General features: G+C 46.4%; 1 long non-coding RNA gene across 1 annotated transcript; it reads left to right on the forward strand.

Moving 5' to 3' along the window:
* Nucleotides 1–32,799: 32,799 nt before the first annotated feature.
* On the forward strand, nucleotides 32,800–39,391 carry LOC141042370 (uncharacterized). Its single transcript, XR_012204879.1, has 4 exons — nucleotides 32,800–33,033; nucleotides 33,324–33,383; nucleotides 33,578–33,626; nucleotides 39,029–39,391. It is a non-coding gene; the product is annotated as an uncharacterized lncRNA (long non-coding RNA).
* The last annotated feature ends 32,698 nt before the right edge of the window (nucleotides 39,392–72,089 follow it).

Here is a 72,089-nt window from a genome sequence, read left to right on the forward strand (position 1 = left end):
TGCAAGCAAGGGTCACAATTGCATGGCAAAGGCATAGAAGCAAGCATAACATGAAAAGTGAACACAATAGAATGGGCATAAGGTGACAAGTGGTAAATAGCCCATAGCCGTGTGAGAGACAAGTAAAAGAGATGCGCGTAGTCCTTGCGCAAAGGGAACGGTGGTGAGGATGATCCGCGGAATCCCAAATCATCGTTGCTCTCAAGAGCTTATTTCGTCAACTCTTGGGATTGAGAGGTTGACGAGTATACGTGAGTACCTACACAAAACAAAGACAAAGGGAAAATTGTGTGTGCGTGGTATATGTACACATCATCCATCATGATGCATACGTGCATGTGTTGGTTAGCACAAAATAGCCAATGCTCAAATAAATGAGATGCGTGGTATAGAAACATGTCATCCATCATGAGAGGTTTGTTATTATGTATAGCATAATGGAGACTCAAATTATGTAATTCATCATGAGAAATATGTAGAGCATTGTTATTCATGGAATGTATATGGTGCACGCAATTATGGGAATCATGCAAAGTATGGAATGCATCAAAATCTCCTAATATGTATGAGGAAACTATGGGGGTCTCCTCATGAGCATTTGTAGGAACATCACATGGAGAATATTGACAACATCCAAAACAATGCATATTTGGAACAATGTGATCATGGCATGGCATAGTAGATGAATTGCGCAAATCATGTAAAGGAAGCATAGCAATATCATCACATGAAAAACAAAAGCCAATGACCATCATCTCGTCATCAATGCCATAAGTGCGAATGGGATTTATTTTAATGGGGCATGCATAGTTACTATGTTGAGATTGAAATGATGCAATATGGGAGATCTTACTCATAGCATATGACAAGTTCAAGGGATTGTCAAACATGAAGTGACCAATAGAATTTTCACATGATATCCTATGGAGCATAGGATCACAACTAGGCAACTCAACATGCTCATCATCATATTCATCATAGATTGGTAAGTCATGACATGGAGAAGTCGCACTAGCATGAAGCATGGGGATAGCTGGATCAACATCATGCAAGCAATCATTGGTGAGATAGTCCACTAGTGGGACAAGAGAAGCACCATCACCTATGTTACCTTTGGAGCATCGCTCATGAGTTGTCGGTGAGGTGTCGAAGTTCCACTCGTTGTCATCTTCATCTTGATGGAACCATGTGGGGTGCATCATCGTCCACCATGGCCATCGTCGTCTCCATTGGAGGTATGGACTCGTCGAGGATAGGCATGTCGTCATGTAGGAGACCTAGCACCGAAGAAAACACACTCAGAGTAGAGGTTAAGTTGTTAGAAATCATAATGGCCTCACATGCCCTCTCAACTACCTCACTCACTAAGTGTTGTGGCTCACTCACTCCCTCTTGGATGCTCTCACTCGTATGGTTGGTGGAGTCACTCAAATGGCTCTCAACCTCACATAGGATGTGTGGCGTGCTCTCATGTGTGGGGCTAGTGGTGGTCACACTCATCCTCTCATAGGAAATGCACTCAATTTCACATATGGTGGAGTCACTCATATCACTCATGGTGGGGTGGCTCTCCTCACATGGGAATTGGGGCATCTCGTCATATGTGGGTGTCGGAGAGGTGTAGGTGCAAAAGTCTCCAAAGATGAATGCCGTGGGATGTGGCAAAACATCACTATCCTCCGAGACCAAAGAGAAGGTCTCATGTGCGCTCATGTAGCTTGACTCAGAGTATGAGTCCAATATGGGCGCCGAATTCATGTTGTTGAAGAGGTTCGTTGTCGGCGTTCAGGGAACGGGGGTCCCCAGACTTGCATGTCTACGTCCCACGGCGTGGCTATGCTAGCGGGCCTGTACGGCCCATCTTCATCAACAAGGCAATCAAGACCCTCACGAGGGGCCAAGCCTCGCGAGGCGGACGACGCAAGACCTCCTCAGGAGCGGCCTCACCGGGCTGCCTCGCGAGGAGCGGAGATATCAAGGGAGGGCAAACCTCGCGAGGCTCTCGTGACATGAGCCATGACGATCAGGATCAGACGGGCGCCAGCGCGCGCAGCGTCCTTGTTTCCTCTTTGGTGCTAAGGAGGCCAGCGCAGGCGCGGAGTACAGAGGCATCACACAAAGGTTTCCACATCAGTGCAACAAGACCAAGACCGGCCAGACGGCAGGACAAAGGTCACCGTGGAGCCCGAGGCGGCGTCACCACCAGAGCTTTCCGCAAGCGAAGACCGCTTTTGTCAGGATAGCTTGTACTAGCTATCCCCTTTCAAATTGGCCACCGTTGTTGGCTCCCTTCCCGCTCAATATTTCGGGAGAGGACCAGGGCCTATATATGTAGAGCTAGCCACCACAGTAGGGAGGGGGAGCAAGCTAGCCTTGAGCTAATCCTCAGCCACACACCGAACACAAGAACACCTCAACCTCAGGAGGTTGTTCTTCCCCTTCTACTGTTCATCATCAGCCCAAGAGGCAATCCAGCACCACCACACAGGACTAGGGTATTACACCACAACGGTGGCCCGAACCAGTATAAATCTTGTGTCCTTGTGTTGTGAGTTCGTCGAGTTCATCCGCGAGATCTTAGCGAGCTAGGGCGTAGATCAGTTGGGAGGATATCTCCGCGCGCACCCCAGTGTTCGAACCTTGAGGGTTTTGCCGGAACCCATGATCTGACTTCATTTTGCACATGTTTTGTGCATATAATATGTCAGAACTTCATGTGTGCATATTCATCATGCCATAACTTCATGCTCGGTGCTCTGATTTGTGCATATAATATGTCAGAATGTTTACCGTGAGATGCTCTTCATTTTGTTCCATTGTGCCATATTCGTTTGAGTTCATCTTGGTGCCCTAATCAGCATTGCAATAGTGCTATATGATGTTAACCTGCTGAGACTGTTATAACTTGGTGATGTCTTTTTCATTGCTTTTTGTGTGTGCATCCTATGAGCATGAGCTCTACACATGTTTTGAACTAAATCATGCCATCTTTACATAGGTGCTTGTCTTGTAGTTTTGTGGTCTATGTGGTGACTAGCACAAGCATGCAAAGTAGCCTCTATGATGTTGCTGATTTCTGTGACATTGTGATGCCATGTAAACCTGCTGCTACCAATTAATCTATGCATAATCTGGAGATGTTCACTAAGGATGTTTTGTTATAAATGTTATTCTCTATCCATCCATGCCCTTGTTTGCATTTATAGCCTGCTGTAGCTTGTTGTAATCTTGCTCCAAACTTGCTAAATAATGTCGCTGCCAGCCTGTTAACATGAAGTCCAGTATTGCCATGTGTTTTGCTAGTGAACCATGCACCCTATGAACTTGCTCTTGCCATGATTAGCTTCATAATTATGCCAGCTTACTGTTTGATGCCTTCACATGCCATGTAATGCTCTGTGGTGAGTGGTACAAGCTCACCAACATGCCTACTTATCGTTATTTCTGCCATGAACTGTTACTTTCACCAAGTCTGAATCTGTTTATGAAACTTGCTATGTTTACCTGGGTGCCATCATATCTTCTGTGCCTTTTTGGCTCGTGATCAGTAAGGGTATTTTGTTCTATGCAATTAGTAGATTCATGCCATGCCTTTATTTGCTATGATCTGTTCCTGTGGCATGTGGTTTGATAGCTCTAAACTTAGCAACCTGATGTTATTTCTGCCATGTCCAGTGATTTCTGCCAAGTCTGTGAAACTGTCCTTATTTGCAATCTTGCCATGCCCTTTTGAGCATGTTCTAGTGGTTTTTAGAGATAGTTCAGTGTTCATGTTTTGCAATGCCTTACCTGTACATCACGTCCGTGCCTTTTGTTTTCATGTTGAGGTGATGTAGCATATTGTTTTGATGCTTGCAAGATGACCGTTACCCTGGATCTCATTACTATCATTCCTATGCTAGTTGCTTCGTTCTATCGCTATGCTGCGCTACCTATCACTTGCTCTTCAAGCCTCCCAAATTGCCATGAAACCACCTCTAACCTTTGTCACCCTTCCTAGCAAACCATTGTTTGGCTATGTTACCGTTTTTTGCTCAGCCCCTCTCATAGCGTTGTTAGTTGCAGGTGAAGATGAAGTTTGCTCCATGTTTATATTGGGATATCACAATATCTCTTATTTAATTAATACATCTATATACTTGGTAAAGGGTGGAAGGCTCGGCCTTATGCCTGGTGTTTTGTTCCACTCTTGCCGCCCTAGTTTCCGTCATACCGGTGTTATGTTCCTTGATTTTGCGTTCCTAACACGGTTGGGTGTTATGCGGACCCCTTGATAGTTCGCTTTGAATAAAACTCCTCCAGCAAGGCCCAACCTTGGTTTTACCATTTGCCTATCACCTACTTCTTTTCCCTTGGCAGTCGCGCTCCCGAGGGTCATCTTTATTTTAACCCCCCCCCCCCGGCCAGTGCTTCTCCAAGTGCTGGTCCAAACCGAGCGATGTCCGGCGCCCCCTGGGCAACCAGGGTCTATGCCAACCCGACGTCTGGCTCATCCAGTGTGCCCTGAGAACGAGATATGTGCAGCTCCTATCGGGATTGTCGGCACATCGGGCGGCTTTGCTGGTCTTGTTTTACCATTGCCGAAATGTCTTGTAAACCGGGATTCCGAGATTGATCGGGTCTTCTCGGGAGAAGGAATATCCTTCGTTGACCGTGAGAGCTTATAATGGGCTAAGTTGGGACACCCCTGCAGGGTATTATCTTTCGAAAGCCGTGCCCGCGGTTATGTGGCAGATGGGAATTTGTTAATATCCGGTTGTAGTAAACTTGAAGTAAACTCTTCTAAAATACACCAACCGCGCGCGTAACCGTGATTGTCTCTTTTCGGGGTGGTCCGAGAGGAGAACACGGTTTCTGGGTTATGTTTGACGTGAGTAGGAGTTCAGGATCACTTCTTGATCATTGCTAGTTTCACGACCGTTCCGTTGCTTCTCTTCTCGCTCTTATTTGCGTAGGTTAGCCACCATACATGCTTAGTCGCTGCTGCAACCTCACCACCTATCCTTTCCTTACCCATTAAGCTTTGCTAGTCTTGATACCCATGGTAATGGGATTGCTGAGTCCTCATGGCTCACAGTTTTCTTCAACAACAGTTGCAGGTACATGTTTTGCGATGATCATGACGCGAGAGCGATTTTGCTTGTTTTGGAGTTCTTCTTCTGCTTCTTCTTCGATCAGGGGATAGGTTCCAGGTCGACAGCCTGGGCTAGCAGGGTGGATGTCGTTTGAGTTCCTGTTTGTGTTTCATCCGTAGTCGGATGTTGTTCTTATGTATGATGTATCGATGTATTCTTGCGGCATTTGTATGCCTTGTATGTATCCCCATCTATTATGTAATGTTGATGTAATGATATCCACCTTGCAAAAGCGTCTTCAAGATGCGCTTCTATCCTTGGTGGGACCTTCGAGTTCCTTTAGGATAGGGTCGCATCTTGGGCGTGACAGCCACCAAGCCAACGGGCGAGACCCCCTTCTTCCTTGTCTACGGAGAAGAAGCGGTCCTTCCTCACGAGGTCAAGCATCGCTCCGCACGGGTCCTGGCATTCGATGAAACGCAGCAGGACGCCACGCGGGGGATGGACCTCGTGCTGGGGAAGGAACATCGCCGCGAAGCTGCACTGAGGGCGGCAAGGTACCAGCAAGCGTTGCAGCGATACCACTGCCGCAACATCTTCTCTAGGACGCTCGATGCGGGCGACCCCGTCCTGAGGCGGGTCCTCTCCAGGGAAGGGCTGCACAAGCTTTTACCCATGTGGGAGGGCCCGTTCAGGGTCGTCCATGTCTCCAGGTCTGGCGCCGCGCGCCTGGAGACGCAGGACGGGATACCCATCCAGAACGCCTGCAACATCCAGCACCTCCAAAGTTGTACCCATGAAGCAAGGCCCAGAGCCTATGAAGAAAGGCCCAGAGCCTGTGAAGAAGGCCCGGTGCCTGTGAAGAATCGCCACCCATGACACTCTGACGTAATAATGAGTGGGGTTGTACACGCCCCGGAGTCTCAGGAGCGCCGGCCTCAGGCCCTGAGGCTCCCTCCCACGCCTAGTGGCAACACTTAGATCCGCGCTGGTGAGAAGACTTGAAGACTAGATTAGGTGCCGGACGCGGCCTTTCACTTGCTTTCCGTAGTTGGTTCGCTTTTCCTTAATCGAAGTTTGCCTTTGGTGTTCCTTGCTGATTCGATTCCCTTGCCTCTTACCGCATTTTCCGACTCTAGTTCGCTCATGTTCTCTCTCTCGCATACCTCGTGAGGGGGGCTAGGCAGGTGCCCTCGCGAGCGTTTTTCTTCTCTCTGCCTTCTCGCGAGCCACCCTCGTTCGAGCCCGAAAGCTGGCGCATCTCTTCTAATCCGTGCCCCTCGGGTACCGCGATACAAAGCGTCGGGTCAAGGCTTGGGTGAATGACAAATCTCCTGGCAAACTCCCTAATGAATTTTTTGCAGTTCCTGAGCAATCGCAGACCACTAGGTCAAGATGGGCACGAGGAAATGAACACCTCGTAAGGAGGAGGGCGCCCCGAATGCACCAGGCTAAGTTATCTTTGCGCAAAATAGCCACACGGCACTGAAACAACAAGCGTAGCATAATGGTTCATAAGTTATGGTTCGATACACGCCCCTCTGGGCCCATGCTGGTTTCATTTCGGTGCAGGAAGGAAAAGGGGAACACTGCAAAACGGCGCTCGCCCCTGCAGCAGCCGACGGGGGCAGGGCCTTGGCGACGTCCCGGGTCTAGTTGGACCCCTCCTCGCGCTTCACCGATGCACGGCGATAAGACGACCCGCTACCACCTTTGAAGCGGGCGCGGCGGCATGGTGGCTGGTCAAGGCCACCGCTGCTGGAACTGTCGCCAAGGGAGGAGCCACCGTAGCTAGACAAGGCGCAGCTGGCGGGTTCGTCCTCCTCCTCGTCCCGACCATCGCCAAGGCCGAGCACCTCCTCGCCGTCGTTCACCTCGGGGCAGCATCCGGCGCGACGACCATCTTCCCCAAACACCCTCACGTAGAGGGTCGCGTCGCCATCTAACTTGAAGTGGAGGGTGCACCGCCTGCCCAAGCCACGCGCGCAGGTAAACGTCTGCCAACCGCGGGCCAGAGCTATGTTGCCCGCGACGGAGAGCTCGGCTGCAACCCAAGAAGCCCGGCTGCAGCAACCATCTGCCTGCAGCCAGAGCCCGCCTAGACCTGAGGCCGGCAGCTCGTCGGCAAAGAAGCGGGGGAGCTGGAGCCAGCTGCCGGCCGGATCCTCTGACCAGACAACGAACTCTGGCAACACCTCTGACGCATGGAACCACGGTCGGGGAGGTCGCGCAACCACGATGCTTCTCCTTTCATCGACAGGACTGTCGCGACCAGAGCGACTCCTGCCACGCACTGCGGCGCCGCCCCGAGAGCCGGGGGCCACGGCGGGGGTCGCGGCATGCTGCGGGGACGGCCACGTCCTCACTTGGGCGCCGGGGAGCCGGGTCCCTCCCGAGGGGCCTTGCCCTTCTCCGCGGGAGAGAACCTCTTTGACGGCGCCATTGCTGCTAGCGGTGGAGCAAGGAGGAAGAAGCAAGTGAACCAAGAAGAGATGGGCGACGGGGGCTCCGCCCCCTCCCCATTTATACCGGAAGAAGGCCAACCGGCGCCTCCCATGATCACAGGTAATGATGGTTTTCCTTGCATGTCGCAGGGACTTGTCAAGTGGAGCAGTTGCTGAGGCAGCGTGGGGAAGTGGAGACACCCACATCCAATCAACCGCCACGCGTCAACCGAGGCCGCAAGCTTTTGGGGCCCGCGGCACTCCGCAATTGACCCTTGGCTTCGCCTCAAAGACAAGCCCGAGTGCACCTTGGGCCCGGGGGCTACTGTCGGCGTTCTGGGAACAGGGGTCCCCAGACTTGCCTGCCTGCGGCCCACGGCGTGGCTATGCTAGCGGGCCTGTACGGCCCATCTTCATCAACAAGGAAATCAAGACCCTCACGAGGGGCCATGCCTCGCGAGGCAGACGATGCAAGACCTCAGGAGTGGCCTCACTGGGGTGCCTCGCGAGGAGCGGAGATATCAAGGCAGGGCAAACCTCGCGAGGCTCTCGTGACGTGAGCCATGACGACTAGGATCAGACGGGCGCCAGGTGGGCGCCAGCGCGCGCAGCGTCCTTGTTTCCTCTTTGGTGCTAAGGAGGCCAGCGCAGGCGCGGAGTACGGAGGCATCAGGCAAAGGTTTTCATACCAGTGCAACAAGACCAAGACCGGCCGGACGGCAGGACAGAGGTCGCCATGCAGCCCGAGGCGGCGTCACCACCAGAGCTTTCCGCAGGCAAAGACCGCTTTTGTCAGGATAGCTTGTACTAGCTGTCCCCTTTCAAATTGGCCGGCGTTGTTGGCTCCCTTCCCGCTCAATATTTGGGGAGAGGACCAGGGCCTATATAAGTAGAGCTAGCCACCACAGTAGGGAGGGGGAGCAAGCTAGCCTTAAGCCAATCCTTAGCCACACACCGAACACAAGAACACCTCAACCTCAGGAGGTTGTTCTTCCCCTTGTACTGTTCATCATCAGCCCAAGAGGCAATCCACCACCACCACACTGGACTAGGGTATTACACCACAACGGTGGCCCGAACCAGTATAAATCTTGTGTCCTTGTGTTGTGAGTTCGTCGAGTTCGTCCGCGAGATCTTAGTGAGCTACGGCGTAGATCGGTAGGGAGGAAATCTCCGCGCGCAACCCAGTGTTCGAACCTTGAGGGTTTTGCCCGAACCCATGATCCGACATTTGTGCTCGTCGCCGTAGTCGAAGGGGATGGCCCTTGCTCGACCTTCTTCTCGTTGTCTTGTTGTTGGAGGCCCATATGATGTGGCACCTCGTAGCTTCTCTCCATGACCGAAGGGAATTTCCCATGCTCGGCCTTCTTCCTTGGGGGGCTTCCGAAGATGGAAGTGTCGCCCTCGCTCGTAGGTGGTCGCCTTGGACTTGATGAAGTCGTTGTAGGCGTACTCGTGGGAAGTAGGCGAAGATGTCGTACGTCCAAAGGCGAAGATGTCTTGATAGCACTTGGCGAAGATGCCGAAGTGGTTGTTGTAGTCGTAGCTCCGTCTTGGTGGTGCTTGTCTCGCGGTCTTCTCTTTTGCTCATGAAGCTTGGACTTGGCGTGAAGTAGGGCTTGTTGGGACTTGTACGTTTGCGCATGTCGAGCATCTTCATGTTGATGATGACGTTGTTGTGCTGGAGCTCGATGGCGTTCGTCATCGCGCACATGTTGCTTAGAGGTGACTTGCTCTTCATGACGATGTGGATCACGAATGTGATGATGGTCGCCATGTAGATGTGGACGTGGACGACTTGTGCTTGCATCGCATGGGCACTCCAAAGATGATCGATGTGCTCACCGCCGCCTTGAGGATGATGAAGGGGAAGAACAGTTGATCAACAAGGTCCGAATCTCCTCCATCCTTGCATCTTCCTCCTTCTTTTGTGCGGAAAGCTTGTTGTCGATGTAGTCCCTTTTCCTTGCTTTGGAGTGACGAATGTCGATGGAAAGGTTCTCGATGCGCTCTCGCAAGGTAGAATGTGCGCCTTGCATTTGTTGTTGTAGGCTGAAGATGGATGCTTTGGTGATGTAGTTATTCATGTCGTCGTTGTCGTGGAATACCGGAGATGAAATGTCTTTCCTATCCATCACAAGACTCGAGCAAATATGAGTGGGAGAAAGAGAAGAACTATACCAAATTTACCTTGACCGATGTTGAAGATGGATCAATGATCACTCAATAATGTAACAAGGAAATAGCACAATTGGTACCGATCTTGTCAATTTCTCACACCTACACAAATAAGGCTTATGGTGGAGCTCGGTGAGGATAGTGGCACAAAAATTTGATGCAAAATGTTAGCAAGAGTCAATAATGTTGAAAGAGATTCACAAATTCGCGAGTGAAATAAGTAGACCAAAAGCAATGAATGGCACATAGAAACACACACACACGGATAGATAAATGGGGTCGTGCAACCAAGGAATGAGCACAAAATGTGGAGTCCACAGAAAACGCTCGTGTTGCACAACTCAAGAGAGACGCTAGCATGATTGCTCAATAGGCGGATACGACACTTGTGCACAACCTATAGGAGACAAAAATGCAACGACTTCTATCCCAATTATGCTATGTATATATGGTTCCCGATGTTCCTCTCAAGATGATCCAAGATGATCGGATATGACAATCTTATATGCAATGTGGTATGATGCTATGGTACATGCTTACAAGCTTCTTTGCTCTCTCTCTTTTTCTTTCTTTGCTTAAAAGCTTATTCTCTTTTTTATATGGATAGCCACTTTTGCGCAATGCACAAACCAAGATAACAATTGTGTATATGCGGGAACAATCTTTGTGACACAATGGGTGATATGATACCAAGTTCATATGGTATGTATGCAATGGGAGGTGTAGATCACTAATGTGCACAAGTAACGTTGCCAGCAATACTCAAATGGCTAGTCTCGATAGGCAAGTGAAGCAACATAAGCTAGGGATTATCAATGCAATTGGAAGGGGAATATACAATGGTGTCGTCGAGGTTACCGTCCGTGTCGATGATGAGAGGCAGTGTTGTCGATGTCAACCCATTCCTAATTAGCCGAAACACCTTAGGAAACGGAAAAACCACAACTCAAAATCTCAAGGACAAAAGTCAAATGGTGGTAGCGGAAAGCGGTGGTGGTTTTGCGAAAGCTCAATGGGATTGCAGAAATGCAATGATGGGTTTAGAGTACGCAATGCAGAAGTGGAGGGTAAGATGGTGGATTATACACGGTGTCGGAGTTGGAAGCACGGTCCCTAAGTAGCTGAAACACCTTAGGAGACACAACTCACAACACAAACAAAATTGGGTTAAGTTGGGTTGGCGGAAGTGTATGGTGGGCAAACCCATGTAGAAGTTATGGTGGTGGTTCATGAATAATCAATCGTCCCTAAGTAGCTGAAACACCTTAGGAGACTAGAATCACAACTCAAACAACCTCAAATGCTAAGGGGAACAAAATGGGGTAGGTTGCGGAAGTCGGTGGTGGTTATGCGGAGGATGTGATGGAAGCCTTAGGCAAAGATGCCAAATTTACAAAACTTTGATGGGTCAAATGGTGTTGAAATGTATCTAGATGGATAGAGAATGTCAATAGCTACTCAACGAGCTAAAGAACGCAAAAATCGGACTCCGGATGTGAAAGTTATGGTCAAAATGGTGAAACACGGGTGGCTGAAATCCCAGGGGTCGGACATCCGGGGTCGGGGCCGGATATCCGGGACCTGATGTCCAGAAACTTGCGCGATTTTGCGCTCCAGGAGCCGGATGTCTGGCTTGGGTCCCGGATGTCCGGCCAGGTGGCCCGGATGTCCGGCCCGACGATTCCAGATCGGGATTTGGACTTCGAAACTCGATTTGGGGCGGAAATTGATGATTTCGGGGCAAAATTGCGGAGATTTCCTCGAAGAACATGATGAACACAGGGAAGAATGGAGAGAAATCGCAAGGGGAAACACTCAAGAACAAGTCCAATCACACATCCACTACACAATCAAACACACAAGATCCACAAGGTACATGAACAACAAAGGGAAAGATACAAGGTAAAGTTCATCTCCATGAGGAGGTCTTGAAGGGTCCACCCCTGAGGGGGTCTTGAATCCAAGATGGATCTTCCCCGTAGAGGCGCGCGGTCTCTCTCGTGGAGTAGATCTGTATGGATGAGCAAAGCTCTATCTCAAATGAGCTAATACTTTGCTAACCCTAGAAAGGAGGTGGAGGTGGTCTATTTACAGTCTAAGCCACGAAGGTGTAAGTGGGAGAGGGATACAAGGCCAAAGGGACGCGGCTGCGCACAGGCAGGGTGGTAGTACCGGTCATGAGGCCGGTAGTATCGGTTTTAGCGGTTGAAACGGTTGTTCCGGTGTTGTACCGGCCTTGCACCACTCGATTACAAAAGGTTGACCGGTAGTTGGGCGGTAGTACCGGTATTTCTGCGCGGGAAGATTCCTCTTCTTCCTTCTCTTCCATGCTTCTCTCACGGATGGTGTAGTTGTACACTTGCGCTCGCACTCCTCCTCCTCATCCATGGTGTTCCAACAATACCTATGTATGCACACAAGAGGACTGTCAAGTAGTATACCATCCTCGAAGGGGTCAAGTGGACATGCATAAAGGAGATGGTTCACCTTTGGGTATGTGAAGTAGATGTCACACGTGTCACTTGGCGAACGGACTCTTTACATGGTGATGTCCGTAGGATGCTCCGCATCATCCCCTCCCCCTTGGGAAAGATCCGACCTCGGATCGAAAACCAAATCACCATGGGAAAGAGATGGCGTCGCCGTGTAGAACTGGACGATCACCAAGTACTTGTCATATTGAAGCTCGAAATGGGCACTCTCCAATGTCGCACCGTCTTGGGATTCCTTCAAAAGGTAGCAAGGACAACAAACACTTGGAAAAACAAATGTGGTTAGCCTTAGTGCAAAACCAAGCATTCAAGTGGTGATTCACCGAACAAGTGTCGTCATCATGCAAAGCAAATGGTGTGAGAAAGGATTGTGACATGGCATGTAAGCATATCAATCGAGCACAAGCAAAGATATCATGGGGACAAGTATGCGATTGTGAAGTAGTGATGCAAATATGTGTGACAAGAGAATAAGCAACTACCTCAAGTTCATAGCAAGCATTGACAAATTGCTCAATGAAAGGTCTATGGTAGGCATAAGAATCATTCACAACACCAAATAAGATGATTTGTCTAAACACATGGGTCAAGTGCAAGACAAACCAAGCATAACGTGCATAGGGTGTAGTGAATATAGTGTGGCACTCAACACAATGGAAAAAGCAATTGTTCAACATGTGTGAGGCAGTCAAGTCAATCATGTGACAAGCAATGGCACATGGCATATGTGAAGAAATGATATTGTTGCAACCAAACATATGATAGGAACAAGTAATCCAAGAATTGGATGCAACACACAAGGCATATATATCATGATGCATGGAAGTGTGAAAATGGCAAGTCAAAGCGAGATCTCTAACAAGTGTGCAATCAAGTGGTCGAAGATGACCAATAAGTCTCATGGTGAAAGCAACACAAGTAGTATGATCCTCAATATCCATGCTCATTGTTTGGGTGTTCTCAAAAGAGAAGGATATCACCTTGAAAGCATGTCCTTGTGCGTCCTTCACAATACCGAAGCACAAGCAAGTGCGATGTAGAATCATCGTGGTAGAAAGTGGTTCGCTCTCAAGAGCTCGAATGGTCAACTCACGTGAAGTGGAAGTCGAGACGAAGTCCAAGTATCCTACAAATGCACACAACAAAACAAAGAGCGTATGCGCATGGTAGATAAACACATCATCCATCATGATGGTTCTCTTCTCTTGCACACAACCATTAGGAGCACAAGTGCATGAATAATATGATGCAACAATGGCTATATTCATGGCACTAGGTATATGGTGCAAAGAGGTAAGACAAGCATGCTTCACAAGGAATATGTCAAAATCTCCAAATATATGCGAGAATGCTATGGGGGCAATCTCATGAGCAAGACTATAATCATTGTTGCACTCAATACATGGCAAGTCATCTAGCATAATAGAGGCAGCATATGGAGATATATGACAAGAAGCAATAACAATCATTTGCAAAGCATGGTAATGGTTGTCATCAACCATTACCATGCTTTGAAAGTGATTGTCATGTGAGCAAAATATGTCAAAAAAATGGTTGTCATCAACCGCATGAAATGAGCAAGTATGAATCACTGGTGATGCAACATAAGCAAGCATAGTAATCAAATCGTGCAAACTAGTAGTGCAAAGATGCAACATACTAGAGGAAATCATGGTAATCATGTCATGTGAGCAAATAATAGGCATAGACAATGCACATGACATATCGCAAGAACGAACACAAATCAAGATCATAGTATCATCATAGGAATGGTCACAAAGGAAACATGGCAATAATAAGTGATATCTCCACCAAGCTTGCAAATACACATTCAAGTACTAGAATCAATCATCAATGCAAAGCATGGGTGTCGGTGGGGAACGACACCTATGGGATCACAAGAATCCCTACTACGGTTGACAGGGCGCAGGGTTGCGAGAAGAGCAGGATTAGTAATCAGCACAAGGATCGTTTACCCAGGTTCGGGCCGCGAGGATGCGTAAAACCCTAGTCCTGCTTTGGTGGATGTATTGAGTGTTCTTGAGCCTTTGAACTAGCTATGGTGGCTGAGTAGTTCCAAAGAGCCGAATCCTTCTCCAGTACGCCATGGGCCTCCTTTTATAGTCGAAAGGGGCTGCCACAGTGGCACACAGGAGGTGGAAAGGCGTACAGTGCTACGAGCTTATCGCTCGTATTACAGGACAAGACGCATTTAATGCATCGCTTAGGTGTCCCCTTGCTTTATTGGGGACGGGAACGAGGCCCGTCCCGTCCGTCGCCGCTCCTCCTTGCTTCGGCACGCGCCCTGGTCAGCGATGCATGCGGCGCCATGTAGGCAAGCAGGCAGCTGAGGTGGCGCGGTGGCAAAGTCTTCACGAAGATCTGCATGCCGCCACGCAGGCGCTTGCTGAGTTGGCCTGGGAGCTGCATGTTGCCCCGCAGGTGCCTGCCCTACTGGTTGGGCTGGCAGCTGCATGCGAACGGCGGTGGAGACTTGGCAGGTGCGGGCCTGGAGGTGGCCCTGCTGGCGCCCTTGGCGAGGGCCTTGCCGGGTGGCCCGGCAAGGGCCTCGCCGTGGCGTGCTGTTGTCCCTGGCAAGGATCTTTCCGGGGGTCTTGTGGCTCCCCTCGGCAAGGATCTTGCCGAGGATCGTTGTCTTTTAATCCTCATCTGATCTTGAATATTCCTTATCTTCACAAAGATCTGCATGCCACCATGGAGGTACCTCCCGAGCCCTGGCCCAACGTGGTTAATCTTGTTGGAGACCGTGGGCTCAAGGGTGGTGCGCTCCGCTGGTGTTGGACGAGCCGCCCCGCCAAGGGCCTTGCCGGGGCTGCGGAGGCTGCCCTGGCAAGGGTCTTGCCGGGGGAACCTGCTTCGTCTCTCTGCTCTTTTGTGGTCTCGGCCTTGGCGCTGCTCTGGCTGTCTTGGGCTTCGGTTTTACCTCGGTTCACCTCCCCTGTTCTGCTTGGTGCGGCCGTGGGCGCGACTCCGACTGTCGGTGCACAGGTAAAGGGGTACAAAGGTGCGCCCCTTCTTTTGAACACCGACAATGGGTCACAAATGCATGGCAAAGGCATAGGAATAAGCATATCATGCAAAGTGGACATGGCAAGATGCGCATATAATATGTAATGGACAATAACCCATAACCAAGTGAGAGCCATGTAGAAGAGATGCGCGAAGTCTTTGCGCGAAGAAAGCGGTGGGAAAGACAATCCATGGGATCCCAAATCATCGTTGCTCTCTAGAGCTCGTTTTGTTAACTCGTGGGATTGCGAAGTTGACAAGTATTCATGGGTACCTACATAAAGGAGACACAAACCTAAGAAATTGTGCGCGTGGTAAATGTACACATCATCCATCATGATGTGTATGTGCATGTGTGAGTTAGCACAAGATAAGCATCGCTCAAAGAAATTTGATGCATGGTATAAGAACATGTCATCCATCATGACAGAATACTTATTGTCTATAACACGATGGGACACAAATTGAGAATGCAAGTATATGGCACATAAATAGCATGTTTATTCATGGGAAGCATATTGTGCACACAAGTATGAGGATCATGCAATGGATGGGATGAATCAAAATCTCCTAAAATGTATGAGGAAACTATGGGGGTCTCCTCATGAGCAATATCGGAAACATCATATGGAGAAAAAGGACAACATCCAAAACAATGCATATCCGAAGCTAGGTAGTCATGGCATGGCATATGAGATAAATGATGCAAAAGGAGCACATTAATATCATCGCAAGAAAAACAAATGCCAATAACCATGGGCTTGTCATCTATGCCATATGTGCAAATTGGGTTTATTTAAATGCATATGCATAGTCACTATGAAGAGATTGCAAATATGACATATGATTGATCTCATGCATAGCATATGACAAGTCAAGCTGGTTGTCAAACATGATGTGACCTAAAGAATAGTCACAAGAAATCCTATGTAACATGGCATCACAACTAATAGACTCCTCATGAGAATCATCATACTCATCATAAATGGGAAAATCATCACATGGGGAAATCATACTAACATGAAGCATGTCAATAGGGGGATCAACATCATGCAAGCAATCAATGTCAAGAATGTCCACCAGTGGGACTAGAGCATCACCTTCACCTATGTTACCTTGTTCATTCCACTCAAGTGGTGTAGGTGAGGTGGGAAAGACCAAATGGTGGTCATCTTCATCTTGATGGAAACATGTGGGGGTGCATCATATTCCACCATGGCCATCGTCTTGTCCAAAGGAAGGACGAAGTCATCGCGAATCGGCGCGTCATCGTATATGGGACCTTTCACCAAATGAGAAGACACTATAGAGGTAGAGGTTAAGGCGTTACAAATCATAGTGGCCTCACATGCCCTATCAACTACCTCACTCTCTCTATGTGGTGGTTCACTCACTCCCTCTAAATAGGTGCACTCAAACTCACATATGGTGGAGTCACTCGTCTTACTCAAGTGGTGGGGGTTGGAGCTCTCCTCACATGGGAATTGTGGCAACTCATCATATACGGGGCTAGTGGTGAAGTCACTCTCACTCTCAATATGGTGGCACAAGTCACTCAAGTCATCATACGTCGCCGTGGTCGAAGGGAAAATCCCATGCTCAACCATCTCGTCGTCGTCACCGTGGATGAAGGCCGAAGATGGCACATCATCACTCTCCTCTATGACCGAAGGGACAATCCCATGCTCGATCATCTCGTCATCGTCGCCATGGATGAAGGCCGAAGATGGCACATCATCGCTCTTGCCTCCTAAGATGGAAGCATCATCCTTGCTCGTCACCATGTCGCTCGCCTCCGAAGCATGTTCCTTGAAGGTCTCCATAGTCATACTCGTCCCCGCACCATCTTGAAAAAGAGTCGAAGGAGACTCGGCATCATCAATGCCACAAAGAGGGATGGCGGTGAAGTAGAACTTGGGAGCATCGTCCTCGTCGGGCTTGGACATCTTGGTGGTACTATCCTCATGCTTGTTGTTGTAGAGCTTGGTCGCCGCGAAGTGTGCTTGGGGTGGAGAAGCCTTGGCCTTCATGAGTTCTCATTCCGCCTTGAGATCACCAATGTAGTTGTCGTCGAGGAGCTTGTAGTTCTCGAGGAAGATAGTCTTGGAGCTTTTAGTTCAACGAAATGGGGTCGTCCACGCCGGCTCGTCGCAAGGCAATCTTCATCTCCTTGAAGTACGTGTCGATGGACATGGATCCTTGGGTGGTGTTCTCCAATTGGCGTAGAAGTTGTTCCGTGTAGGTTGGAGGCACGAACTCTCGCTGCAAAGCTCTCTTCGTCCTGGGCCAACTCATGTCGTGGTTCGCCGAAAGTGTGTGAAGCCACCATGTCGAGGCATAGTCGTGGAAGTTTCTTGTGGCGCACTTCACTTGATCTTCGGGAGGAACTTGATGTAGCTTGAGGTAGTCGTCCATTAGGCGCTCCCACTCGAGATACTCCTCGGGTTCTTGAGTCCCAAAGAAAGGAATCGCGTGGTCGATGTCGAGGTCGTAGTAGCTCGTGGAAGTCGCGGACTTGAGCTTGGGGAGCTTCTCTTGGGTGTAGTCTTGAGGTGCTTGTAGACTAAGATGTCGTATGTCCGTAGGCGAAGATGCCTTGAAGTCGCTTGGCGAAGATGCCAAGAGAGATGGTGAAGTCGTTGAGCGGTTGTTGGTGTTGAGCTCTTGACCTTCACGTTTTTGTTGGAGATGGTGTCGATGCCGATGTGAACTTGCCGAAGATGGTAGCTCAGAAGCATGTGTACTTGAGCGTATTCTCGAAGATGAGGAAGATCTCTGGTAGGACTTGATGAGGGCTTTGATCTCCTCCATTTGAGCATGCATCTTGGTGTCGGTGGAGTTCTTCGTGGCATCGAACTCGTCGTTGTTGTTGTAGACCGAAGGTGAAATGCCTTGCATATCCATCACAAGACAAGAGTAGAGGTGAGTAGTAAATGAGATAAACAATACCAAGTTACCTTTTCCCAAAGTTGAGGATGTATCTCGTTTCACTCAATGTGAGATGAAAGAATAGTAGAATTGGTATAGGACTTGTTCACTCACACCTATCAAGTAAAGCTTATGGAGTAGCTCGGTGAGGATAGTGGCACAAAAATTTAATGCAAAATGTTAGCAAGAGTCAATTATGTTGAAAGAGATTCACAAATTCACAAGTGAAACAAGTAGACCAATAGCAATGAATGGCACACGGAAACGCACACACGGATAGATAAATGGGGCCGTGCAACCAAGGAATGAGCACAAAATGTGGAATCCATGGAAAATGCTCATGTTGCACAACTCAAGAGAGACGCTAGCACGATTGCTCAATAGGCGGATACGACACTTGTGCACAACCTATAAGATACAAAATGTATCAACTTTCTATCCCAAGTATGCTGTTATGTATGGTTCCCGGTGTTTCCCAGGATGATCCAAGATGATCGGATATGACAATCTTATGTGCAATGTGGTATGATGTTATGGCTATTGCTTACAAGCTTCTTTGCTCTTTCTCTTTTGCTTAAAAGCTTATTCTTCTTTTTTTTGAGATGGACACAATGCGAAATGCACAAACCAAGATAGCAATTGTGTATATACGGGAACAATCTTGTGACACACAGGATGATATGATACCAATATGATATGGTATGTATGCAATGGATGGTGGATCACTAATGTGCACAAGTAACGTTGCCGGCAATACTCAAATGGCTAGTCTCGATAGGCCAGTAACACAAAATGGGCTAGGGGGTTATCAATGCAATGGCAAGGGAATATACAAAGGATGTCATCGAGATTACCGTCCATGTACGATGACGACCTCGTGACGATGATGAGTGGCAGTGTTCTCGATGTCGAACCGTTCCTAGTTACCCGAAACACCCTAGGAAACGGAAAGAGCACGAACTCAAAATCTCAAACGTCAAATGTCAAATGGTTGTAGCGGAAAGTGGTGGTGGTTTTGCGGAAGCTCAATGGGATTGCAGGAATGCAATGATGGGTTTTGAGTACGCAATGTGGAAGTGGAGGTTAAGGTGGTGGACTATACACGGTGTCAGAGTTGGAAGCACGGTCCCTAAGTAGCCGAAACACCTTAGGAGACACAACTCACAACACAAACAAAATTGGGTTAAGTTGGGGTGGCGGAAGTGTATGGTGGGCAAGCCTATGCGGAAGTTATGGGGGTGGTTGATGAAGAAGAAACCTTCCCTAAGTAGCCGAAACACCTTAGGATAATCGAATCACAACTCAAACAACCACTAATGCGATGGGGAACAAAATGGGTTAGGTTGCGGAAGTCGGTGGTGGTAATGCGGATGATATGGTGGAAGCCCTAGGCAAAGATGCCAAAGTGCCAAAACTTTGATGGAGTCAAATGGTGATGGAACCTATCTAGATGGATAGAGGATGTCAATAGCTACTCAGCGAGCAAAAAAACGCAAAAATCGGACTCCGGATGTGAAAGTTATGGACAAAACGGTGAAACGGGACAGGCTGAATTCCCAGGGGGCGGACATCCAGGGTTGGGGTCGGATTTCTGGGACCTGATGTCCAGAACCGCGCGCGAAATTGTGCTCCAGGAGCTGGATGTCCAGGCTACGGGCCGGATGTCCGGGCTCCAAATCCGAGGATGAACTCGAAGAACTCGATTTTGGGGGTGGAAATTGATGATTTCGGGGGCAAAATTGCGGAGATTTCGTGGATGGAAAGTAGGAAAAATTGGGGGAAAGCTAGATCCACTCGTAACAAAGCAAATCCATGGATCAAATCCAACAAAACTTCATCACACCAACAAATCACAAAAAAATTGGGGGGCTATTTTTGTGGGGAATTTTTGAATTTGGGACAAAACCAACAAAACAAGCCTAGAAAACGAAGAGGGGAGGCTCCGAAAGCGTGATCAACGTGGCTCATGATACCATATGATACGGGCCGAAACCGGTGTAGGCCGATCTTTCACGATTGGAGTGGATTCCCTCGAAGAACACGACGAACACGGGGAAGAACGGAGAGAGATCGCAAGGGGAAACACTCAAGAACAAGTCCAATCACACATCCACTAGACAATCAAACACACAAGATCCACAAGGTACATGAACAAGAAAGGGAAAGATACAAGCTAAAGTTCATCTCCATGAGGAGGTCTTGAAGGGGTCCACCCGCGAGGGGGTCTTGATGATATATCCCGCAGGATCTTCTCCTAGATGGAGGTCTTGGCCTCCAAAGGAGTAGTAGTCTCCTAGATTCGGGCCGGACATTAGGGCCCCAAGCCGGACATCCGGCTCCTGGAGCACAAAATCTGCACGGTTCTGGACATCTGGCCCCCCGAAAATCTGGCCCTTGGCCCGGACATCCGGATCCTGGAGCGCAAAATCGCGCAAGTTTCTGGACATCAGGTCCCAGATATCCAGCCCCGACCCCGGATGTCCGACCCCTGGAGCATCAGCCTCCCGTGTTTCACCGTTTTGCCCATAACTTTCACATCCAGAGTCTGATTTTCGCGTTCTTTAGCTTGTTGAGTAGCTATTGACATCCTCTATCCCTCTAGATAGGTTTCATCACCATTTGACTCCATCTAATTTTTGGCACTTTGGCATCTTTGCCCAGGGCTTCCACCATATCATTCGCATAACCACCACCGACTTCTGCAACCTAACCCATTTTGTTCCTTATAGCATTTGTGGTTGCTTGAGTAGTGATTCGAGTCTCCTAAGGTGTTTCGGCTACTTAGGGACGGTTGCTTCTTCATCAACCACCACCATACACTTCCGCCAACCCAACTTAACCCAATTTTGTTTGAGCTTGTTTGAGTCATGGCTTGTTTCTCCTAAGGTGTTTAGGCTACTTAGGAACCATGCTTCCAACTCCGACACCGTGTATAGTTCACCACCTTGCCCTCGATTTCCGCATTGCGTACTCCAAAACCCATCATTGCATTCCCGCAATCCCATTGAGCTTCGGCAAAACCACCACCACTTTCCGCTACCACCATTTGACATTTGAGATTTTGAGTTTGCGGTTTTTCCGTTTCCTAAGGTGTTTTGACTAATTAGGGACGGTTCGACATCGAGAACACCACCACTCATCATCGCCTCGAGGTCGTCATCGACATTAACCGCTTCATCATTATTCGTCCTTGCTTACACATGACAAATCATTGAAGGTAACCTCGACGACATCATTGTACATTCTCCCTTGCAATTGCATTGATAACCCCTAGCCCATTTTGCGTCACTTGCCTATCGAGACTAGCCTTTGAGTATTGCCGGCAATGTTACTTGTGCACATTAGTGATCTACACCTTCCATTGCATACATACCATATCATATTGGTATCATATCATCCCTTGTGCCACAAGTTTGTTCCCGCATATAAACAATTGCTATCTTGGTTTGTGCATTTCGCGAAGTGGCCATACAAAAAGAGAAGAAGAATAAAGCTTTTAAGCAAAAGAGAAAGAGAGCAAAGAGCTTGTAAGCAAGAGCCATAGCATCGTATCATAGTGCATTACAATATATCATATGGTATTATACTTGATCATCTTGGATCATTGTGTGAGAAACACCGGGAACCATACATACATAGCATACTTGGGATAGAAAGTTTATCCATTTTGCATCTTATAGGCTGTGCACAAGTGTCGTATCCGCCTATTGAGCAATCGTGCTAGCGTCTCTCTTGAGTTGTGCAACACGACCGTTTTCCATGGACTCCACATTTTGTGCTCATTCCTTGGTTGCACGACCCCATTTATCTATCCCTGTGTGTGTGTTTCTGTGTGCCATTCTTTGCTATTGGTCTACTTGTTTCACTTGCAAATTTGTGAATCTCTTTCAACATTATTGACTCTTGCTAACATTTTGCATTAAATTCTTGTGCCACTATCCTCACCGAGCTACTCCATAAGCTTTAGTCTGTAGGTGTGAGTGAACAAGTCCGGTACCAATTCCACTATTCTTTCATCTCACATTGAGTGAAACGGGATACATCCTCAACTTTGGGAAAATTGGTATTGTTTATCTCATTTCCTACTCACCTCTACTCGAGTCTTGTGATGGATAGGCAAGGCATTTCACCTTCGGTCTACAACAACAACGATGAGTTCGATGCCACGAAAAACTCTACCGACGCCAAGATACAAGCTCAAATGGAGGAGATCAAAGCCCTCATCAAGTCCTACAAGCGATCTTCCTCATCTTCAAGAAGACGCTCAAGAGCACATGCTTCCAAGCTACCATCTCCGGCAAGATCACATCAGCATCGACACCATCACCAACAAGAACATGAAGGTCACAAGCTGAACACCAACAACCGCTCAACGACTTTACGATCTCCCTTGGCATCTTCGCCAAGCGACTTCAAGGCATCTTTGCCTACGGACATACGACATCTTCGCCAAGAAGAACCTCAAGACTACACTCAAGAGAAGCTCCCCAAGCTCAAGTCCACAACTTCCATGAGCTACTACGACCTCGACACCGACCACGAGATTCCTTTCTATGGGACTCAAGAACCCGAGGAGTATCTCGAGTGGGAGCGTTTGATGGATGACTACCTCAAGCTACATCAAGTTCCTCCCGAAGATCAAGTGAAGTGCGCCACAAGAAACTTCTACGATTACGCCTCGACATGGTGGCTTCACACACCTTTGGAGACCTATGACATGAGTTGGCCTAACACGACGAGAGCTTTGCAGCGAGAGTTCGTGCCTCCAACCTACACGGAACAACTTCTACACCAATTTGAGAACACCACCCAAGGATCCAAGTCCATCGACGAGTACTTCAAGGAGATGAAGAAAGCCTTGCGACGAGCCAGCGTGGACGACCCCATGTCAATGAAGTTCCACTTCATGATGGGATTGAACAATGACATCTCCAAGACTATCTTCCTCGAGAACTACAAGTCCCTCGAGGACAACTACATTGGTGCTCTCAAGGCGGAACAAGAACTCATGAAGGCCAAGGCTACTCCACCCCAAGCACACTTCTTGAAGACCAAACTCAAAGACGACGAGAAGGAGGCTAGTATCACCAAGATGTCCATGTCCGATGAGCTCCAAGATGATGCTCCCAAGTTTGACTTCACCGCCATCCCTCTTTGTGGCATTGATGATGCCGAGTCTACTTTGATCTTTTTCAAGACGGTGTGGCGACGAGTACGACTACGGAGACCTTCAAGGACCAAGCTTTGGAGGCAAGTGACATGGTGACGAGCAAGGATGTTGCTTCCATCTTAGGAGGCGAGAGTGATGATGTGCCATCTTCGGCCTTCATCCATGGCGACGATGACGAGATGATCGAGCATGGTATTTTCCCTTCGGTCATGGAGGAGAGTGATGATGTGCCATCTTCGACCTTCATCCATGGTGACGGCGATGAGATGGTTGAGTATTTCACCTCGACCACGGCGACGTATGATGACTTGAGTGACTTTTTCCACCATATTGAGAGTGAGAGTGACTTCACCACTAGCCCCATATGTGATGTGTTGCCACAATTCCCATGTGAGGAGGGCCACAACCCCCACCACTTGAGTGAGATGAGTGACTCCACCATATGTGACTTTGAGTGCACCTATTTTGAGGGAGTGAGTGAGCCACCACATAGAGAGAGTGAGGCCACTATGATTTCTAACGACTTAACCTCTACCTCTATTGTGTCTTCTCATTTGGTGCTAGGTCCCATATATGATGACGCGCCGTTCCTCGACGACTTCGTCCTCCCTTTGGACAAGACAATGGCCGTGGTGGAATATGATGCACCCCCCACATGGTTCCATCAAGATGAAGATGACCACCATTTGGTCTTTGCCACCTCACCTACACCACATGAGTGGAATGAGAATGGTAACATAGGTGAAGGTGATGCTCTAGTCCCACTAGTGGACATTCTTGACATTGATTGCTTGCATGATGTTGATCAACCTATTACCTTGCTTCATGCTAGCGTGACTTCCCCATGCGATGATTTACCCGTTTATGATGAGTTTGATGATTGCCATGTGGAGTCTATTAGTTGTGATGCCATGTTACATAGAATTTCGTGTGACAATTCTCTAGGTCACATCATGTTTGACAATCCGCTTGACTTGTCATATGCTATGCATGAGATCAATCATACATCATATTTGCAATCTCATCGTAGTGACTATGCATACGCCATTAAAATAAACCCAATTTGCACTTATGGCATAGATGGCAAGCCCATGGTTATTGGCATTTGTTTTTCTTGTGATCATATTGATATGCTCCCTTTGCATCATTTATCTCATATGCCATGCCATGACCACCTAGCTTCGGATATGCATTGTTTTGGATGTTGTCCATCTTCTCCATGTGATGTTTACAATATTGCTCATGAGGAGACCCCCATAGTTTCCTCATACATTTTAGGAGATTTTGATTCATCCCATTCATTGCATGATCCCAATACTTGTGTGCACCATATGCTCCCCATGAATAAACATGATATTGATGTGCCATATAATTGTATGCTCAATTTGCATCCCCATCGTGTCATACACAATAACTATTCTTTCATGATGGATGACATGTTCATATACCATGCATCAAATTTCTTTAAGTGATGCTTATCTTGTGCTAACTCACACATGCACATACACATCATGATGGATGATGTGTACATTTACACACACACAATTTCTTTCATTTGTGTCTTTATTTTGTAGGTACCCATGAATACTTGTCAACCTCACAATCCCATGAGTTGACAAAACGAGCTCTAGAGAGCAATGATGACTTGGGATCCCATGGATTGTCCTTCCCACCACTCTCTTCGCGCAAAGACTTCGCGCATTCATTCTACATGACCCTCACATGGTTATGGGTTATTCTCCATTACATATTAGGGATAATTGGTTTTATGCCCCTAGTTGTGTCCCACTTGACAGGATTGCCCCTAATTTTCAAAAGCCAGCAGTTCTGTCCAACCCACTTTGGTCGTCTTGTGCTTTTGCCCTTTGACCGTCACTTTGAAAACTTCATAACTAGTTCATACTAAATCACAAAAATGCAAACAAGATACCAAAATGTTTGAGAAAACACCACCTCCATGTCAATGTCATTTGCATTCATGACAAAAGTGTTGGAAAGTGCCCATCCGAGTTTTAGCTCTTATGATACCACCATATACAGTAAAATCTAAAAAAAAATCGAAAAATTCAAAAATAAATTTGGTGGCAAAGAATGACAAATATTTTAAGTGCTTGCCAAGTTTTATAAGGGAATGACTCGTGGAAGTCGTGGCAAAAAAAATCTATTTTGGAGAGTTGATTGTTTCTTTTGCCATGATTTGCACAAATGTAATTCCCTAATAAAACATGGCAAGAACTTAAAACATTTGTCATTCTTTGCCACCAAATTTATTTTTGAATTTCTTGATTTTTTTTAGATTTTACTGTTCATGGTGGTATGATAAGAGCTAAAACTCGGATGGGCACTTTCCAACACTTTTGTCATGAGTGCAAATGACATTGACATGTAGGTGATGTTTTCCCAAACATTTTGGTATCTTATTTGCATTTTTCTAATTTAGTATGAATTAGTTATGAAGTTTTCAAAGTGACGGCCAAACGGTCAAAGGGCAAAAGCACAAGACGACCAAAGTGGGTTGGACAGAACCGCTGGCTTTTGAAAATTAGGGGCAATCCTATCGAGTGGGACACAACTAGGGGCATAAAACCAAGTATCCCTACATATTATATGCCCATATTGCCATGTTCACTTTGCATGACATGCTTATTCACATGCCTTTACCAGGCATTTGTGACCCATGCTTTGCATTACACATGATGATTGATTCTCATACTTGTATGTGTATTTGCAAGCTTGGTGGAGATAACACTTGTTATTACCATGTTTGCTTTGTGCCCCATGCCTATGATGATAGTATGATCTTGCTTTGTGTTTGTGCTTTCGATATGTCATGTGCATTGCCTATGGCTATTATTTGCTCACATGACATGACTGCCATGATTTCCTCTAGTATGTTGCATCTTCGCACTACTAGCTTGCACGACTTGATTACTATAATTGCTTATGTTGCATCACTCATGATTCATACTTGCTCATTTCATGCGGTTGATGAAAACCACCTACATGCTTTGCACATGATTAATATTGCTTCTTGTCATATATCTCCATGTGTTGCCTCTCTCATTCTAGATGATTTGAGATGTATTGAGTGCAACAATGCTTTTAGTCTTGCTAATGAGATTGCCCCCATAGCATTCTCACATATATTGGGAGATTTTGACATGTTTTTTGTGAAGCATGCTTGCCTTACCTCTTTGCACCATATACCTCATGCCATGAATATTGACATTGTTGCATCATATTGTTCATGCACTTGTGCTTCTAAGGGTTATGTGCAAGAGAAGAGAACCATCATGATGGATGATGTGTTTATCTACCATGCGCATACGTTCTTTGTTTTGTTGTGTGCATGTGTAGGATACATGGACGTCGTGTCAACTTCCACGTCACGTGAGTTGACAATCCGAGCTCTTGAGAGCGAGCCACTTTTGACCGATGCACTTCTACAACGCATTTGCTACAACTTAGGCATTGTGAAGAATGCACAAGGACATGCTTTGAAGGTGATACCCTTATCTTTTGAGAACCCCCAAACCATGAGCATGGATATTGCGGATCCTACTTCTTGTGTTTCTTCCACCATGAGACTTATTGTTCATCTTGGATCATTTGATTGCGCACATGTTAGAGATCTTGCTTCGACTTGTCATTTTCACCGTTCCATGCATCATGATATATATGCCTTGTGTGTTGCATCCAATTCTTGGATTACTTGCTCCTCTCATACGTTTGGTTGCAACAATGTAATTTCTTCACATATGCCATGTCCCATTGATTGCTACATGATTTCCTTGATTTCCTCACACATGATGAACAATTGCCCTTTCTATTGTGTTGAGTGCCACACTATCTTCACTGCACCCTATGCACGTATTGCTTGGATTGTCTTGCACTTGACCCACATGTTTAGACTCTTCATTTTATTTGGTGTTGTGAATGATTCTTATGCCTACCATTGACCATTTGTCGAGCGCTTTATGCATGATTGCTATGACCTTGAGGTAGATGCTTATTCTATTCACACACATATTTGCATCACTACCTCACATTTACATGCTTGTTCACATGATATCTTTCCTTGTGCTCAATTTATGTGCTTATATGCCATGTCACAATCCTTTGTCAAACCATATGCTTTGCATGATGACGACACTTGTTTGGTGAATCACCTGTTGAAGCTTGGTTTTGCACTAACGCTAACCACATTTGTTTTTCCAAGTGTTTGTTGTCTTTGCTCCTTTTGCAGGAATCACTAGACGGTGCGACATTGGAGAGTGCCCATTTCGAGCTTCAAGATGACAAGTACTTGGTGAACGTCCCCTTCTACTCGGCGAAGCATCTCTTTCCCATGGTGATTTGGTTTTTGATATGAGGTCGGATCTTTCCCAAGGGAGTGGAGATGATGCGAAGCATCCTATGGACATCACCATGTCAAGAGTCCGTTCAGCGAGTGACACGTGCGACATCCACTTCACATACACAAAGGTGAATCATCCTCTTTACACGTGCTCACTTGACACCTTCGAGGATGGTCTACTACTTGACACTCCACTCGTGTTCATGCATAGGTATTGTCGGAACACTACGGACGATGAGGAGGAGTGCAAGCGCCAAGGAACAACTACACCATCCGCGAGGGAAGCCTGGAAGCGACGACGGAAGAAGACGGAGATAGCTCCCAGGACCCGGACATCCGGCCACTGAAGATGTCAACAACAGCAGAGCCCAGCGACCGAAGCAGTGCTACAGGCCCCGGACCACTACTAGGAAAACGACTATAGCTAATATGGACATTAATGGCGAACCATGTATGTGCTGCGCCACTGCTATATGGCAGTGGCGCACCAGATATAGGTGCGCCATTAGTGGCCATATTACTAATGGCGCACCTTGTGTGTGGTGCGCCACTGCTAAGTTTCTCCTGGGCACACCCCCTCCCCAGACTTACCAGTGGTGCACCGTGGTTTGGTGCGCCATTACTAGTTAGTTTTAACTAGTAATGGCGCACTACACCCACGGTGCGCCACTACTAACAATTTTTTTCACATTTGTTTTCAAAACTAGTAATGGCGCACCACACACTAGGTGCGCCATTAGTAACCGTGGTTACCAATGGCGCATTTTTAGGAGGTGCGCCATTGGTAACCTAAGAGCAGCTAGATATTTTTGACAGCCACCTACCACACTCACTTTCCCCACTTCATTCTCTCCACCTCTACCAAGCTTGGTCTCGGCTGCCTCCTCCTCCTCACCTCATTTGCACCATAGATTCACCCAAATTAAGTGGTTAAATTACCTTTTTTGATAGGTAAGTAAGGGGAATGCTTTCTTTATGTTCTAGATCTACTTTTTTCTCCCGCCAACAACGTACACACTTTTTATGGCCTAGATCTACGTATGTTTTTGGTGTTGCATATGTTTCTATTTGCAGGTACCGGTATTTGAAATGCGATAGTTGCCAATATTTTGCCCGAATGTTGATTCATTTCCGTTTCGGCGAGAATTTGGCACTATGCATTCTTTTTGGTCCTATTTTTAGGCAAAGTCATGCCAAAAAACATTTGGTTCTAAAATATCGTTTTGCTCTACCCCGCAGGCGACCATGGTCCGCATGATGACCGAAGGCATCGTAAATAGGTTTTTTAGCTCCGCGAAGGCCGGGATGCTTCAAAAGAACGAGACGGAGATAAGATGTCCATGTTGAAGATGCAAGCTGAAGAGCCTTATGGACCCGGATTCCAGATAGGTGCGGGACCACCTGCTCTTGCGTGGTTTCATGGATGGCTATCGGTGGCAAGGTGATGAAGATGATTATGAAGTAGTCCATGGGGGCCGGGCAAGAAATAAGGAAGGGTAACAAGACAATAGCGGCGAGGGCAGGCGAGAAGACGAAGAATCTCCAGGACATGATCACGAAGTAGATGCAGGACACAGTCATCATGTAGAAGATGCCGGACATGATGATGAGGAAGATCAAGACGAAGGGCATGATCATGAAGATGAAGATGCCGGAGCAGACGGCGATGGACCATCGATGGGCTGGGTGCAGGACTCTCATATTCAAGAGCTGCTTCTCAAGCAGACGGGTAACGCAAGAGCTGTCGCCCGAGAGAAAGCTAAGCTGGATCAACTGGAGATAGACGCAGTTACTCCATTGTATGAAGGATGCAGGCCCGAGGATACCCGCCTGAAAGTAACGCTCATGGCTCTGGAGATGAAGGTAAAACACAAAATGACCGACGCATGCTTCGACGAGAACATGTCATTCTGGCACGAACGTCTTCCCAAGGGGAACAAGTGCCCGACCAGTTTCGAGGAGGCGAAGAAAATCGTGTGTCCACTGGATTTACTGCACGTGAAATACCATGTGTGCATGAACGATTGCATCATTTATCGGGACGAGCACGTGGAGTCTACCATATGTCCGGTGTGCGGCGTCACTCGATACAAGAAGAGGAAGAAAGCTCCTCGAAAAGTGGTGTGGTACTTTCCGATCACTCCTCGTCTGCAGCGGTATTTCACGGACCCTAAGCTAGCAAAGCTCCTGCGTTGGCACGCGGATAGGGAGGAGAAGAAGCGATAAGAGGATGCAAATGATCCGAAGATAAATAAAAAGACAAGATGCTAAGTCACCCTAAGGATGCTAGCCAATGGCAAGCGTTGAACTTCGAACACCCAGAATTTGGGGACGATCCAAGGAACATCGTGCTGGGCGCGAGCACCGATGGAGTCAATCCGTTTGGCAGCCAGAGAAGCACACATAGCACCTGGCCTGTGTTTGTCTGGATGTACAACCTTCCCCCCTGGATGTGCATGAAGAGGAAGTACATTCACTTGAGTATGCTAATTGAAGGGCCGAAACAACCAGGGAACGACATCAATCTGTATCTGGGGCTGCTGAAAGAGGAGCTAGACACGCTGTGGAAAACGCCAGCCAATACGTGGGACGCTGCAGCGAAAGAATAATTCCCTATGAGAGTCGCACTGCTCACGACGGTGCATGACTATCTCGGTTATGGATATGTCGCGGGGCATGTGGTCCACGGATTTTGTGCATGCGTCAGGTGCATCGATGACACAACGTATCGCCAGCTAGATAGAGATCCCGGGTCTTCAAAAACCGTGTTCATGGGACATCGAAGGTGGCTTCGCGACGATGACGCATGGAGAAAACACAAGGATCTATTCGATGGTGAAACCGAACCCCGAATACGCCCGCGTACGAGGAGCGGCGAGGAAATAGACGAGCTGTTAAAAAATTGGAAAGAGTGCCCACCGCCGGGAAAGAAGCGAAAGGCGCCAGAGCCGCTGCTGAAGGTATGAAAAACGAGGTCTGTTTTCTGGGACTTGCCATACTAGAAGATCCTCCGTGTGCCTCACAGCCTTGATGTCATGCATATCACGAAGAACATGTGCGAGAGTCTGCTTGGTACCCTGCTCAACATGCCAGAGAGGACCAAAGATGGGCCGAAAGCAAGGGTAGACTTGAAATCAATGGGCATCAGGGAGGAGCTTCGCGCAAAATGCCCTAATGATGATGATGATGAGGCGAAGGACACGGAAAGTCATCGCAAAGGCAAAAAGGCCAAGAAGATCAAATATGACTGCCCTCCCGCGTGCTTCACTCTAAGTCAGGAGGAGATCGAGCAGTTTTTCACCTTCCTCGTAGGAGTAAAACTTCCTTACGGTTACGCGGGGAAGATAAGAAGATACCTAGACTCAGTGAAGCAGAAGTTCAGAGGGATGAAGTCTCATGACTGTCATGTGCTGATGACGTAGATACTTCTAGTTGCAATCCGTGGGATCATGGACGCGGACGTCCATGAAACGCTATTTGGCCTATGCAAATTTTTTGACGTCATCTCTCAGAAGTCGGTTGGCATGAGGCAACTCAGAAGGCTACAGGAAGAGATCATGGTGATACTATGCGAGCTTGAGATGTACTTCCTGCCCGCATTCTTCGACGTTATGGTGCATCTGCTGGTCCATATCGTGGAGGATATCATCCAACTCGGGCCGACGTTCCTGCACAGCATGATGCCGTTCGAAAGGATGAATGGTGTCATCAAAGGATACGTTCGCAACAGGGCACGTCCAGATGGAAGCATAGCCAAGGGTTTTCTGACCGAAGAGTGCATCGAGAACCCCGTTGGTCTGCCCGTCAACAGGCACCTCGACAGGCTCGCTGGATGGGGTCACCGCGACGGTCGCCGCAAAATGCATGTCGACTTCAAGGGTCGACTCGCTGACTTTGAAACAGCAAACCTAGTCGTGCTACAACACATAGACGTGGTCAATCCTTGGGTGGTAGAGCACAAAACCTTTATTGAGAAGATGTACAATGACCAAGGCCAATAGTGGACGGACAGAGATATAATCAAAGAGCACAACTCATGTTTCACGCGTTGGTTCAAGGAGAAGCTTCTGTCGTACCCTTTACATGAGGATTCTTCCGCGGAAGAAAAACTCATATTCGCCTTGTCACAGGGCGCGGAGCACAACCTGATGACCTATGAGGCGTACGATATCAACGGCTACACATTCTACACCGAGGAAAAGGACATGAAGAGCGATGATTATCAGAACTCCGGAGTAACGATGGAATCCTACACCGGTAACGACAAGGACAGATACTACGGAAGGATCGAGGAGATCTGGGAGCTAAGCTACGCTGGAGAGAAGGTCCCGATGTTCCGTGTCAGATGGGTCAAGAGCGTCCTAAAAGAAGACCGGTATTTCACCACCATGGTTATACCCGAAGCCAAATCCAAGACCGCGGGCGCAAACATCACCGCGAAAAATGAGCCATGGGTACTGGCTTCCCAAGTGTACCAATGCTTCTTCATTACCGACCCGTCAAAGCCCAGTCGTGTTGTCGTGAGGAGAGGCAAAAGGAACATCATCGGAATGGATGGAGTCGCCAATGAACAAGACTTCGACAAGTACGGCGACCCGAAGATGGAAGATCACGACGATGATGAAGTACCATACACCACAAGAAGAAGCAGGACCACCCTACCTAAAGGACATCCGTTCAAGAGAAGAACTCCATTTGCGAAAAAGTAGGGCAAGAAGATTGTGAAAAGATAGCTAAGATCGAATCACGACGTGTCGGCCGCGTGTGTGTGTGTCAGTGGCAAGCTCAATTATTACATGCAACTAAATTATTACATGTATCACTTGATTTCAACCATGTCATCTAATTCTAAATCTTTGCACAATGGTTTGATCACTCCATTTGCATTTTCCTTTTCTTTTATCCCAAATCTTAAATTATTACATGCAACTAAAAATCCAAAAAAATAAAAAAAAGTTAGTAATGGCGCACCAGGAGAAGGTGCGCCATTGCTATCACGGTGTTTACGGCGCACCCCTAAAAGGTGCGCCATTGATATACCCCTTTTTATGGCGCACCCCTAAAAGGTGCGCCATTGCTAACCCTCCCCCAGTAATATCCAAGACCCAGCCGCCCCCTCACCCTCATTTCCATTCTTCCTCTCCCCCCCACCGCCGCCACCCCCCACCCACCGGCGACCTCGCTCCCGGGCTCCGCCGCCCCCACCCACCCCCTCCCTCGCCTTCTCTGCCCCCAATCGAGCAGTAGGTCAGGCGGTGGCCCTTCCTTCCCTCCCCCCGTTTCATCTTCACCGAGTCCAGCAGCTCTACGAGCGCGTGGCGGCGGCGGCGGCGGAACCCCGGCGGCGACGGCGGCCCATGTAAGCTTCTACGCATCCCCACACCTTCGCTCCTCCCCGTGCCTCCTCGTGCTCCTCTCCCGTGGTGCCTCCTCCCTCCCTCCCACCAGCGGCCCCCTCCCATGGCACGCGCCCCCCTCCGTCCCCATCTCTCGCCCCATGGCGGCCCCTCCCGCCTCATTCCGTCCACCCGTGGCGCCGCCTCCTCTCCGCCGTGGCTCCTCTCGCTGCTCTTCCTCTCTCCCCCTCTGAACCCTAGAACAGCACGGTCAGCATGGCCCCTAATCCTAACCGGTTCTCCCCTATCACAGGTCAATCCACTCCGGGGCTAGCGAAATCAGCAAAAACCGCAGCAATCAAGCCAGGAAACGGTAACAGAGCTGCCGTACCTTATGATATTTTGCAGTGGATTTTTGCGGCTAGATGCATACGAACTGAAGCATGTGTCCTTTGTTTTTTTCCTTTGTGGTATGATGATTGGAACTCATGTATGCTCATTTGCGCTCTCTGCTTAATTAGATTGTTGCTGAGTTTTCTCATGCTCTGTTTGTAATTATATGTGTAGCTGGAGCCGACGGGGACCGGAGCAGAGGCCTTCTCTTCCTTTCTCCTCGGTAAGCCCTGACCCGCCTCCCTCCTGTTACGCACGGCGAGTTGTATCACCTCGTTTCCATGGGCTATATAGTTGTATCACCTCCAGCCCTGCAACTACAACTGTTAATGAATTGAGCGAGATGAGATTAGCGAGATCATGACTAAGTCTGGCTCTGCTCCGTAGTCTGTACTACACTAATTATCTTTCTGAATACGAGTGTTTTGTGTTGTCTATTGTTGGCAGTAAGCTTTTATGCATGGAGAGAACAATTAGTGATGCATGGAAACTGAAGAGAACAACTCCGGACATGACGGCTATTCGTTCAATAATTGATGGATGTGTGCTGCATTTTGCATATCATAGTGATCTGTTAAATTCTGCATTTTGCAAGATGTTGTCGGAGAATTGTGATTCCCAGGTCCCCTGCATCCCACATATCAAAGTTCATTCCTTCATCTCAAAAAAAATGTTTGTTCTTTCGATAGTGCAGCAGAAAGAAGTCGAGCTGCAGATACACCTAGCAGGCTGTTAGCAACGTGCTAAGTCAGACAGTAGTACTTGTTTGGAGCTCGTACATGCTTCATCAGGTATACAATACAACCATATATAATTGTGTACCAGCTGCGTCAGGCCTCAGGCCTCTCTCATGGCATGTGACGACAGACACTGTGTTAACCATCAGGCCTCTCTCATGGCATGCCACGATGGCCACTGTGTTGCTGCTGAAATGTTGACAAATAGTTACCCCTTTCTCCTGAAATGTTGATTAATTTCCGTTTCGGTTGAGAATGGGGCACTCCTAGGTCAAGAAAATTAGCAAAGGTCATGTCCAATTTTCTTGACCTAGAAGGTACCCGATTCTCAACCGAAGCAAATCAGCAAATCAGCAAGTGAGTTAAGTTAAATCAGCAAGTGAGTTAAGTTAACTGAATGGGGCATTTCTGTTTTGTCCAACTGCAGTTTCATTCATGGTGTGAAGTTTGTTGTTGTCAGCCTGAGTTAAACTTGTCATTGGTCTCATTCTAGTGAGTAGGGGTATGCATTAGGCATTGGTCTCATTCGTAGACCGTCGCACTTCGCGGTGCACCACACTGCCTAGGCTCGCCATGACACGATGCTTTAGGACTGCCCTTGAGGATGTTAAGACTGTTAGCTATGCATACATAGTGAAAGATCAGCTAGGTTGTGCTGGCATAGATGAGAGGCACAAATGTCTCTTTCTGGGTGGCATCTGATACACTCAGGCAGCATCTGATACCCTTTACCCATCCACAGAATTGGCATAGTTCTACAAACCAGCATCTTAAGGTTGCTGGTAAGCACAAATCTTTAAGCCAAGTTCACATGCTGGCATCTGAAAAGGTCAGAATGGCCTCACAAGTTGGATTCATGTCGATGTCTGAATACAAACATAGTTTTTGCTTAGTTTAACTAGTACATGGCCCCTGGTTTCGACCTTGTTATTACCCAGCCGCTGCTGGCTCAGCAATGTGACGAACACCTAGGCGTCCTCACTTGCGTACGTGGCAAAATGCTTTCGCCACCGTCTTACAATTAATCATTCTAGCGTTTTTTCCTATTTAGAGCGAACATGGCCGACAACGATGAGGCCGGTGGTTCGGGCAAGTCATTCTGGGAGCTATCCCAGGAGATGGAGGAAGAACCTCAGCGCTACGAGGATGCCGTGGAAGACACCGATCCCGACTACACAACCCGTAGTGGCGCCGGGGATGACACCACTGATGGTGCCGCCAGGGATGCCACCACTAATGATGGCAGCGCACGCACAGATGGCAGCCGACCAAAGAGGCAACGGAAGGACCGGCGCCCGAACATGCTCGGCGCCGTCAAGGAGGAATTTACTGAAGTGTCCTTAAGTGGGCATCCAACGGCACCCAAAGAATTAGTCAGTGAGTACGCGGGATAGCTCGGGTGCATTCTCCGGAGCACCGTCTCGATCAACACCGAGAACCTAAGGCATCGTGACCGAGGGAATTTGCGCAACCTCCTCTTCACGAAGCTGCACGAACGATACAAGTTTCCTGGTGACTTCGCAAACACACGCCTCTCAGGGAATAAAGTGAACAGTGCCGCCCTCACGAAGATGAGCACGGCCCTGGCTACTTGGAGAGCCGCGGTGAAGAGAAGGATTCTAAGTGGTGATAGTTATGAGAAGATCAAGGAGACAAATCCTTCGATCAGCGAAGCTGACTACCTGGAGTTCAAGATCAAGTGCGAGAGCAACGCATCCGCAGAATCAAGTCAGTGGGGGAAAGATATGCGGGACTTGAACTTAGGGGTCCACAAACTCGGTCCTGGCGGTTACAGAGTGGCGGAACCTATATGGGACAAGGAGGACGCGGAGCGTACCGAGCAAGGCCTACCACCCCTCTTCGATAAATACCATGAAAAGTAGACCAGGAACTATGTCAGGGCCCGGTACAAGGTGGACCCGGTAACAAAGGAGCTTACCACGGATCCTAAGGTGAAGGCGCTTGAGCTTGTTCTGGTAAGGAATACAACCTCGCGTAATTAGCTCCATATGGTTGCATTCTAATTAATGAAGCCAAATTTCTAAATGGTTCACGTTCCTTCTGCAGGAAACTGAAAGCAGTAGCGCAGGGTCTCAGAGCTCCCCGTCTGCCCCTTGGGACACCACTTTAAATAGGGCGTTGAACGTAATGAAACACAAGGATAAGTTCAGTAAGCCGTCGTCAGCTGGTCGTGTGGCCGGCAAAGGCATGTCCACGAAATGGTCGGAATACTATAAGGCTGGGCGAAAGGAGAGAAAGACCAGCTTGGAAAGCCAGGAGCGCGAGGTTAAAGAACTCAAGGCACAAGTGGCGCGGATTCCGGAGATAGTCCAAGAGCAAGTGCGAGACCAAGTGGGAGCGACGATCACTGCCATTATGCCTACCTTGCTTGAGTGGCTGCGGGGGTGGATTGCGGGCGACCGACAGGGCCGCCCCCTATTCCCAGCTTCACGGGCAGCAACTCGGACAACACGCCGACATTAGTGTCTTTGGCCGAGGCGGCATTGGTGTCTCCGGCGTCGGCGCCAGCATTGGAGCTTAATGCACCCGGGTGTGGGAAGAATACGCCGGCCGGCACCTCGGTAGCAAGCGGCCCCTCCGTCACTTGCACGCCCACCGTTGGCGATGCTTCGACATTAGCCGAGCTCGACGCCATCACGGTAACTAAGCCTCGGCTGATGACTTCATCTCCTTGCCTTTGACTGGGCATCCCTGACGCCCTACATGTTTTCGCAGGGCGCGGCCGAAGTTCCATGCACTCTCCTGCACTTCGTGGACGGCGAGTTGATCGATGTCACCAAGGCCAAAATCATTCAACCGGGCAACCGCGTGTTCCACGGTAATCCGATGCCACCCACCGTGTATAGGGTTCAACTGGTTCGGGTGCTGTGGGGCTGCGGCGACTTGTTACCTCCGTATCGACCCCCTGGGGCCGACGAAGATGATGTGATGACCCTCAGCGCATGCGTAAGCTGGTCCATGCTTTGGCCAAAGAGCCAGATTCGTTTGGGGGAGGGGGACACCACCCCACAGACAACACCGCCAGTCGTGCCGGCGCCAAGCCATGGCAAGACCGCCGCAACGCTACCGCCGTCAGCTGATCCGGACATGCATATGGCACAGGATCCGGACGACAACGACGGTACATTTTCCAACATTGATAAGTACATGAACGAACATGGGTACGGTGACGAATTCTTGGGGGCCCTTCTCAAGAACCCAACCCTACAAAAGACGATCGTGATATAGCTGGTACCGCGGAGAAACCCAATTGCAATAGGCGTCGTCTGGCGTTCAGTTCTCAGGAGACGCCTCCAGCTGCCGCCTTCACCGAGACTCAAATAGCCGAGGTGCGAAATATTATCAGCCCCAACACACTCAAGAAGGTGGTCTCTGAGCAGAACTCGATCCCATTACAGCAGAAGTAGCAGAAGGGACGGACAAGATAAAATAACAAGGGTGCGAGCCAGCCGACACCGAGTACGATCCGTGCTCAGTACGGGCCACCAATACCTAAGGATATCTTGAGGAGGGTGCATGTGGCGGGTAGGCCGATGCTACCGACTAATCTGCTCAATGCTGCAACCGGTGCTATGCGGAGTCTGCATGACAGTGTTCTTTCTATGGAGAAGCGGCGTCTCTCCGAGAATGATGTGGCATACCCGGTTTTCGTGACTAAGGTGCCAGAGGGCAAGGGCTTTGTCGATAGCACCATCGGGCGTATGATCATCCTGCGGTTTGATGACATCTTCGCTATGTTTAACCTTCATCCGCTGCACTACACCTTCATTCGGCTATTTTCGCTCAGTATGGAGATGTGGATCATTAGAGACAAGACCCCGGACATCGTGGTAGTCGACCCCTTCTACATGCGTGCCAAGATCTTGGGCAGCGCTGGGGACCGGCAAGTCGCGAGTTCATACCTCGAAGGCATCATTCTGGCGAACCCAGATAAGGATAACTTCCTCGTGCCTTACTTTTCCGAGTAAGTCATCCCCTCACTGCCCCATAACACATGATTTCTTATATTTCGATCGTTCTTTTTTTTCTAGCATTCCGTGTTTTGTGCAGTGACACACATTGCACACTCATCCTCTTAAGCCCGAAATATTCCATGACCACGTATTTTGACTCGGGCCGTCAGTCGAAGAAAGACTACACAAATATGAAGAAAGCTCTTGATGATGCTCTCCCCGGCTACGCCAAATCTGGAGGCACCTTCAGGAGGCCAATTTGTAGGTACGGCAAGCACGTGTTCACCCATGTAACGATGTTCCCCTGCGTTAAGCAGCCGCCTGGTAGTCAGAAGGATGCCTACTATGCCCTCCATCACATGCGGGCGATCGTACGGGACCATAATCACCTTATGCTACCAAATAATCTCAAAGAATGGGCCACACGCTTGTCGGCAATCCAGGACGAGGATATCAGACAAGAATTCTTTCGCATCCAGTCGGAGTTTGCGGAAATCATCTATCAAGATGTCCTTTGTACCTCGGGGTAGTTCTACCTCAAATATCAACCGTCCAACAGTGAAATAGAAACAACGCTACAAATGCAGGCTAACAACGACCGCACATTCATGACAATCACGAAAGACGGCGGCTTCATCCATGCTCCAGTCCCTGAGTCGAGTCGAAAGTATTGATGCTATGTAGTTATGAAATATCGATTAGCTCATGTTGTAATTAAACTTTAATGAACTTGTGTGTCTCTTTAGTTTGGATAGTCGTTCAACTTATATGTAATCGATGCTATTTATTAGTAGGATCATGAATTGTGCTATTAATGTGTTGCTTTTCTCTTCCGATCCTTTTGTTGCATACTTATATATTGCTTATATATTATCTGTGAATTGCTACTAACGTTTTGTTTGTCTAGTGCATAGAGATGCTGTCGTATGTCGTGTACAAGGGTAAGGTTCCCGGAGTCTATGACGACTGGGAGGAGTGTCGGAGACAGGTTCACCATTTCAGCGGTAACAGTTACAAAGGGTACACCACTAGGGCGGAGGCGGAAGCTAGATACGCGCGCTATCTAGCGGGAGAGAGGAGGGAGCGGAGGAGGAATCGGATGAAGACCAGTTTCATCGCGATGATGCTCATCGTGACCGCAGTTCTCTTCTATGTGATGGTAGTTTAGATGATCGATATCGACTTTGTAATGTGATGACAAACTCGGCTAATATGATGAACTTTGCTAATGTCTCGAGACCTAAACTTGGATAATGTTTGAACTTTGTTCGCTATTTTGAATTTGGAGACTAATATGATGAATTCTATTGTGTGATGTTTATATTCTGTGTTGTAACATATTTTGTAATCTGTGCAAATACCAGAAAAGCAAAAAATAATAATTCCTAATATTCATAGTAGTGGCACACCATATTGAGAATTAGAGGCGCACCAAGATAAATACCAGTGGCGCATTATCGGGCATAGTAATGGCGCACTTGGGGCATAGGTGAAGGCAAATATGGCCCCCAGTAGTGGCGCACCATATTGAGCATTAGTGTAACATCCCAAAATTCTAAAATTTGGAATGTTATAATAAACAGATAGATTGGATTGATTGACTGAAAGTGAGTGGAATTCCAAATCTTTGAAAGTTAAATGAGAGGGAATAAAAGGACTTTCCCAAACTTTCATTTTGCTTTTATCATCTCCGTAAATTCAAATTCTTTTCACCACAAAACCCTGGAGAGAAGATGACATGACTTCTTCCATTTATTTAAATGACAAGGGGTGTTGAAAATATTTGAATTTCAATTGAAAATATTTCCCATTTCTGAAACTTTATGCAACTCAATGATTTTCACGAGAGAAGATAAAATGACTTCTTCAAAACAAATGAAATATGAGTTGGGAGTTTCAAAGGATTAAATTCAAAGTCCCATTGAAATTATTTTTCAATATTGGAGTTATTTGAGTTTTATTCAAATTATTTTTCTCCAAAAATAAAATATACAGAAAATAGGGTAACATGATTCCCTACATCAGAAAATTGGAGAGAAATAAAATTGAAAACATTTTGGTATTTTTAAAATGATTTTTATTAAGGCAGTAGCACTCTTTGCTTTATTTAAATTTGTGTGAATTTTATTTGGCGTTGTAAAAATGTTCACGTTGTACGAAATCTTTTTCTGAAAATTTTGATATATTATATGCCTGTATAATATTTTCATTTTCTTTTGTTTTATTATTTCTTTCTCTGTAAAAAAAAATTCTTCGCCGACTGGGCCGGCCCAGCCCAGCTCGCCCGTCGCCCCGTCCCCGATCTCCCGCAGGAGACCGACTCCCGCACGGGAGCGCCGCCGCCGGAGTCCGGCCGGACTTGTTTGCCCCCTCGCCCACGCAACACCCGCCCCTCCCCTGGCCTTTATAAGGCGAGATCCGCCGCCCCGCCCTCTCTCCTTTCCTCGACGCGCCGCCGCGCCGCAACCGCCGTCGTCGGCGAGATCAGCCGCGCCGCCGCACATCTGCCGCTGCCGCGCCGCCGCAGCTGCTCCACCTCGCGCCGCTCCTCGCCACCGCGCCGCCTGCCGCACCACCCCGCCGCTGTAGCCGCCGCTGCCCGCCTCGCCGGAGTCCGCCGCCTCGCCAGAGTCCGCCGCCTCGCCGGAGCCGCTGCCGGTTTTTATCTCAGCCGAACTGCCGACCCGGTATAACCACCTCCGGTCTGGTTTAATTTTTTTAAATTTTTTTGGGTTTTCTGCGGTTTTTCTTTTAAAAGTCGGTCTTATATTTTAGATAGGTTAATTAGTGGACGTTCATCTGTTAGTATTCGGTAGCGAACGATTTCGTTCCGTAGGGCTCTGTAGCGAACGTTCGTTCGATAGGATTTTTCTTTTATTTTCTTTTTAATTTCCGGCCAGGGACTTATCTGTGATGATTTATTTACAGATTAGCCCCTGATTTTCAAACGTCTACAACTTTTTACTCGTTTATCCAAATCCAATGAAACCAACGCCCACTTCTTCATTATGATCTCCTCTATCCAGTAAAACAACTTAAACATGTTTTTGAAAATTTAAAATTTGTTTTCAAACAGATTTGAATTTGAATCTTCTTTTGATCATAACTTGAGTTCCGTAACTCCGTTTGAGTTGATTCTTTTTGCAAATCGAAGCTCTTGACCTAAACTTTCTGATAAGGCCAAATTCACATAATTTTGGTACTGTTAGAAATTGTTTTATGTTGCAAGAGTTAATTGCTTGGTTTTGAAGTTTTCCGAATTGTTTTCCTCGTTCTTTCTGATCTTTTGAGTGATTGCTTATGTGTGGTTACTATTGCTTGCTTACGATAGATTGACCGGAGTGTGACGAGTAGATCTATCAAGAATTTTGAGTGCGAATCATCTTCATCAACATTGCAGGCAAGTTCACACTTTGATCATATCCCGTTCATACCCAGTTTTTGTGCATTAGATTCAACCCTCAAACATTGCATGGTTAGGATCTAATTTTAAATTGAGGGTATTGGGAAGTAGTTGAGGTAGTACCTATTCAACCCTCAATGTTTCACAACCACCATGATAGTTAAATAAAATTTATTCCTTTGAAGTAGGGAAAATTTGGCTTTTCGCAAAAACATTGTAACCATAGAGCTTTTCCACCAGCCATATATGCATGTAGTGATAGCCTTTGTTCATTATTTCTCTATGGTGTGAATTTGCCTGCATATTCCATGTGCTGACCCGTTTTCGGGCTGCAACGTTTCATGTTGCAGGATTCTTACGACGAGTAAGTGATTCCTTAGGGTTACGATTTCTACACTCAACTTTGCCGTTGGTGTTGATGGGAATCCACAACCTTGTTACTTCCGCTATTTGGATTGAGGTAATAGTATTTACGTTACTTTATACATGTGATTTACCTCTGTTATAAATCCTCGAGTACTGTGTGTGTCAGCATACCGATCCAAGGATGACACTTAAGCACAGAGACTTGATCCATTCGGGTCGGGTCGCTACAAGATGGTATCAGAGCACATGTTGACTGTAGGACGTGACCCTAGAAACTGGCAAGCCCATAGGAAGGATTTTCCCTAAAACTTTCCTTTTCAAAAAGATCTTTACCTCTCTTCTCTTCTGAGTTAATTCAAATATTCCCTTTTAGTGAGACCATACCCTTTTTCCTTTTGGACCACTCGAAGATTCGACGGATGAGACCACTTCAAGAAGTACAAGATATCGGACAACTAAGACCATTCGGAATGAAGAGGATTTTACCGTGCATTATGATAATGGAAACTACAATGGTTGAAGACTCCGAAGACTGGGAGAATTTGAAGGCTCTGAAGAATTGCCAGATGTGTATGACCTAGGAAGGTTACCCTTATGGAACTTGGCAGACTATAGAAGCTGTCAATACTCGAGAGCAAGGTGTATCGGAGAAAGACCGAAACATGGAGAGTTAGAAACTCAAAGTTTTGCCAAAGAAAACCCTAAGGCAGGAGATATCAACTATGGAATGATAGCTCATGGTAATGACAAGAGCAGAAACACGACTATCCATGATGTTATCATCCGCTTATGCTATTGTCACCGCGCGGAGTTAAGCATGCAGTTCGTCATAAGGATTGGATGGTAGAAGGCTGCTGGAGCACCTATCAGCAAAGGATGCAGTTCTAACTATAGCTGGAGTATCACCAGGATCTGGAGCATTACATCAGGAAGTTAAAGATGAACCTTCAGGAAGCAGTATTCGACAAGTAAGCAATTCGTGAAGGACTCATGACCCAGAAGCTGAAAGTAGCCATGATGGAGGAGCAAAACCTCGAGACATCAAAGAATCGTCATGAACTGAAGGACAATAGGATCATGGTTCATGTCAAGGATGTTGAAACCCAGAAGTTTGGAACGCAACTCCAGAAATATAAAGGACGTCACGAGAGACTTCGCGTCAACAGAGATGATCTGGCAAAAGAACTTGAGAAGGACAAGCATGATCAGAAGAAGCCATTGGAGGCATGAACAAGACTTGAAGAGTTTGGCGACGTTGAAGACTTATTGACCTTTAGAAGACCAAACCCCTATTATACCTACGTTAGATGCGACGTTTGTGAGCTGTCATTTGTTTGTTGTTTTTCCGACAGCCACAATAAAATCTGTCTTTTCAAAACCATTGTTTGTATTGTGTGCATCCCTCTCGACCTCTCTTATCTCACCCCAAACCCTTGGACCCAATAGAGGATGAATGGAGATGAGCTTGTATTTTCTGGACCGATGGATTCAGAACATGGAGGATCACATGAAGAATAACCCTATAGCCGGGAAGGATATGACCCAGCATGCTCTTCAATGTTTTGAAAGAGGTGCTGCTACTTGGTGGAGGATGTACCAAACCACCAATGGATGGCAAGAAGTAACCCCTTGAAAAGAATTTAAGTGGACTCTACAAAGATCTCGTCTTGTGTCCCAGAAATTGAAGCCTTATGGAAAGGATATGAAGAAACCTTGTACATACAAGCCTTGTGGAGAAATAGGACACAACCATAAGGAACACAAGGATGAATGCCCTAATTGTGAAGGAAGTCACCCAGCTGAGGAATGCCCAACTAGGCAGATCACTTGTTTCTTGTGTGAAGGGACTACCCACTACCCTGCTCAGTGTCACATCTACCCCATGGTACAAAGGACCGTCCAGCAGAAGAAAGAAGCAATGAAAAGAGCCCTCATGGAAAGTTTAGAGGAATCTGTGATGAAGGAAGAGGTGGAGGACACACGCAAAGAAGAACCAATTAAACACTGCACCAAGTCATGCTATTCATGTGGAGAAGAAGGACACATCTCTCAAAATTGTCTGAATGGGGATTTAGTAGAATTCCCGACAGAGGAAGTAGAGTATGACCTACAGGAAATAGAAGCCCTGATTGGAACGGAAAAATCCAGGAAGAGAAGTATATTGGATCCCAGGAACAACCCAATTTCTACGAAGAGAGACCTGAGTCATATCATATGTTTCAGGTGCAAAAATTCAGGACACTACCACAATGATTGCCCAAAAGGGAATATGAGGACATCAGGAGGCTATATAATCACAAGGAAACCTCGAGATATGTCAGAAGTAATATGTTTTCGTTGTGATGAAGCAGGGCACTTTGCCAGAGAATGCCCAAAGGAGACGGAGACTTGTGACAAATAGTTGAGTGCAATGAGGAAAATAGTAGTAGTAGTGTGGACATTTCTTTTATTAGTGAGGTGTCGGATTGAGGCATGTAATGGAATGCAGGAGATTGTAATAATTGAGAATCAATAAAGTTAGCATCATTGGTATTGATTTGGATTTTATGAGTTGTTACTTTATGAAGAAAGATTTTGACCATTTTCGAGGATATGAGAAATATGGTCTATGGAAGATTGTGCATCTTAAGGGTGGTAGTACCCTGTGAGGAAACTTGACCCTTGGAAAAAGGTAATGATATTCCACGAAGTGGATTTCGAACAAAATAAGTATGAGTTTTATCTCGATATGTTTGATACCCCAAGAATATGAGGGTATGGAGTATTATTGGATGTAAAGGAGGTAGTCTATGAAATTGGAGACGGAGCATGGCTTCGTATGTTCCCTCTGCGAGGAGTTAAACTATTGGAGTTAAGGGAAAGTTAGCCCCGAGATTTGTAGGACCATACCGAGTTTTGGAACGTATGGGAGAAGTGGCCAACAAGTTGGAGTCACCCGAAGGACTGTCATGAGTTCATGATGTGTTTCACGTTTTCTAGTTGAAGAAGTGCCATGCAGAGATGGCCAATATTCCCCTGTAAGGACGCTTGACCCTGGAAAGGATAATGATGTTCCACGAAGTGGAGTATGGACTTCATAAGTATAAGTTTTATCTCGGTATGTGGGATATCCCCCGAGGATGAAGAGATAAATTACTATTGGATATAAAGGAGGTATGATGTTGGAAATATGTACCAATGGAAATTCCATGATGAGTCTGAGTAATCATGTCCTAGTGGTGCCAATAGAAGTAAGGAAGACAGTACAATTGGATGGATTTAAGAATACCAGGAAGTTGGATGTTGGATTAAGGATCAGTTACCCGATGATAAGTTCAAGGAACTACAAGTGATGAGATGGGCCATAACCCGCAGGCCCAGGACCTGCCAAGAAGCAAGCACACTCTTGTTGAAGGGAAGACCCTGGAAGAAGTTATGATTTTTATCGACAGACGATCTTATAGGAGTTACGCAAAAACCTGAGAGTTGTGAAGGAACGATAGATGTTTGTTTGGCTTGCAGAATCCATGGATTTATCCGAACTTGGTTCGTCGACACGAGAAATTCTGCAATGCTTGCGAGGATGACCGAGTGTTAGAATGCGAGATTCGCTAAACCATATACAAGGTAATGATTTGGGTGCGGGATGGATTGATCACCATACAGACTTACTCTTATTGTTCGCTTTGCTATATGGGATGGTAAATCTGAGTGACTTACCTATAGTAGAGTGACGACGATTTAAACCTTGTTTAAACCTTAGAATGGTATAGGTATTGTCCGTTGTACACGGCAGTTGTTGCCAACCGTAGGTTATACGGTGAGGTTCAACCCAGACCCATTTCCTGCAGGAGAAACCGTAAATTGTTGACCACCATGAGATGTCGATAGTTGTTTAGTATTGGCGCCAGACCCGTCAGCTAAGAAGACCCAGTCTCGGAATAACCTTACCAAGATGGAATGGACAGAAGAATTGTGGTTATGCCACCACCGGAAGAACCCAGAGAAGGAATTATACTGAAGATCTGAGAAGACTGACACTGTCAGGAATAAGGATGGAGTATACGAGTTTTGGTGGAACCGTAACAATGTTTCTAAGGGTGGTAGCACCCCAGACCCCGGTGATGATCGATGGATTTTGAGAAGACCCCCAAACCCTAACCTATTTCTTTCTAGCCTCTCCGAATCTCGAGGACGAGATTCATTTTAAGGGTGGTAGGTTTGTAACATCCCAAAATTCTAAATTTTGGAATGTTATAATAAACAGATAGATTGGATTGATTGTTTGATTGATTGACTGAAAGTGAGTGGAATTCAAAATCTTTGAAAGTTAAATGAGAGGGAATAAAAGAACTTTCCCAAATTTTCATTTTGCTTTTATGATCTCCGTAAATTCAAATTCTTTTCACCACAAAACCCTGGAGAGAAGATGACATGACTTCTTCCATTTATTTAAATGACAAGGGGTGTTGAAAATATTTGAATTTCAATTGAAAATATTTCCCATTTTTGAAACTTTATGCAACTCAATGATTTTCACGAGAGAAGATAAAATGACTTCTTCAAAACAAATGAAATATGAGTTGGGAGTTTCAAAGGATTAAATTCAAAGTCCCATTGAAATTATTTTTCAATATTAGAGTTATTTGAGTTTTATTCAGATTATTTTTCTCCAAAAATAAAATATACAGAAAATAGGGTAACATGATTCCCTACATCAGAAAATTGGAGAGAAATAAAATTGAAAACATTTTGGTATTTTTAAAATGATTTTTATTGATTTTTATTAAGGCAGTAGACTCTTTGCTTTATTTAAATTTGTGTGAATTTTATTTGGCGCTGTAAAAATGTTCACGTTGTAGGAAATCTTTTTCTGAAAATTTTGATATATTATATGCCTGTATAATATTTTCATTTTCTTTTGTTTTATTATTTCTTTCTCTGTAAAAAAAATAAAAAATTTCTTCGCCGACTGGGCCGGCCCAGCCCAGCTCGCCCGTCGCCCCGACCCCGATCTCCCGCAGGAGACCGACTCCCGCACGGGAGCGCCGCCGCCGGAGTCCGGCCGGACTCGTTTGCCCCCTCGCCCACGCAACACCCGCCCCTCCCCTGGCCTTTATAAGGCGAGATCCGCCGCCCCGCCCTCTCTCCTTTCCTCGATGCGCCGCCGCGCCGCAACCGCCGCCGCCGGCGAGATCAGCCGCGCCGCCGCACTTCTGCCCTGCCGCGCCGCCGCAGCTGCTCCACCTCGCGCCGCTCCTCGCCACCGCACCACCCCGCCGCCGTAGCCGCCGCTGCCCGCCTCGCCGGGGTCCGCCGCCTCGCCGGAGCCACTGCCGGTTTTTTCTCAGCCGAACCGCCGACCCGGTATAACCCCCTCCGGTCTGGTTTATTTTTTTTTATTTTTTTGGGTTTTCTGCGGTTTTTCTTTTAAAAGTCGGTCTTATATTTTAGATAGGTTAATCAGTGGACGTTCATCTGTTAGTATTCGGTAGGGAACGATTTCATTCCGTAGGGCTCTGTAGCGAACGTTCGTTCGATAGGATTTTTCTTTTATTTTCTTTTTAATTTCCGGCCAGGGACTTATCTGTGATGATTTATTTACAAATTAGCCCCTGATTTTCAAACGTCTACAACTTTTTACTCGTTTATCCAAATCCAACGAAACCAACGCCCACTTCTTCGTTATGATCTCCTCTATCCAGTAAAACAACTTAAACATGTTTTTGAAAATTTAAAATTTGTTTTCAAACAGATTTGAGTTTGAATCTTCTTTTGATCATAACTTGAGTTCCGTAACTCCGTTTGAGTTGATTCTTTTTGCAAATCGAAGCTCTTGACCTAAACTTTCTGATAAGGCCAAATTCACATAATTTTGGTACTGTTAGAAATTGTTTTATGTTGCAAGAGTTAATTGCTTGGTTTTGAAGTTTTCCGAATTGTTTTCCTCGTTCTTTCTGATCTTTTGAGTGATTGCTTATGTGTGGTTACTATTGCTTGCTTACGATAGATTGACCGGAGTGTGACGAGTAGATCTATCAAGAGTTTTGAGTGCGAATCATCTTCATCAACATTGCAGGCAAGTTCACACTTTGATCATATCCCGTTCATACCCAGTTTTTGTGCATTAGATTCAACCCTCAAACATTGCATGGTTAGGATCTAATTTTAAATTGAGGGTATCGGGAAGTAGTTGAGGTAGTACCTATTACCTGTTTTATTTATCAAACCCTTGGGAGTTACTTCTACGTTGCTATTATGTTGCCATGCTATGCTCGTAGACGTGGATTGGGTTTGAGAGATATTCATGACAGATGTGAGATTGTTAATAATGGTTTACTTAAGGTGGCAACTAAAACTCACATCTGGGTGGATTGAGGCACCTGGAGAACCCAGTGTTGCCTGTTTGTATAAGGACCGCCACCCAGGCTCAAAGGGATCATAAGATTATTCATGCTAGAAACTTCCCTGTGCAGCCACAAGCTATTATGGGCTCTAGCATAGTTGAGTAAGTTGTGGGAAACCTTTCCATGATGGGCTAGCAGATGTAGGGGATTGTAGGTGTACCGGCCTATCTATCGGTTAAGGGGACCTCTTCGGAAAGACTGTGTCTCGATCATCCGTTTCTCAAACATCATGTAGTGCGAGAATCAAGCGGAGGCGATCGAGTCTTGTGGGAAAAGTGCACAAACCTCTGCAGAGTGTACAAACTAACCATGGTTAGCCGTGTCCCCGGTTATGGACATCTTGAGTATCTAGTTCTTGGATTGTCCCGTTGATCTCATCATGTTACTTTAATTAATATTGTTGGGTTAATGATGATACTTAATTGGGATTGAGATGCTGTCAACCATCTCAATGTTTCACAACCACCATGATAGTTAAATAAAATTTATTCCTTTGAAGTAGGGAAAAATTGGCTTTTCGCAAAAACATTGTAACCATAGAGTTTTTCCACCAGCCATATATGCATGTAGTGATAGCCTTTGTTCATTATTTCTCTATGGTGTGAATTTGCCAGCATATTCCATGTGCTGACCCGTTTTCGGGCTGCAACGTTTCATGTTGCAGGATTCTTACGACGAGTAAGTGATTCGTTAGGGTTACGATTTCTACACTCAACTTTGCCGTTGGTGTTGATGGGAATCCACAACCTTGTTACTTCCGCTATTTGGATTAAGGTAATAGTATTTACGTTACTTTATACATGTGATTTACCTCTGTTATAAATCCTCGAGTACTGTGTGTCAGCATACCGATCCAGGGATGACACTTAAGCACAGAGACTTGATCCATTCGGGTCGGGTCGCTACAATTAGTGGCCCACCAAGGCTAAATACCAGTGGCGCATTATGGGGCATAGTAATGGCGCACTTGGGGGCATACATGAAGGTAAATATGGCCCCCTAGGAGGCATAGTAATGCCGCACTGTTGGACATAGTAATGGCGCACTATGTGGTGCGCCACTATTATCTGGGATACTAATGGCGCACCAGAGGTGCGCCATTACTATTTGTTACTAGTGGCGTGTTAATAGTGGCGCACCTATAGTGCGCCATTAATAGCAAAAACTGGTGCGCCACTAACAGCCTTTTTTCTAGGAGTGGACATCTGGCGTAAGCCTAGGACATCCGGCGCCTCTCGACAGCCCGGACATCCGGCCTTCCCCCGGAAATCCGGCATCGACGACAAAACGCACCAGAATTTCGCCCGGACATCCGGCGATTCGCGAAGCCTCGGACATCCGGCCCCCAGCCCGGACATCCGGCGCCTGCCTGCGCGCAGCCATGGGCCACAGGCCCATGTATCCCCTTCCCCACTTACCCCTTCGTGGCTTAGACTATAAATAGACCCCCCTTCTCCTTTCTAGGGTTAGCAAAGTGATAGCTCATTTGTGTGTGAGCTTTGCTCCTACCTTCCTCTACTCTTGAGAGAGAGAGACTACTACTCCTTTGGAGGCCAAGACCTCCATCTAGGAGAAGATCATGTGGGATATATCATCAAGACCCCCTCACGTGTAGACCACCCTTCAAGACCTCCTCACGGAGATGAACTCTAACTTGTATCTTTCCCTTTGTCATTCATGTACCTTGTGGATCTTATGTGATTGATTGTCTAGTGGATGTGTGATTGGACTTGTTCTTGAGTGTTTCCCCTTGTGATTTCTCTCCGTTCTTCCCCGAGTTCTTCGTGTTCTTCGAGGGATCCCACTCCAATCGTGAAAGATCGGCCTACACCGGGTTAGCCCCTATCAAATAGTCTATAATTTGACTTAAAGACATCAATACTCACGCATCCCAACAAACAATCGTGTCTTTCAAAATATCAACGCTAAAGAAAACTATCCCTACAGAATCATATATTCTTGTCATGCTCTATCTTCTTAACACAAAGTATTTATCATGCACAACCCCGATGACAAGCCGAGCAATTGGTTCATACTTTTTAATGCGCTTCAGCATTTTCAACCCTCACGCAATACATGAGCGCAAGCCATGGATATAGCATTATGGGTGGAATATAATATGATGATAGGGGTAAATATAGAGAAGACAAAAAAGTAAGAAAGTCCCACATCGACGTGGCTAACCAACGGGCTATGGAGAAGCCCATAAATTGATATCAATGTGAGGAGTAGCGATTGTCATGCAATGAATGAACTAAGAGCTGTAAGTGTATGAATGCTCAATATGAAAACTAACTGGGTGCGCATCTAATTCTATAATGAAAAATTCCCACTAGTATATGAAAGTGATAACATAGAAGACTCTCTATATGAAAAGCATGGTGCTACTTTGAAGCACAAGTGTGGAATTAGCATGCCCCTTCTCTCTTTTCTCTAATTTTTTCTTTTCTTTTTTTCTTTTTTCTTGGGCTCTTTTTGGCCTCACTTTTTCCTTTTATATATTTGTCTGGAGCCTCATCCCGACTTGTGGGGGAATCATAGTCTCCATCATCCTTTCTCACTAGGACATGCTCTAATAATGAATAATTATGATCATCACAGTTCTATTTACTTACAACTCAAGAAAAAATAAAAATTACAACTCGATACCTAAAACAAAGTATGACTCTATATGAATGCCTCTCGAAGTGTACCAGGATGTACAATGATCTAGCATAGCAGAGATATCAAAAAAAGGATAATCCATGGAAATATCATGCTAGCTATCTTATGATCATGCAAAGCAATATGACAATGAATGCTCAAGTCATCAAAATGGAAGCGGTGAAAGTTGCATGGCAATATATCTCGGAATGGCTATGGAAAGTCCATCATAGGTAGGTATGGTGGCTGTTTTGAGGAAGATATAATAAGTCTTATGTGTGATAGAGCGTATAATATCACGGGGTTTGGATGCACCGGCGAAGTTTGCACCGACTCTCGAGGTGAGAAAGGGAAATGCACGGTGTCGTAGAGGCTAGCAAATTGCGGAAAGGTAAGTGTGAGTATAATCCATGGACTCACATTAGTCATAAAGAACTCATATACTTATTGCAGAAGTTTATTAGCCCTCGAAGCAAAGTACTACTACGCATGCCCCTAGGGGGATAGATTGGTAGGAAAAGACCATCGCTCATCCCTGACCGCCACTCATAAGGAAGACAATCAATAATAAATCATGCTCCAACTTCATAGCATAACGAGAGACTATATGTGCATGCTTCGGGAATCACAAGCCTTAATACCAATATTCTTACTAACCACAACCGTTTACTAGTACCTCCCACATATTATCATCTCTATATTGCAAAACTATAGCAAGGAATCAAACATATCACATTCAATGATCCACAAGTTTTATGTAGGATTTTATGACTAACCATGCAAATGACCAATTCCTGTTGACTTTCTAAATAGATATAAGTGAAGCATGAGAGTTTAATTCTTTCTACAAAATACCATGCTCTAATAAATATAAGTGAAACAAAAGAGCTTTCTACAAATAACTGTTTTCTATGTGAAGAGAAACAGGCAATCCAACTTCAAAAGATATAAGTGAAGCACATGAAGCATTCTATAAAGCCATACTCAAAAAATATAAGTGAGGTGCAATGAGAATTCTATAAATCAACCATGGACTATCTCATACCAGCATGGTGCATAAAAGGAAACGGAAAAATCAACACAAAAGATGCTCCAAAATTTACGCATATCACGTGAACGAAACGAAAACTGAAACATATCGATACTTGTTGAAGAAAGATGGAATGCCTTCTGGGGCATACCCTAGCTTAGATGCTTGAGTCTCCTTGAATATTTACTTGGGGCGCCTTGGGCATCCCCAAACATGAACTCTTTCCTCTCCTCCTTCTCCTCATATCGAGACCTCCTCGATCGTTGAACACTTCATCCACACAAAACTGAACAGAAAGCTCGGTGAGATCCGTCAGTATAATAATGCAAATCAATACTTTAAGTACTGTTGCAAACCCATTCATTTTGTTTTTGCATTTTAGCTACTGTATATAACTTCTCCATGGCTTATACCACCGATACAATCGATAGTTTCATCAAAACAAGTAAAACAATGCATCAAAAAACAGAATCTGTCAAAAACAGGACAATCTGTAGTAATCTGAGCATTGACCATACTTCTGTAACTCCAAAAATTCTGAACAATTAGGAACATTAAACAATTTTCATAGAATTACTGTGTAAAAATTTCAAAAAAAATTGATGCTCCAGTAAAAAATGTAAATTCACACACTACAACAAAAGTTTCTGTTTTTGCACTGCACATACCAACAAGCAATATAATCATCCTAAAGGCAAATCATGGCACATTATTTTTATAATACAATGGATTTGTAAAATGGGATAATTATTTTTGTTGAAAAGTTTCTGTAATCGAGATTCACAAAGTTTCCATGGGCATGAACAAAGTTCAAGGACGTCCCCCACTTCAACGGTGTTCATCTTTCTCACTTTCACTTTTCTTTTTGAAAAAGTTTTAGGTTCCCCTCTATATTTTTTGTTTTTAAACTTTATAAAAGCACACAGCAGAATAAAATGACTCTCTAAAACTTCTGAATCGTCTCCCTGGCAGCGCTTTCTTTAAAGCATTAAGCTAGGCATAAAGTGCTCAAGTAACTGATCCACCCGGATCCCAAGGTATATCAAAGCCAATTTTAATTAGAAATGATTTATAATTTAGTGGTGATCACAAAGCAACATATATCATGCAATGATGAAGTCTAGCTCTCTTCCTATGCATTGGCATGTCATACAAGAACAATTCATGCACATCAATTAAAGGCCAATATATAGCATAAGTAGTTTCTTGCAATTTTATCGTATTGGAAACATAGAGCGGCAGAGATGTAGTTCCTCTCTCATAATAATTGCAAGTAGGAGAAGCAAGCACATGCATATTATATTCATCAAAATTATGACGTGTAATGGAAAAGGCAACCCATCAATGTAATCCTTAATAAGTGCAAACTTCTTCGATATAGTGTAGTTTAGAGAATTCAAAAAGATAATAGGACTATCATGTGTGGGTGCAATAGCAACAATTAGGAACTATACCAAGTTCATCTCCATAGGCATAATTCATATTGGCATCTTGGCCACAAGCATAGCAAGCATCATGTTCATCAAAAAGGGATATTTCAAATGAATCAATGGGATCATAGCAATTATCATAGCAGTCATCCTTCAATAAGCACGAAGGGAAATTAAACAATGTATGAGTTGGGGAGTTACTCTCATTAGAAGGTGGGCACGGGTAGCTAATCTGCTCTTCCTCCTTTTGTTCTTCGCTCTCCTTGTCATCTTTTTCATCCAATGAGCTCAAAGTGTCATCAATTTGTTCTTCCATAGATTCCTGCAAAATATTAGTCTCTCCTTGGACAGCGAAGACTTTCTCAATAAACGCATCAATATCGACATTGTATTTATAATTCTCACAGCAATATTTAAGTATAGCAAAATTTTCAGGTCTATAAATAGAATCATCATAAGCTTCATACTATTCAGACAGAGATTCAATTTCATAAGAACCCTTAAAAGCAACAAATTATTCTATTCGTTCCACATCATAGTAATCATATCTACCATTAGCATAAGAAGCCAAGGTTTCATTATCATTAAATTTGCATGAAAAGGGAAGGTGTGTAGCCTTCATCCTAGAGCAACAGGTATAATCATATCTCTGGCATAAATTCCAAGCATGCCAATGCAACATATCAATTTGATCCCATAAGAGTTTCACCTTTTGTGTCAAGCGATAATCCCTAAATTATTCACGTTGATCCAACATGTCTCCCATTATCAAGTTGAATGGGTTTTTTTCAGGATTATCGAAGTAGTGTTTAATATTTTTCATATAGTGAGCATCAGGGTTTTAGGAGGTTCCCAATCTCCATGAGTAGAAAGTACAACTACTTTTTTTGGTATTTCGTGTTCCATATCCATAACTAAAGATAGAGAACAACTTAGAAATAAAAACTACTTAGTGATAAAGCAAACAAGCACACACGAGAATATTCACCCCACGCTATTGCTCCCTGGCAACGGCGCCATAAAAAGGCCTTGATAACCCACAAGTATAGGGGATCTTTTGTAGCCTTTTTCGATAAATAAGAGTGTCGAACCCAACGAGGAGCTAAAGGTAGAACAAATATTCCCTCAAGTTCTATCGACCACCGATACAACTCTACGCACACTTAATGTTTGCTTTACCTAGAACAAGAATAAAACTAGAAGTACTTTGTGCGAATAAAACTATGAATAAATTGCAAGATAATAAAAGTAGATAGCTTTTGTCACACAAGAGTCACTTATCCCTAGGTGATCGATAACTAGACCGGTGATCATTATTGCAATTTTATATGAGAGAGAGGCATGAGCTAACATACTTTCTCTACTTGGATCATATGCACTTATGATCGGAACTCTAGCAAGCATCCGCAACTATCAAAGAGCATTAAGGTAAAACCTAACCATAGCATTAAGTATCAAGTCCTCTTTACTCCCATGCGCAATAGCCCACTTACTCGGGTGTGTGTATTCTGTCACTGACGCCACCCACCATAAGCGAACCATGAACGTATTGCAACACCCTATAGCGGGGATCCCTCACGTTTGCACGACACGGAGGGCACCATAGGATAGCATCAAAACAAAACATACAACTCACACAAACCACGATCATCTATCAACCCATAGGACAAAACAGATCTACTCAAACATCATAAGATAGCCATAGATCATTGAGAAATAATATATAGCATTGATGATAGGTGGGAACCCGATGAACAAGTTCACACCCAAGGGTGGCCCGATCTTCACGTCGTAGGATCAAATCGGAAGGGATAACTAGCAGCAAGTAGCCGGCATAACTATCTTTATACCTGCCAAGGTCGGATGCAACCCATACTTTGGGGATGGCTGACTGAAGCTACAAGAACTCCAACCTGCTATCCGAACAGTCGTAGAACCACAAACCGCGACTAATGCACACGAAACAGCCGGAACCGTAGATCACGAACTAGGGGGAACCAGAGGCTCGTTCTCGCAAATCCGAATAAACTCACAAGAGCAAATCTAGCAATATAAACTTGGATAACAAATCCTACCATGTCAACGAAGGCTTTGATGCCAGATGATAGGTGGCAACCCAATGAACGAGTTCACACCCGAGCGTGGCCCGATCTTCACATCGTAGGACCGAATCGGAAGGGATAACTAGCTGCAAGCAGTCATGATAACTAGCTTTATACCTACCAAGGTTGGATGCAACCCGTACATTTGGGATGGCTGATCGAAGCTACAAGAACTCCAACCCGTTGTCCGAACAATCGCAGAACCATAAACCGGGACTAATCCACACAAAACGACCGGAACCGTAGAGCACGAACTAGGGGGAACCAGAGGCTCCTTCTCGCAAATCCGAATGAACTCACAAGAGCAAAGGTAGCAATGTCTCTCGGATCTCTCTAGCAGTCTTGCTGCATAAGCTTGTAGCTGAATGGTTTGACAAAAGGTTTTCCAGATGATGGGGGAGATGGGGTTTTATAGCAGGGACAACCCCCTTAGCTAGGTGTGAAAATTGTTTGAAAATTAAGCAGGTTTGCATGGCTTCCTTGGGGGAATAAGCAGTCAACTTTGGGAGTTGTTGGAGAGCTCCTCGGGAATTCGCGAAGCCTTGACAGCCTGGACACGTTCCACGAGATTGGCTAGAACTTTTGACTCACAACTCCAAATGATGTGAGGTTTTTTGCATTGGAAAGGTAATTTGATGTAGGTTCTGTGGATATACCCCTATGGCCCATCTCTCCACCACATGGGTGTGGCATAATGAAACATCAGAGGTAAAAACTGACAGCATCAGCTTCACTTGAAACTTGTTATCTCCAAACTTGTTCCTCCAAACCGGTTGCTTCAAGAGCTCATAGGTTGTTGCATTTCTTCCATGTGATACCTAAGTTCAACCAACAACAATGGAGATGAAAGTGCAGCCATGTGTTCAGGATTTTGGTATGAACTTAAGTTAGCATTCACCTGGCCATGTGTTTGCTTGAATCGGCTTAATAATTCTTTCCAACTAAATTGTGCACTTTTATGAAATATCATGTATGACGTACCCATGTGCTCATCGGTTTAGCACCATGTTTAAGTAGAGATTACAACGGGTAGAAGAGAGGTTACACCGCTGCATAGAGGGGGAAAGTTGGTGTTGACGGCGGTGAAGTTGTTGGTGTAGATCACTGTCACGATGATTGCCCCGGTGGTGCTTCAACGTCACCGGGATAGAGGGGGAGAGAGCCCCCCTCCTCCTTCTTCTTCCTTGGCCTCCCCCTAGATGGGAGGAGAGTTCCCCCTCTGGTGCATGGCCCCCATGGCGGCGGAGGGCAGGAGCCCCTCTGAGATTGAATCTCCCTCTTTGTTCTCTTCTTTTTCGCGTTCCTGTTTTCTGGCTGAAAACCGTTTCTTATATTCGCGGAGATCCGTAACTCCGATTACACTGATATTTTAACACGATGTTTTTCCGGATATAAGCTTCCTTGCGTAAAAAGTAGAGCTCCAACCGACTTACGAGGAGGGCACAACCCACCACCATGCGCCTGGGCCCTGGGGCGCGCCCTCGTGTCTTGTGGTGGCTGTGGGCCCCCGTTTGTGTTGATTCCACCTCCCAAAAATCATAAATATTCCAAAATAATTCTCCAAAAAAAATTATCGCGTTTGGACTTCACTTGATGTGGATATTCTGCGATACAAAAAACATGCAACAAACAGGAACTGACACTGGGCACTAGATCAATAGGTTAGTCCAATAAATCATATAAAATGTTGCCAAAAATATGGAAAAGTTGTATAATATTGGCATGAAACAATCAAAAAAATTAGATACGATGGAGACGTATCACATATAAACGGCGCCGAACTATTAAACTCAGGTGCTGGCAGATTTTGTGGCCGAATGGACGGAAGCTGAGCTCCCCAGAGTGCACAGTGCATATTCGCATTGGACCTTGTACTTCAACGGCTCGAAAATGCTCGCCGGATTAGTGGCTAGAGTAGTGCTCAAATCACCGACAGGTTACCACATTCAGTACATACTAGGACATGGTTGCAAGCACGGAGGGGCTCAGGGTGAGGAGATCATGGGATCATGGCCACGGGTGTGCACGTCGTTGATCCGTCTCCAACGTATCTCATGCTATTATATTACCAATCTTAGATAATTTTTATGCAATTTTATATCATTTTTGGGAACTAATTAACCAATTAACCCAGTGCCTAGTGCCACTTGTTGTTTTCTTCTTGCTTTTGGTTTTTAAGAAAATCTGTACCAAACGGAGTCCAAACTCTACGAAACTTTTTGATGATTTATTTCTGGACATAAAGGACACTCGAAGCTTTGGGAGGAGACCAGACGTGAAACGAGAAGACGACAAGGCAACACGGTGCGCCCTGATGCCTTGTGGGGCTCTGTCTGGCCTAATTCCACTTCTATAAATTCTCGAATACGGGGAAAACCCCAGAGAGCCACCCAAAACAATTTTTCCGCCACCACAAGCCTCTGTTCTTTCGCGATCCCATCTAGAGTCCTTTTCCGGTACTTTGCTAGAGGGAGAATCGATCATGGAGGGCTTCTACATCAACCTTTTTGCCCTTTCGATGATGTGTGAGTAGTTCACCATAGACCTATGAGTCCATAAATAGCAGCTAGATGGCTTCTTCTCTCTCTATGCAATGTAATCTTCTTTTGTGGTGTGTTTGGTGGGATCATTGAAAGTAATTGAGTGTTTTATGAACTTTCACTACAAAAAACACTTCTGTGATGATACGTGTTTGTCAAAGTAGGTCACGTTTTCTGTCATGCATGTACATCCATGATGATTTTATGACAGAATCAAGATAGTCATCCATGACATGTTTGTCACAATGGACCACTACTTTGCTAGATGATACGCGTCCTGTCCATATGCTCCTCGTTGGGATAGATGTCATCCAGCGAATGGACAGGACGTGCCTATGATACGTCGACACATGGCTTGGCCTAGTAGTGGTCCATTTAGGTCAAAAGGCCGGCCCATTTGACTTGGTAAATAGGTAGCGGGCCGGACCATGGAAAGCCTGTTAACGGCCTGTTTGCATATAGACCATTTATAGCCTGCTAACTCGCGGCCCGCTATGACCTATCCGAATTAGGCCTAGTAGCATCATCTGGACCCTCTAATATGTTTCCAGCCCGTTGTAACTTCAGGGCCATGAATGTCTCATGACATCTGTCGGCCCGTATGAGGCCCTTTGTAACTTAGGCCCTTTAACTCCCGTGCTAAAACTGGCCCATAATGAACAATATATCACTTTATACCCATTAACGGCCCATTATTCTATTGGGCCGTTTCCAGCCCATGTTATCTTTCGGCCTTCTAAAGGCCCATTTATTCTTGGGCTCATTTCCAGTATATGATTACTTACAGTCCGTTACTGGCATGTTCCGCTGATAGGCCAAATTCAGCTTGTGGTTACCGCCATCCCGTTTGTGGCCCGTTAATCCAGTGAGCCGTTTTCACAGCGTCATCTAATACGGCCCATTAACAACCCGTTATGTGTGTCGATAGAATTAAGCATGTTATACATGCCGGCCTATTAACGGCCCATTATGGTCGGCCCATAAACAGACGATTCCCATTCTAGACCGTTTACGGCCCACATTGCGGACCGTTATTGGTCCATGAATAGTATGGCCCATGTTTGGCCAATAGATCATACAGCCCACAGAAGGCCCACTGATTCTATGGCCCGTAGAAGGCCCATGGATCATATGTATCATAGGAGGGCCATGGTCACCACATCAGGTAGCAGGACCATGGTTACAACGGTCTGGATGTTGCCCATGGTTATTGTGGCCTAATTCTAAATAAAAAGGTTACCGCGGAAAAAGAACTGCAGTGACTACAAGAAAACAAACAAACAAGACAATAAGGAAATAAATAAGCAAGCACTTACGCTATGCTATTACGGCTATTACAAATAGTACATCCACTTGGCAACAAAGTTTGCCACTAGTGCAAATATAGTGAACAAACCATCTTATTACATACACTAGGCGTCTAAATTGGCCACCAGTGCAAATAAACGCGGCAGCAAGACAAGTCCAGAACTGGAACCACTTCAGAAGAGCTCAAGAAATGATATCATGGGTATCCACCATGCTGGCAAGAAGCTTAGCAAGCTTATTAGCTTTCTCTTATTTGGCGCTAAAATCCTCCAACGCTTGCTGTTGCACCAGAAAGTATGCATCTGAAATCTGCAGGGACTTCCTTAGTCCTTCGACATCTTGTCGCATCACATATGACTGACGCCTTTCAGCTTGTAGCTAAGACTCAAGAAGCCTAAGTGATTCTGGCAGCGTGTTCGAAGAGCTTGTGTCAGCGGTAGTGGCCAGTAACTCGAACACTACATCAAGGCAGGACTTTGGGGTTGTCTCACTGTCTACAAGATAGTTTTTATCACCTTTCTTGCAGACCAACCGGATTGTCTCACTATCTTCAACCTTATCTGCATTACTTTCTCTACTATTGCATAATGGGGTGCTCTTCTCCAATATTCTGTCGGCATTCTACAAGAGAAACAAGCAGACACATCATAGGTTTAGCATGTAGTATATGAAACTCATTTTGGTAAACCGGTTCAGTTGTAAGGTGGACAGGATAACAGCATGAAACAAACATATATCTATGTATTATGGTCACTGTATTATCTATATCATTCTAGTTTATGTTGCCAAATCAAGATAGAGGCACGGTGCAAATCATATCTTTTTAAGACGCAGCAGCATAGACAGAATATAAGTGTGGGGAACTACACAACACTAACAACACTTGTAATGTGCATGACATGAGAACAGAAGTGTTTATACAACTGAAACTGAAATCAACATAGAGCAAGAAGTTAGAACAGCAATCCCGTTAAAGAAATAGGTTAAAACATACTTGTTGCACCATTGGAGTTTCAATTGGATCCTTCAAATTCAAAAATTAGTTGGTATGAGTAAATACAATGATGCAAGAGCAAAGTAGTATGCACCATAGCTATGGAATCTGACTTGAGAATAGTTGCTCTTCTGCTTTAAATGTGGAGTTTGGGTCCGCCGTGGTGGTCTTCGTGCTTTGGGCACTGCAGTTGCGTTACTAACTTCCCGTGTGGGGGTACTCTATGGTGGACATGGTGCTGCGTCAACTAGAAGTGGGTTACTATCCGTTGGGATTGGGGCTAGATGGGGTGTAGCTGGTTCTCTGTCCAATGGTGTAGGTGTACAATCTAGAAGAGTCCCGATTATGTGTGGTGTGGCTATTTGTGGGCCAGTACAACCATGGTTCTATCTGCATCGATGGGTATCACCATCTTTTGTGAAGAACAGATTTTTACCCCCTTAGATACTGCCATCACCCCCTCCAATTCAAATGGCTGATAAAAAGAAAAGAAATTGAATGTACATACATTGTATGATAGACGGGTGTGGTAATTCATATATAAGTTGTCTAACCAAACAGGACAGCATGACACAATTTCACATATATGATGGCTAACTCAACAGGATAGCATGACACAGTTTTAGATATATGATAGATAACTTAATAGGATAGAATGTTATAATTCAACATATGATGAGTATCTAAACAGGATGACATGACATAACTATATGATGTCTTTCTAAAATAGGCTAGGATGAAATAACTCACATACATGTTGTCTAAATATACATGATGGCATGATATAATTCACATAATTGATTCATATACTAAGAAGATGGCACTCGCATGTATGATCTCTAAACTAAGCATATGGCATTGGATATTGTGTATATGATGTCTAAACTATATGCATGATATGAGAAATATAAACATTGCAAGTTAGAGCATACACCTTAGGTGGGATATAGGACTGGTCATCTATCTTCAAATCCTCGTCCGAGGAGCTACCTGTAACCATCTAGATATATGCTTCAATAGGTACCATTGTCTGCTCTGAAGACCTTGTTTTCACTCCAGATTTTTCCATTGCCGACTCAAATGGCTGATGGACATGAAGAGTAGTTCAATATACAAATATTGTCGAAAAATGGAATACGTAATGAAAAAAAGGATGGCACGAGATAATTCACATATATGATGCCTGGCTACACAATATGTCGGTGCATAATTCACATATATGATAACTGGCTAAAAACATGGCATTGCATAATTCACATGTCTGATATTGATACTAAACAGGAGGCATTCACACAAAGCATGTCTAATCTAAGCAGATGGCATGGTAATGCAAGAAACCATATGCATGTTTTAGCAATATAACCTTGCCAAGTTAGAGCATACGCCTCGGGGTGGAATATGAGTGGTCATCTGTATCTAAATCCTCCTCTGAGGAGCTATCTGTAACCAACAAGAAATCTGCATCGAAAGGTAGCACATACTTCTCGACCTTTTTTTCACTCCAGATTTTCCCATCACCGACTCAAATGGTTGAGGCATAGGAAGAGTAGATGAATGTACAAACATTGTCGACAAATGAAATACATGATGAAAAAAACAGTATGGCACGATACAGTTCACATATACGATGACTGGCTAAATAGGATGGTATTGCATGATTCACGTATATGATGCCTGGCTAAACAAGATGGCATTGCATAATTACATATATGATATAGAAACCAAATAGGTGGCATTCACACAAAGCAAATCTAAACTAAGTTAATGACATATAAGATGTATAAAGTAAGCATTTTCGAGGCGCCATATGCATGATATGACCAACATCAACATGCCAGGTTAGAGCAAACACTTCAGTGGTAAATAGGAGTGGTCTGCTCCCTCTGAATCCCCCTGTGAACAGTTATCTTCCTTTGGAATACAATCTGGAATGGGGGAAGGGGGCCCACTGCTTCCACCATGGAGCGGCATCTGCTTGACCTTATATTCCCACGCAACGGTCTTCTTGGTTTCTCTACATGTTCAGTATGATTGTGTATAATAATTGACATGCATAATAAAAAACATAGTTAGATTATGTAAGGCCTAAGGGGTGCGTGCAGAAATCAAGACTGATTGTACCAACAAGTGGATAGATCCAAAACTAATGATAGCGGGCAAATGATAGCTTTAGTTTAAAAAGATAGACGATGGCTCCTCTACTGTTTGTTCCCCACCCAACATGAAACACATAGAAGGCCCAAGATGAACTGGATAGTAGACAGAGATAACATTGGTTGTTGCTTTCATATGTGCCCCACAGGCATTTTAGAACTCAAGTTTGAACATTAGTTTGGACCTGACTCGGAGTCTAAGACGTGAACAGGACGATAAAGTAGTAGGTAATAATAATTGATGTATAACGTAAATAGACATGAAATAGTGTGGCCTCTCTTCAGGAACTGTGTAGTCCTCAGGTTCATCTGCTTCGTCGACGATGGTAATGTAGTTGGCGTGGCTACCAGCAACGGGGAAGATGATCTAAGGCGGCGAAAGAAGGCCTGCAGGGGAGATCTCTACTGCGGTGGACGCTTCCATCGATGGTGCACCTCAGGTGGGGCGGATGACGACATGGCAGGAGAGGGACAAAAGACACTGAGTTTTCGTTGACACCTATCTAAAAATGAAGTAAATCTATAAGGGCTCCTTAGAATTGGAGGGTTCTAAAAACACGGGGAAAGGAAGAACACAGGAACAGGATAGGAATGCACGTGCAAAACAGAGCATTTGCAAACACAGGATTTCTATCAACCTGGGTGTTTGGTTCACATGAATTGGAAGAACACTCGAATGGAGAGAAACATGGTCAAACTAAAGTCAAACCACATGAAAATGTAAAGTTAGAATCTTATTATGCCAGTAACGCACTTAGTCCTGTTCTTCATGCATAGTAGTTTGAAAAGGACGTCCAAGTGGATATTAAAATTCCTACATTTTTTGTTTGAAAGAGACACCAAAGGAAAAACATCATCCATTTTTGCTTTGCTCCATTCCTTCTAACCAAATGCATGAATAGTATTACCATAGGAAAGTTTCCATTTCCTATGTTTACCTGCACTTTTTCTTTGAACGAGTGGCGATTTTAGGCAGTCTTCAACAGGCTGATGCCTGCCCTCAAAAAATGTTTTTCTACTACCACTACTTTGGACCAAGCCAACTAGCTCCACTCCCAGGCCCATCTACACTTACAGTACTACTACCTCACTGATTGTTATATGGGAGAAACTATTCATATTTCTCATTAGCACGTGTTCTCAGTGTGTCTTCTTGCCGGCATGAAACGAATATTTTTTGAAAAGAAAGATTAAGTTTTTGAATATATACTACATGTGCTCTATTGTACTCTGAATTTTTTTGAGCTTATATGGACAATATAAGTAGGTCCATTATTCCGGTTAAAAATTATATCTTAAAAACTCAATTTAGTAATAGCACATGTTCCCGTTGTAATCTAAAATTTTGTGAGCTTATTTGGTCCACATGAATATCATATAATGGCTATCTTGCTAAACCAATTCAAATTGTCGTTTAAAAGAGCATTTAGTTTTCTCCCTGTTAACTTTGTGACCACAGTTCATTTCTTTCTAGATTTGCAACTGCTTTGAACCAAAGGATCCCTGAGGGACCGACATGAATGTGGAGTAAAAAAGTGATGTGACGAGTGTACAACCCTTTGGCGTAGCCTTGTCAACCTCAATATCATTAGGTTGGATGTGGAGGATGGTGATGCTGGTGTGACTGTCGGAGGCGGGGAAGAAGATCTGAGGCCTCTGGAGATGGTGCCGAGAGTACTGCTCCGCTGTGATGGACAGTTCCATTGTTGAAGCAGCTCTGGGGAGGTGTACGACGGTGAGGCTGAAGCAGGACAAGGCAGACAACGTTAATCTGCAGTGGAATTCTAATAGCACCTGCAATAGATGATGTAAAATACATCACCAAAAAGTGTTAAATGTAAAATGCATCAGCCGCGCCGCGGCCGCTCCAACAGATGTTGTGAATACTGTTGACTCTAAAGTTAACTGAAGAAACTGAACTTTACACTCAAAAGTGAATTTTACTGTCGAAACTGAATTTTACTAACAAAACTGATGGCACTAGTAGCAGAGCACTGCAATAGAGTTTATGCTGCTCGAGCACTAGTAGTAGAGAAGCAGTGATCTAAATCAGCAACCGCTCGAACAGGTAACACATTCGCAGTGAGCAGCTCGTGCAGCAGCAGCGTGAGCGAGAGCTAAAGCAGCAACTCCTATAGTTCCAGCAGGTCGTGTAGCAACAGCAGTGCGAGCGAGAGCAAGAGCAGAGCAGAGTAGCAGTACAAACGAGAGCAAGAGCAGAGCAACAGCATGACCGACAGCAAGAGAAGAGCAGAGCAGAGAGCAACACGAATGACAGCAAGAGCAGAGCAACAGCGCAACCAACAAGAGCAGAGCAAAGTAGCAGCACGAATGATAGCAAGAGCATAGCAGCAGCATGACCGACAGCAAGAGCAGAGCAGAGCAGAGTAGCAGCACGGACAAGAGCAAGAGTAGAGCAGCAGCGCGACCGACAGCAAGAGCAGAGCAGAGCATCAGCACAAACGAGAGCAAGAGCAGAGCAGCAGTGCGATCGGCAGTAAGAGTAGAGCCGGAGCACGAGTGAGAGCCGGAGTAGCAGCAGCAGCTAGTGTTGTTGTGGACGTCGCTGCCGAGAAAGCAACGACATGGGGGAGAGAAGTCATGGAGGAAGTGGCCGGCGATGGTGTCGTCGATGAAGACCCGCCATGGCTGCTTGGCATCGAGCACCGGCAGCCCCGTGAGATCGAATAGAAGATGAAAAGCAGTAGTGAGTGCATAACCTCCTTGGTGGCGCCGAGTAGGCCTTGGCTTCATCGGAGGAATTGGTGAGGGTGCTACGGTTCCGGTTGGGCAGGTGAAGACGTTGCTGTGGGGATGGAGGTGGCGTGGTAGACGAGGTGAACATCGAGGCAGCTCCTTAGAGGTGGAGGACAGGGCGGCTGAACCGGCGGGACGACAAGATCGATGACGGATCCTCATCCAGTGCGGTGGATGAGGGACGTCGAGCTGTTGTTGTGGACAACGTCGTCGAGGAAGAGGCTCTCTAGCTGGGCGGCGGTCGGGAGGCCAACGGAGGAGCGTGGGGTTTCACGGTTTTGGCGGCCTTGGTGTATGAATGGGGGAACAAATGGGAAGGGAGGGGGAGCCATGGCTTAGGGACGCGCTTGTCCGAATGTGGGGTAAGTTACGAAAGTACCCCCACCGGTTTTGACCACGCAACATCGAGGCGGCATTACCGACTGAGGGGTAGAAGGGGGATTTCGCGTGTCTGGGCTACGCGACCGATTTTGGATAAGGAGGGAGTTTTCGCACGCGTTGAAATTTTGGGATAACAAAGTGCGGCGCGGGTTGAAGAGGTAGGAGTTTCGCGGTAGAAGAGATAAGAGATACTCTACCTTGAAAATTTCGGGATAACAAGGCGTGGATTCCATGTTTGGAAGAACAAACTTAACGTGTACAAAAAAGATAATTCATATAAGACAAAAGAGAGTCATGTCCCCTTTTACTATATTTCTACAAATGCCTTTGAAAAACTACAAGAAAAATCTAAAAAATGGGAGAACAAGATTAGCGTGTTCAACACCAAATCAATTTGCGCTTCCCTCGACAACAACAAAAACAAATCAATTCGCACCACAAGAAAGAGTCATGTCCCGTTTTATATGATTACAAATGACAGGATCTTGAATTTCAAATTTTGAATCCATGTTATGTTGAATTCAAATATATCGTTAGGTGATCTTGCGGTATATAATGGATGTAGTCCTACATTTTGATCATCCATCCTATATGAACATTTTACTCCTTCCTATGAATATATATTATCGTCTACTGTTAGTGTGGAACGACTATCTATGGGGCGATCCAGCAAAGGGGAATGCACCAAACAAAAAGAGCAGGAACAATAGGGGACACAACAATCTTTACCTAGGTTCGGGCCACCATTGAGGTGTAACACCCTACTCCTCCTTTGGTGTCTTTGATGTGTGTAAGCATAAGTACAAGGAGCACTCTCCCCTGGCAAGGCGCAAGGAGAGGGCAGCTACACATGCATGTGTGCGTAGGGTTTGAACGGGTTTGAACCCTTGTAAAGGTTGCCCTGGCCCTCCTTTTATAGCTTAACGGGTTACCAGAGTGGCAAAAAGGTAATTGCATAATGACTAGATAGCAAACAATGCTATCTTACCTAACTTTGCTAGTTAGGACAAAATGCATTAAATGCATCTCTACGTGTCGTGAGGAGGAGAAGCCCCAGCAAGGATGTTGCACCACTTACCTAGCTAACTCCTATTATCTTGACACACCATTTGGACGGGCGTCGATACAGGTGATTTTCCTTCCAGCATGCTAACACGTGCCACCAAACTCAAGCTAACTGCCTACGGGCTCAACACCTCACCGACAAAGGTTAGCGGGGGCTTGCCGGTCCTGCGCATTGTGGGCTCGGCCTTGCCGGCAAAGGTTGTTTCTCATGCTCTATCTTGTCCTTTTCTTCAAGCCATTTCAACCTTGAATCTTGGTCGTCTTGATGTGCTCCTTGACCTCTCAAAGAGCTGCTTCTTGATTCGATCATCTGCTTGTATTTTGACAATCCTTCGTTGGTTCCTTGGCCAGCCTAGGTGTGATGCCTGGATAATTAAGCTACAGAATCCCCCGTTAATGGTGCCATGTCATCACATTACTGTTGCTAATCCTCACTTGATCCAAATCATAATTCAAATTCAAATTCAAATTAAAGTCCAAAATTCAAAGTTCTCAAACATGCAAAATAAAATGTTCAAAGTGTGGCAAATATTCCATAACTAATTATAGTGATGACCCAACACTTTTGTAAAGTATTTAAATGCCATTTTGTGAATATAACAGAGGCTAAAAACAATTATTAAATGCTTTTTAAATTATAAATATACTAAACTATTTTAATTGAACCTCAAACTAAATGTGGCAGTGGTATGTAACACCAATTTAGGTGTTGTTCCTATATTTTATAAACCTAATAGCTATTCAAAAAAAAAGAAAACTAAAACTGTAAAAAGAGAAACAATAAACATAAACCAAAATAGTAAAAAGAGAGAAACTCCCCTGCTGTTGAACTGGGCCGCAAGTGCACAGTGCACGGCCCAGCCCAACACGCCCCGTGTCGCCCTCCTCCTTTGTTCATAGAGGGGAGGTAGACGCCGGGCAGCCGCCCGTCGCCACGATGGCCACGTGTCGGCCATCCCCTGCCTCCCAGTCGTCGCCCCACTCTGGATAAGGTCCCCCGCGACCCCCAAGCACACCCTAACCCCTCCCCATTCCATTCCTCCTCGCCCCCTCTACCCGTGGATGCAGCGGCGCCCCGACGCCTTCGCCGGCGCTCGTCCCCGATGCCACCTCGCCACCCCGTCCTCATCACCCCCCCTCCAACGGACTCCCCCAAGCCTCGCTGACTCTCTCCTCGTCAAAGGGGTGAGCACCTGCGCCGATTCCCCACTCCCCCGCTCTCGTACCTCATCGCCAGACTCCGCGCTCGAGCTCCGAGAGATCTCGCGGTCGCCGTGCCCGTGGTCGCGTTCCCGTGCACCTTGGGCTCCCTAGCCGCGCCCCGGGGCTACTGGCGCATGCGCCCGCCGCTCCCTCGACGCCCCCTGCTTCCCCTCGCATGCCCGTTCCAGGCCCCATTGCACTCGCTGGCCCCGCACCCAGCCTCGCCGTACGCTGCACCGATGCCCCCGAGCCACCCAGCGCACGCTCGCTCCGCTTGGCCGCGCCTGCCTACTCCTGCTACCTCCCGCTAGCTACTGCCTTGCTGTTGCGGCTGCCACTACACACCCCATCATGGACTGGCCACCTCAGCCCGCGCCGCACCACTTCAGACCGCGCCCCACTGCTTGCTGCGCTCGTCCGCCATCGTTGCCCTCGCCAGCCGCCGCAGCTCGCCGGCCCCATCGCTGCCGCTCGGCACTCCCGCCCGTGCCTCCATCACGCGACCCCTCCCCAGCCCCGCACCTGCTTCGCCTGTCGCCTGCTATTGCTGCTGCTGCAGCTACGCCCTAACGCAGCCTGGTTCTGCCGCCGCGCTCACAATTGCAGCCACGCGTGCCTTCCCTGGTGCGTTGCGGCCGCCCCCGCCTGCGCCCGCCAGTGCCGGCGGCCCACTGCCCCGCGCCCACCTATAGCCGCCGGCCACCTCCCCTCCTTCCCGATGCCCTATTCCGGCTAGCGCCTGCGCGGCCCCTGGCAGCCCGCGCCCGGATCCTCAACCCCTCCCCCCGGTCGCCCGGGCAGGCTACGGCCACGGGCACGGGCACCACACCCGCACACCCAATAGTTGTCGGATTCAGGGCTTCACAGACCCAAGAAAGGTTCGAACTCTGGGGCGTGTGCGAAGAACTCAACCTCTCCACCCAACCAGCTTGTCACCCCCACGGCCTAGCTCGATGAACAAGGAAGAAGATGGACACGGCAGTTTTACCCAGGTTCGGTCCACCTTGCGGTGTAAGACCCAACTCCTGCTTTGTGGTGGATTTGCCTCACGAGGGGCTGAGGATGAACTAGTTTGCACAAGTTCAAATATCTTGGCCTAACCTAATTTGTAGAAACTGCGAGGTCTACTCTGGTGGGGGAATGAGTCAAGCAGGTTCGGATCCTCTTCTACGGTGGTGTCTAACCTATACTTATAGTGGCCTTGGTCCTCTTCCTCCCGAATGAAGGCGGGAAGGGATCCGATTGGGGCCAATTTGAAAGGGCACAAGTAGTACAACTTATCCTTACAAAAGGTGGTCTTCGCCTACAAAGCTTCTGGTCGTGACGTTGCGGTGGGCTCGGTGATGACATCCGTCCTGGCGGTCTTGGTCTTGTTGCACTAGAATGGAAACCTTTGCTTGATTCCTCGGGAACACCGCGACTGTGCTTGCCTCCTTAGCACCAAAGAGGAAACTGGGTCCTCTACGCCCGCTGGCGCCTGCCTGGCCTTAGTCATCATGGCTTGCGTCACCCGAACCTCATGAGGCTGGGCACCTGCATAGGAATCTCCGCTCCTCAGATGGCCGCCTGGGATGGCTGCTCCCACCGGAGGTCTTGGTGTTGCCCGCCTCGCGAGGCTTGACCCCTCACGAGGGTTTGGTCTTGACGGTCGTGTAGATGGGCCGTACCAGGCCGTCGATGGAGCCACGCCATGGGCCACAGGCAGGCAAGTCTGGGTACTCTAGTTCCCAGAACACCGACAGTAGCCCCGGGCCCAAGGCGTGCTTGGATGATGGAGATGAAAGGACCAAAACTAAGAAGATCCTCGATGGTTCTTCAGGTCCCAGCTTCTCTTGTTTTGGATGGTATGGTGGTGGCTAGTGTTCTCCTCTCGCTCTGGTCCCTTCATGAAAGTGACTTGTATAGACATGGTGGAGCTGTTGGCAGTCCATATGACCGCTCATACGAGCGCTTGCGGTCATATGGAAAGCCATATTTTGCTCTGTTGCGCCTGTTGAGTTGAGTCTCTTCATGGAAGTTGCTCCATTTGCTTGATTTGTAGCAACTCTTGGAAATATGCCCTAGAGGCAATAATAAAAAGGTTATTATCATATTTCCCATTCATGATAAATGTTTATTATTCATGCTAGAATTGTATTGACCGGAAACCTAAATACATGTGTGGATATATAAACAACACAATGTCCCTAGTAAGCCTCTACTAGACTACTCATTGATCAACGATGGTCAAGGTTTCCTAACCATAGACATGGGTTGTCGTTTGATAACGGGATCACATCATTAGGAGAATGATGTGATGGACAAGACCCAACTGTAAGCTTAGCAACATATCATATTGCTTAGTTTATTTGCTATTGCTTTCTTCATGTCAAGTATCAGTTCCTTAGACCATAAGATCATGTCACTCCCGGATACCGGAGGAATGCCTTGTGTGCTATCAAACGTCACTTCGTAACTAGGTGATCATAAAGGTGCTCTACAGGTATCTCCGAAGGTGTCTGTTGGGTTGCATGGATCGAGACTGGGATTTGTCACTCCAAGTGACGGAGAGATACTTTGGGCCCTCTCGGTAATACAACATCATAAGAAGCTTCATGTGAGTAATGAGTTTAGTCACGGGATCTCTTATGACAGAACGAGTAAAGAGACTTTACGATAATGACATTGAACTAGGTATGGTGATACCAACGGTCAAGTAACATATCGTCGAACAAAGGTAATTCCATACTAGATTGACTGAATCCTTGACATCGTGGTTCAACCGATAATGATCCTCATGGAATATGTGAACCAATATGGACATCCAGGTCCCGCTATTGGTTATTGACCAGAGAGGTGTCTTGGGGAGGGACGATTCGTCCCTAGGCCAGCTCCCCCTCCCTTGGAGGAGGGGCCAAGGTTGGGTCCCAAGACTTTCCCTTGCCTCCTATAAATAGAAGGGGAGAGGGAGGGGCTGGATACACCAAATCCCACGCCCCGGCGGCGGCCGTACCTCTCCCAAAACTCCGTTTTCTCCTTAGATTGGTTCCAGCAGCGTTTGGCGAATCCCTACCGAGATTGCACCATGATACATCCATTTTGCATCATGTTTTACTACTATTATTTATAATGTTTTTATGCATAATAATGCTTTATGGAGTAATTCTAATGCCTTTTCTCTCATAATATGCAAGGTTTACACAAAGAGGGTGTCGGTGTACAAAAAGAGGGGTGCGTTTTTGTACCCCTATACCTATGCACGGGCAGTCGGAGCCGCGCCTACGGCCACACCAAGCGGAAAAAGGGGAGGTGAACCAAGGTAAGACCGAAGCCCAAGATAACCAGAGCAACGCCAAGGCCAATACCACAAAGAGCAGAGGGACAAAGCAGGTTCCCCCGGCAAGACCCTTGCCGGGGCAGCCTCGACAGCCCCGGCAAGACCCTTGCCGGGGCAGCTCGCCCCACACCAACAGAGCGAGCCACCCTTGAGCCCACGGTCCCCAACGCCATCATCGACGTGGAGCCAGGGCTTGGGAAGGCACCTCTGTGGTGGCATGCAGATCTTTGTGAAGACATATTCAAGATCAGATGAGGATTAGAAGATGACAATTCTCGGCAAGATCCTTGCCGAGGAAGGCCACCAGTTCCCCGGCAACGCCCTTGCGGGGGACGACAGCGCGCCACAGCAAGACCCTTGCCGGGCCACCCGGCAAGGCCCTTGCCAAGGACGCCAGCGGGGCCACCGCCAGGCCCGCGCCAACCAAGCTTCCACCACCGTTCACATGCAGCTGCTAGCCCAACCAGCTGGGCGGGCACCTGCGTGGCAACATGCAGCTCCCAGGCCAACTCATCGAGCGCCTGCGTGGCGGCATGTAGATCTTCGTGAAGGCTCCGCCACTGCGCCACCTCAGCTGCCTGCCTGCCTGCATGGCACCACGCACCTCACTGGCCAGGGCGCGTGTCAAGGCGAGGAGGAGCGTCGACGGACGGGACGGGCCTCGCCCCCGTCCCCAATAAAGCAAGGGGACACCTAAGCTACGCATTAAATGCGTCTTGTCCTGTAATACGAGCGATAAGCTCAGGGCACTGGACGCCTTTCCACCTCATGTGTGCCACTGTGGCAGCCCCTTCCAACTATAAAAGGAGGCCCATGGCATACTGGAGAAGGATTCGGCTCTTTCGAACCACGCACTGACCACAGCTAGTTCGAGAGCTCAAGAACTCTCTGAAATACA

Source organism: Aegilops tauschii, chromosome 3 (assembly GCF_002575655.3).
Source record: "Aegilops tauschii subsp. strangulata cultivar AL8/78 chromosome 3, Aet v6.0, whole genome shotgun sequence".
In the NCBI taxonomy this organism is placed as follows: Eukaryota; Viridiplantae; Streptophyta; class Magnoliopsida; order Poales; family Poaceae; genus Aegilops; species Aegilops tauschii.